At 44.8% G+C, this 68,487-nt stretch overlaps 1 protein-coding gene across 1 annotated transcript; it reads left to right on the top strand.

Annotated features, from left to right (window-relative positions):
- The first annotated feature begins 8,001 nt into the window (after positions 1-8,001).
- Positions 8,002-39,627, top strand: pxylp1 (2-phosphoxylose phosphatase 1). Its single transcript, XM_038961036.1, has 6 exons — positions 8,002-8,138; positions 9,172-9,315; positions 21,587-21,775; positions 28,502-28,628; positions 37,234-37,373; positions 37,477-39,627. Exons 2-6 carry the CDS (start codon positions 9,237-9,239, stop codon positions 38,532-38,534), a joined length of 1,593 nt encoding a protein of 530 aa, XP_038816964.1. The 5' UTR covers positions 8,002-8,138; positions 9,172-9,236; the 3' UTR covers positions 38,535-39,627.
- The last annotated feature ends 28,860 nt before the right edge of the window (positions 39,628-68,487 follow it).

The raw sequence follows: 68,487 nt of genomic DNA, 5'->3' as shown, positions 1-68,487 counted from the left end.
CTCATATATATTAATGTCTGTAACGGAGCGAATGGAATGACATCAAACAGATGGAAACCATGTGTTTGATGTACAGTATTTGATACTATTCCACTAATTCCAGTCATTACCACGAGCCCGTCCTCCCCAATTAACGTGCCACCAACCTCCTGTGTATTTAAGTATGACTCAGAAGTATTTCTGTATGTAATAAAGCCCTTTTTTGGGGAAAAACACATTCTGATTGGTTGGGCCTGGTTCCCCAGTGGGTGGACCTATGCCCTCCCAGGCCCACCCATGGCTGTGCCATTGCCCAGTCATGTGAAATCCATAGATTGGGACTTAATGAATTTATTTCAATTGGACTGATTTCCTTATAAACTGTAACTCAGTAAAATCTTTGAAATTGTTGCATGTAGCGTTTATATTTTTGTTCAGTATATTTCTATGCGCCATCCAGCCACATAGGACATGTCTTACTCCAGAGTGGGCGTTCTTCCGTTGTGACAGACACAGATACTTGGTTTTGAAAACCAGAACTCAGAAAATCGTTGTAATCTCCCTTGTTTGATTCGCATTGTAATAGTATAGAGTGATTAACTATGGAAAGTTGCTCTGCCAAGCAACATAATCAGTGCTGTCAAAGTTCAATGTGTCCACAAGGTTGCGCTCTAACAAAGCAGTTCTCATTCAAAGGACTTCAAAATGAATCGTATCTTAAATCCCTTTGTTTCATTGTTTCCCCATCCTTCACCTACCCTGACGTGAAAGAACAGAGCAAATTAAATAACATTTCTTCTTTTTTGTCAGATCGGTGCTGTCACGGATTAGCCTCGTACAGAATGTAAGGTTACGAGATCCGGATTGTTCGTAGGAGGCTAGTCACGGACAATATACCACTTAAAAATACTGATGCTCACTAAAAGGTAGCCTACATCGTCTATCCACCCCTTATCTTTTTGCCGAAAAGTTGATTTGACAATGATGTTCTTCTAACCAACCGTTTAATTCTAATGGTCAGCTCTACTGTTACAATAAAAGTATAGTAGAATGGAGTAGAAACAGTATAATTCTATATCCAACCTGCTGCTGTCTTGGTTGGACCAGGTCTCTCTTGAAAATGAGATTTTATATCAATGAGACTAACCTGTATAAATAAATAAAAATATCTGCAAACAGATAAAGTCTGTGAAAACACACCAAAAGACATAGAGGGGTCTGCAGGTCATTAGAAGAACAGAAATAGGACAGCACTCCGGTAAATAAACTTAAATTGACATTTAATTACCGCACAAATGTTTTGGGTATGAGCCCTTCTTCAGCATGCAAGGAAATGGCAATCAATATCACAACAACTTTACCTCACAGGTGGGCATAATTATAAATTCCCAGTAAATATTGGCCCATTCAAGAGATCCCAGCAGAGGGAGCTGTGGGGAGCCCTGAACATCAAATAAAGACACAGTGTGTAGACACACAACACAATACATGTACATTATGATGTCATTACCTAAAAAATGTTTCAGGTCATTATAAAGCAGAGGAGGCTGATGGGAGGAGCTCCTCTTAATGGAATGGAATTAATGGCACAGAGTCAAACGTTTTTGATACCGTTCCATTAATTCCATACCAGCCATTACAATGAACCCATCCTCCTATAGCTCCTCCCACCAGCTTCTATTATTAAGATACAACAAATTGCCTCCAAAAGAAACAATTGCCTCTAGAAAGTTCTGCCTGATGGTGATATGTTGTGTCTACTGGTAGGTGATTAATTATCTGTAAGGTCAAGGTTGCAGGGTATATATATATTATTTTTACCTTTATTTAACCAGGAAAAGCCCATTGAGACCCAGAGTCTCTTTTTCAAGGGAGACCTGGCCAAGAAGGCAGCAACAATCAATACATTACATAATTAAAACATACACCAATACAACAACATGATCCATCCTAAGAAAAGCATTTCACTCCTCTGTAACAGTCTCCCATCAATATTTTAAATTCATTCAGTGGCACTAACATATCTAAATGAAGCATGGATTGTAGACTATTCCATGCATCTGATGCACAAGAAGAAAAGGCAGTCTTGCCTAATACTGTGAATGTCCTGGGGACTTTAAGTAGCAACCACCTAGCTTACTGGGTATGGTAACTGCTGGTGGTGAAGGAGACCAGACTACAGAGGTAAAGTGGGAGTTGACCCAAAAGGGCTTTGTAGAAGAACACATGCGTTCCCCAAGGCAAGGTCAAATACAGGGTCAACTATGACCCCTATTGGGAGAAACATTGAAATAACAGTGTCACACCCATAGAAAACAATAGAGGACTTTCCTTTGTAGCTATCCCATTATGGCATCTGTGAGCACACAGGCAGCGCCATTGAGGCCATCTCCATTTTGAAGTAGTCCATTTTCTTATTTTACTACTACTAAGAGTTGGTGAACAATCTGAAAAGGTGCATACTGCCACCTGGAGTGTGTTTTTAAACAGGTATAAAGACAAGGTAGGCGATTTACTGCCACCTGCAGTAATGGAATGTTTGCTCACGAATGTAATTCATTGGCTAATCCCTCCTGATGACCTGGAAGGAATTATATGATCCTTCCTTAACGCATAGGAAGTCCCACCCAGTTGACCACTTCAAAATGGCTCTGCCCATGCTGGCTTTTGAGCACTAGAGGCATCTATCATTCTCTATGGTCATACTTTATCTCATTAACATGTTGTTTTAAACTTTGTCCACATAGTGTCTCAATAGCAAGGCTATGCTCACTGAGTCTGTACATAGTCAAAACTTTCCTTAAGTTTGGGTCAGTCACTCGGTTTAGGGCCAAATAGCATTCTAGTTTGCTCTGTTTTTTGTTAATTCTTTCCAATGTGTCAAGTAATTATCTTTTTGTTTTCTCATAATATGGTTGGGTCTAATTGTGTTGTTGTCCCGGAGCTCTGTGGGGTCTGTTTGAGTTTGTGAACAGAGCCCCAGGACCAGCTTGCTTAGGGGACTCTTCTCCAGGTTCATCTCTCTGTAGGTGATGGCTTTGTTATAGAAGGTTTGGGAATCGCTTCCTTTTAGGTGGTTGTAGAATTTAACGTCTCTTTTCTGGATTTTGATAATTACCGGGTATCGGCCTAATTGTGCTCTGCATGCATTATTTGGTGTTTTAAGTTGTACACTGAGGATATTTTTGCAGAATTCTGCATGCAGAGTCTCAATTTGGTGTTTATCCCATTTTGTGAATTCTTGGTTGGTGAGCGGACCCCAGACCTCACAACCATAAAGGGCAATGGGTTCTATAACTGATTCCAGTATTTTTAGCCTGATCCTCATTGGTATGTCGAATTTGATGTTCCTTTTGAAGGCATAGAAGGCCCTTCTTGCCTTGTCTCTCAGCTGGCTCACAGCTTTGTGGAAGTTACCTGTGGCTCTGATGTTTAGGCCAAGGTATGAATAGTTTTTTGTGTGCTGTAGGGCAACGGTGTCTAGATGGAATTTGTATTTGTGATCCTGGCGATTTGACCTTTTTTGGAACACCGTTATTTTTGTCTTACTGAGATTTACTGTCAGGGCCCAGGTCTGACAGAATATGTGCAGAAAATCTAGGTGCTGGTGTAGGACCTCCTTGGTTGGTGATAGAAGCACCAGATCATCAGCAAACAGCAGACATTTGACTTCAGATTCTAGTAGGGTGATGCCGGGTGCTGCAGACTGTTCTAGTGCCCTCACCATTTCATTGATATACAGTTGAAGTCGGAAGTTTACATACACTTAGGTTGGAGTCATTAAAACTCGTTTTTCAACCACTCCACAAATTTCTTGTTAACAAACTATAGTTTTGGCAAGTCGGTTAGGACATCTACTTTGTCCAGGACACAAGTAATTTCCCCAAAAATTGTTTACAGACAGATTATTTCACTTATAATGCACTGTATCACAATTCCAGTGGGCCAGAAGTTTAAATACACTAAGTTGACTGTGCCTTTAAACAGCTTGGGAAATTCCAGAACATGGTGTCATGGCTTTAGAAGCATCTGATAGGCTAGTTGACATCATTTGAGTCAATTGGAGGTGCACCTGTAGGCCTACCTTCAAAGGCCTACCTTCAAACTCAGTGCCTCTTTGCTTGACATCATGGGAAAATCAAAAGAAATCAGCCAAGACCTCAGAAAAAGAATTGTAGACCTCCACAAGTCTGGTTTATTCTTGGGAGCAATTTCCAAACACCTGAAGGTACCACGTTCATCTGTACAAACAATAGTACGCAAGTATAAACACCATGGGACCACGCAGCCGTCCTACCGCTCAGGAAGGAAACGCATTCTGTCTCCTAGAGATGAACCTACTTTGGTGCAAAAAGTGCAAATCAATCCCAGAACAACAGCAAAGGGCCGTGTGAAGATGCTGGAGGAAACAGGTACAAAAGTATCTATATCCACAGTAAAACAAGTCCTATATCGACATAACCTGAAAGGCCGCTCAGCAAGGAAGAAGCCACTGCTCCAAAACCGCCATAAAAAAGCCAGACTAAGGTTTGCAACTGCACATGGGGACAAAGATCATACTTTTTGGAGAAATGTCCTCTGGTCTGATGAAACAAAAATAGAACTGTTTGGCCATAATGACCATCGTTATGTTTGGAGGAAAAAGGGGGAGGCTTGAAAGCCAAAGAACACCATCCCAACCGTGAAGCACGGGGGTGGCAGCATCATGTTGTGGGGATGCTTTGCTGCAGGAGGGACTGGTGCACTTCACAAAATAGATGGCATCATGATGAGGGACAATTATGTGGATATATTGAAGCAACATCTCAAGACATCAGTCAGAAAGTTAAAGCTTGGTCGCAAATGGGTCTTCCAAATGGACAATGACCCCGAGCATACTTCCAAGGTTGTGGCAAAATGGCTTAAGGACAACAAAGTCAAGGTATTGGAGTGGCCATCCACAAATCCCTGACCTCAATCCTATAGAACATTTGTGGGCAGAACTGAAAAAGCATGTGCGAGCAAGGAGGCCTACAAACCTGACTCAGTTGTAGGAATGGGCCAAAATTCACCCAAATTATTGTGGGAAGCTTGTGGATGGCTACCGGAAATTTTGACCCAAGTTAAACAATTTAAAGGCAATGTTACCAAATACTAATTGAGAGTATGTAAACTTCTGACCCACTGGGAATGTGATTAAATAAATAAAAGCAGAAATAAACATTTCTCTCTACTATTATTCTGACATTTCACATTCTTAAAAGAAAGTGGTGATCCTACCTGACCTAAGACAGGGAATTTTTACTAGGATTAAATCTCAGGAATTGTGAAAAACTGAGTTTAAATATACTTGACTAAGGTGTATGTAAACTTCCGACTTCAACTGTATATGTTGAAGAGGGTGAGGCTTAAGCTGCATCCCTGTCTCACCCCACGGCCCTGTGGAAAGAAATGTGTGTGTTTTTTGTCAATTTTAACCGCACACTTGTTGTTTGTGTACATGGATTTTATAACGTCATATGTTTTTCCCCCAACACCACTTTCCATCAATTTGTATAGCAGACCCTCATGCCAAATTTAGTCAAATGCTTTTTTGACATCAACAACGCATGAGAAGACTTTGCCTTTGTTTTGTTTGTTTTGTTTGTCAATTAGGGTGTGCAGGGTGAATATGTGGTCTGTCATACGGTAATTTGGTAAAAAGCCAATTTGACATTTGCTCAGCACATTTTTTTAACTGAGGCAATGTACAAGTCTGCCGTTAATGATAATGCAGAGGATTTCCCCAAAGTTGCTGTTGACGCATGTCCCAGCGGTAGTTATTGGGGTCAAATTTGTCTCCACTTTTGTGGATTGGCATGATCAGTCCTTGGTTCCAAATATGGAGGAAGATGCCAGAGCTAAGGAGGATGTTAATGAGTTTAAGTATAGCCAATTGGAATTTGTTGTCTGTATATTTTATAATTTCATTGAGGATACCATCAACATCACAGGCCTTTTTGGGTTGGAGGGTTTGTATTTTGTCCTGTAGTTCATTCAATGTAATTGGAGAATCCAGTGGGTTCTAGTTGATTCTAAGATTTGTATTTGATCATGTATATGTTTTTGCTGTTTGTTCTTTGTTATAGGGCCAAAAAGATTGGAGAAATGGTTTACCCATACATCTCCATTTTGGATAGATATTTTTGTTTTCCAATTTTCCCAGAAGTGGTTAGTCTATGGATTCTTCAATTACATTGAGCTGGTTTCTGACGTGTTGTTCCTTCTTTTTCCTTAGTTTATTTCTGTTTTTTTTTTGTGATTCACCATAGTGAAGGCGTAGACTCAGGTCTTCTGGGTCTATATGTTTTTGGTTGGATAGGTTTCTCAATTTCTTTCTTAGGTTTTTGCATTCTTCATAAAATCCTTTGCCATTGTTGTTCATTTTCTTTGGATTTCTGTGTGAAATGTTTGTATTTGATAGGGAAGCTGAGAGGTCAAATATACTGTTTAGGTTTTCTACTGCCAAGTTTACACCTTCACTATTACAGTGAAATGTTTTGTCCAGGGAGTTGTCTAAAAGGGATTGAATTTGTTGTTGCCTAATTGTTTTTTGCTAGGTTTCCACACTACATTCCTTCAATCTATAGCATTTCTTAACATTATTCAGTTCCTTTGGCTCTCTCTCTCTCTCTCTCTCTCTCTCTCTCTCTCTCTGTTAGTCTGTGTGTGACTGTGTGCATTTCTAACAACTTCCCAATATTCTCATCTTCTACCCTTGATGTTCTTGCTGCTTTTCTTCTACCCCCTCTCACCTGTCCTCATTTCCCTCCTTTCTTCATCAGCCAGGGGATCACCTCTTCTACATCATCATCATCATCATCATCATCAAAAGCCAGTGGTGTAAAGTACTTCACTAAAAGTACTACTTAAGTAGTTTGAGGTATCTGTACTTTAGAAATTTTTGACAACTTTTACTTTAACTACACTACATTCCTAAAGAAAATAATGTACTTTTTAAATTTTCCCTCACACCAAAAAGTACTTGTTACATTTTGACAGGAAAATGGTCCAATTCATACACTTATCAAGAGAACATCCCTGGTCATCCCTACTGCCTCTTATAAATGTGTAAATACATGTCAGTGTTGTTGTAACGATCGTCGTAATATTCTTCCTCCTCCTCGGACGAGGAGAGGCGAGACGGGTCGGACCAATAAGCAGAGTGATTCGTGTCCATGATATTTTAATGAATCGAACTGAACACTTAACATACAAAAAAACAACAAAACGTGACAAAACCGAAAACAGTCCCGTGTGGCACGAACACTGACACGAGATACAACCACCCACAAAACACACGTGAAACCCCGGCTGCCTTAGTATGATTCTCAATCAGGGACAAACGATCTACAGCTGCCTCTGATTGAGAATCATACCAGGCCGAACACAAAAACCCCAACATAGAAAAACACACATAGACCAACCCACCCAACTCACGCCCTGACCAACTAAATAAATACAAGAAAAAAGGAAAACAGGTCAGGAACGTGACAGTTGTAGTGTACCCCTGGCTATCCGTAAAGTAAAAAAAAAAAAATACATTGTGCTGTCTGGTTTGCATAATATAAGGATTTTGAAATTATTAATACTTTTACTTGTGATACTTAAGTATATTTAAAACCAAACACTTTTAGACTTTTACTCAAGTAATATTTTACTGGGTGACTCTCACTTTTACTTGAGTCGTGTTCTATTAAGGTATCTTTTCTTTTACTACAGTATGACTTTTGGGTACTTTTTCCACCACTGTCAAAAGCATCGACTGATTATAGCCCTAGTATACGTAGAGCTATGGGCCGGGAAAAATAACCTTCAAGCTGTTTCTCTGCAAAATTATTCCTATTTTGATGCAATCGTTTAGAATAACTTATTTTATCACAACATCATATCGGTTGATGGCCATAGAATAATGGTGATGACAGGATGATCCTCCACGTTTCACACCAGAATAGTGGAGATGCGAGACAAAAGTAGAGTAGTTTCAGTTGCATATGAAAAGGAGAGTAGGAGGTTAGCACAGCAAAGTGGAGTCAGTAAGTAAGCAGGACCCAGGACAGCCACACGGATAGGTAGTTCAGAGGAGTAAAAGCCGGCACGGCGCTGGGTGGATTCAAGTTCTGATTGAGGCTCGCTACTTGGTAAGATGATCCGAAATAAACGACCAGCAAATATGTTAATTAGGCAGTTTAGCTACTTATCATTTTCCCACGAGTTTGTCCTGAGTAGGTACATTGTAAACAAAGGCTTGGCGTTTTGTAATAACGGTGTTATTAAGATAGCTACGAATTCACCGAAAACATTCGATTCTGCAAAAAAGTCGACAAGTTTACTACCACATATTTAGCTTTACAAGCTGTAAATTTAGCTGTTATACCGGAAGCATTGATGCTACTATAGTGCATGTGTTCGATATAACAATATGAAAGTTATCTAGATAGCCAGTTCGCTAGCTAACAAATAATCCCTTCCCTTGTAGCTAGCTGGTCAGCATAGCATTGTAGCCGAGACGAGCAGACAAGCTGTCACAATGCGTCAACATTGTTTTAATTAGTGCAATCATCATGAAATAGTATCTCCTCGCAGGTAGCCTACTACAATGTTTCAGTAACGTTAATCACTACAGGAGTTCCACAGAAGAGTTTCACCACATTATGATGCATACAGTTTAGCTACATATAATAACATTTATACATTGAGAAGCAAAAACATTTTTGAGACAGTTTAGTTTCTCCAACTATTAACCTTATAATTGTTTCATATTTGCATGAACATGTTTTGAGAGAACATCTCAAGTCATGTAGACCGTTTCTGAGGGGAGGTGATTGAGGATAATTATTGAGGCACCATTTTTACCTCATCTAGCCATGCTCTTATTTTTAGTCTGTCTAATAGCAGGGTTGCGTTGTGTATAACTGACGTAAATGGTGGGTTTTTTACATGTTCTTTCTGCTTTCCCCTCCCTGATTGTTCCAACATCCCTGCTCTCTCATAGATCTATTCATAGAAGGCAGGCTGTATAGTGGAACATGCTACAAACTGTCGCTGACAACTTTCTTTAGTTCATTTGTGTGGTTCATTGTGTGCAGCAAAGTTTTTCCTTCTATTGGTTTAGAGGCGTGTTATAGGCATGTTTGTTTCATAATGTTGCTTGTCTTTGTTGTGCCTATTTAGACAGCAGGAATGGGGCAAGGTGTGGGTGGTTGACTGACAGGGAGACGGACCAATCACTTGTTAGGATGCTGGCTCGGAACCGCTTCATCCTCCTGGTGGTGGTGGGGGCGGTGCTGGCCATCGTGAGTCTCAGCCTCCAATTCTGTAAGTAAACTGTGTGTGTGTTTGTGTAGTGTATTGTAGTGTCTCTACAGCTGCCATTATTTGTGGTTGGAATTTGTGTGTGATCGTTTGGTGTGTATATCCAGGTGTGTTTGTGTATGATCACACGGTGTGTGTGTATTATATCTGACCACTAGTGTTTTCCACTCCAAGCGACCCATTTACATGGAAACAAAGACAGGTCCTCTAGAGACATTCTATATATAGACCAGTCCTATCCACTATGATACCCTGAGATACTCTTAAGTGTTCCCCCAATGACGTGTCGGTAGAAAATGGCCATTGTGCCCAATCTCGCCTGTGCATAGAAAAAAATTCTGTGTCCTCGATGGTAATAAATACAAGGAAACAGGCCAAGTCGATTTGTTGCGTAAGACACTTACTGTGGGTGGATGGAAGAGTCCTTTCGCTGTTATATGGAAATAACATAATTAGAAAGAAGGCTAGACTGGAGAATATTATTGAGCTGCAAAAATAACATCCATATTTGAATGAAAAATCCTAGTCCCAGATTATGTTGGGTATGAAATATGCTGTATAGTGCGTACCTTTCTCTCTCTCTCTGTACCCTGCTCTCTTGCTTCAAGTCTTTACAGACGCCAGAAGAGATTGCAATTCTGTGAGTGTGTCTTAACTCTGCATTGAAAATGTGTGAACTGTGTGACCCTGTTGCCATCACTCATCTCCCTCAAAAGCAGAGGTGTGTGTCTGTCTGAGGAGGATTGTAGGCTGAAGTAACTTTAATGCACTACTTAAAACCATTCTCTGCTCCTGCCCTCTAATCTTCTCCTTTAGCAAAAACGAAAGGCAATAAAAGATTATGCTGAATGAAATCCCACTGTAAATTGTTACCATTGAGTGTGTGCGTGCATGCGTGTGTCTAGGCTCGTATGGGTCCCTTACTTTGTCATTGAGAATGTGTCTTGACTCTTGATTGATTTCTCGATCACTTGAGGCAACATGGGATTTATGTAACCAAAGTATGGTCTGTGTTAGCGTCCTCTCCTTCCCTGTCATGTGATCTGTAGGTTGTCTGTGTGTTGGAGAGAGGCTGTCATAATTTATTCATCAGACTGCAAGTCATTATCCTCTACTACAGGGGAAGGCCCAGTGGGACAGCAGCACTTCATGTTCCATTGATTGTCATCCTTCTTTCTCCTCCACTCTCTTATCGGTTTTCTGCTTAAGTTATCTTTCTCTTTTTCTATTTTAGCCTCTGACTGTTATCTTCCTGTTTTGGTCTGTTCTTTCTTACGCTACTTCTCTCACTTTTCCTCTCTTACTCCCTCCCTCCCTCCCTCCTTCCTTCCCTCCCTCACTCACTCCATCTTTCTTTTCTTTCTGATTATTTTGAACATTGGGAGAAGAAGTCAGTGTATTGAATTTGTTTGTGTGGATTTCAATTTGTTTGCTGAAACTTGATTGATTACGGTGTGTGATCCAGACAGGCAATAACAGATGGTTTGCCATGACTCTGACACTCTGCCTGCCTCTACGACCTCTCTGAAATCTGGACTGGGGTCGCCATGGCAGCAGAGGCGTGACACCTGTTTGACAAGCGACAGGGAGTCCCACAGTAAGAGAGGTGTGAAGCTTAGCGGAACAGAGGACGGAGAAGGAGGGAAACAAAAACAGGAGGAGGGATATGGCGAGAGAGATAGAATAGAGGAAAGGAGAGACAAAGAGAGAGATGACAGGAGAGGAAATGGAAGAGGAGAGAGGGGGAGGCAATAACATCAACAGAGCGATACAGGAAAATATAGACTACAGGAATTGAAGGGAAGATAAAAGAGAAGACGAAAGGAGAGCAGAGAGAGAGGAAAATGGAGGAAAATACATGTATATAATGAGAAGAATGGAGAGGGGGAGAGAATAATCCACAGAGATGAAGAGAGATATAACATCAGAGGAAATAGAGAGAGGGGGAGAGAATAATCCACAGAGATGAAGAGAGATATAACATCAGAGGAAATAGAGAGAGGGGGAGAGAATAATCCACAGAGATGAAGAGAGATATAACATCAGAGGAAATAGAGAGAGGGGGAGAGAATAATCCACAGAGATGAAGAGAGATATAACATCAGAGGAAATAGAGAGAGGGGGAGAGAATAATCCACAGAGATGAAGAGAGATATAACATCAGAGGAAATAGAGAGAGGGGAGAGAATAATCCACAGAGATGAAGAGAGATATAACATCAGAGGAAATAGAGAGAGGGGGAGAGAATAATCCACAGAGATGAAGAGAGATATAACATCAGAGGAAATAGAGAGAGGGGGAGAGAATAATCCACAGAGATGAAGAGAGATATAACATCAGAGGAAATAGAGAGAGGGGAGAGAATAATCCACAGAGATGAAGAGAGATATAACATTAGAGGAAATAGAGAGAGGGGAGAGAAAGGAATAGGCAGAGAGAGAGAATACAGGAACGAAAGCCAAACTAACAGCGACGTGTTTTGGAGGATAGCTATGAGTCAGTGACATGGAGACAGACAGACCACAGGGATTAGAGGCAGACAGACAGATAGACCACAGGGAGTAGAGGCAGACAGACAGATAGACCACAGGGAGTAGAGGCAGACAGACAGATAGACCACGGGGAGTAGAGGCAGACAGACAGATAGACCACGGGCAGTAGAGGCAGACAGACAGATAGACCACAGGGAGTAGAGGCAGACAGACAGATAGACCACGGGGAGTAGAGGCAGACAGACAGATAGACCACGGGCAGTAGAGGCAGACAGACAGACAGATAGACCACGGGCAGTAGAGGCAGACAGACAGACAGATAGACCACGGGGAGTAGAGGCAGACAGACAGATAGACCACGGGGAGTAGAGGCAGACAGACTGATAGACCACGGGGAGTAGAGGCAGACAGACAGATCATACATGTGTAACGGATGTGAAATGGCTAGCTAGTTAGCGGTGGTGCGCGCTAATAGCGTTTCAATCGGTGACGTCACTCGCTTTGAGACCTTGAAGTAGTGGTTCCCCTTGCTCTGCAAGGGCCGCGGCCTTTGTGGAGCGATGGGTAACGATGCTTCGTGGGCGACCGTTGTTGATGTGTGCAGAGGGTCCCTGGTTCGCGCCCGAGGTCGGGGCGAGGGGACGGTTTAAAGTTATACTGTTACATTGATGCTGTTGACCCGGATTACTGGTTGCTGCGGAAAAAGGAGGAGGTTGAAAGGGGGGTGAGTGTAACGGATGTGAAATGGCTAGCTAGTTAGCGGGTACGCGCTAATAGCGTTTCAATCAGTTACGTCACTTGCTCTGAAACCTAGAAGTAGTGTTTCCCCTTGCTCTGCAAGGGCCGCGGCTTTTGTGTGTGGTATTGGTCGTGACAGTAGTGTGTGGTATTGGCCGTGACAGTAGTGTGTGGTATTGGCCGTGACAGTAGTGTGTGGTATTGGCCGTGACAGTAGTGTGTGGTATTGGCCGTGACAGTAGTGTGTGGTATTGGCCGTGACAGTAGTGTGTGGTATTGGCCGTGACAGTAGTGTGTGGTATTGGCCGTGACAGTAGTGTGTGGTATTGGCCGTGACAGTAGTGTGTGGTATTGGTCGTGACAGTAGTGTGTGGTATTGGCCGTGACAGTAGTGTGTGGTATTGGCCGTGACAGTAGTGTGTGGTATTGGTCGTGACAGTAGTGTGTGGTATTGGCCGTGACAGTAGTGTGTGGTATTGGCCGTGACAGTAGTGTGTGGTATTGGCCGTGACAGTAGTGTGTGGTATTGGTTGTGACAGTAGTGTGTGGTATTGGTCGTGACAGTAGTGTGTGGTATTGGTCGTAACAGTAGTGTGTGGTATTGGTCGTGACAGTAGTGTGTGGTATTGGTCGTGACAGTAGTGTGTGGTATTGGCCGTGACAGTAGTGTGTGGTATTGGCCGTGACAGTAGTGTGTGGTATTGGTTGTGACAGTAGTGTGTGGTATTGGTTGTGACAGTAGTGTGTGGTATTGGTCGTGACAGTAGTGTGTGGTATTGGTTGTGACAGTAGTGTGTGGTATTGGCCGTGACAGTAGTGTGTGGTATTGGTCGTGACAGTAGTGTGTGGTATTGGCCGTGACAGTAGTGTGTGGTATTGGCCGTGACAGTAGTGTGTGGTATTGGCCGTGACAGTAGTGTGTGGTATTGGTTGTGACAGTAGTGTGTGGTATTGGCCGTGACAGTAGTGTGTGGTATTGGTTGTGACAGTAGTGTGTGGTATTGGCCGTGACAGTAGTGTGTGGTATTGGTCGTGACAGTAGTGTGTGGTATTGGCCGTGACAGTAGTGTGTGGTATTGGTCGTGACAGTAGTGTGTGGTATTGGCCGTGACAGTAGTGTGTGGTATTGGTCGTGACAGTAGTGTGTGGTATTGGTTGTGACAGTAGTGTGTGGTATTGGCCGTGACAGTAGTGTGTGGTATTGGTCGTGACAGTAGTGTGTGGTATTGGCCGTGACAGTAGTGTGTGGTATTGGTCGTGACAGTAGTGTGTGGTATTGGCCGTGACAGTAGTGTGTGGTATTGGTTGTGACAGTAGTGTGTGGTATTGTTGTAGACCTGTTTTAATTTTCTGGTGGGAGAGATGGAGGGAGGAAGAGCAGTCGTGGTCCATCCTGTGTTTAAGGTTTACTGTAGCAGCTGACTCTTTACCACAGTACAGGCGGTGTAAAACACTGAGGTGTAAGGCTGGAAGGAAGCCCTCATCAGTGTAATAGGCTCACCTTTTTCAACTCTCAGCCAATGCATACAGTCAGAACTACCTGCTCTTCCCCTAATTACTGGCCCTGCTGTACGTTTCTTAAGGCCAGCTAGTTGTTGCGTAGACCTGGCCCATTGATGTTGTGTGTGTACTGTAGGAAGATGCCTTAGGCTTGCATGTGTATTGCTTTGGTAGTATACCCTGTGTTTATGTGTGTGTGTGTGTGTGTGTGTGTGTGTGTGTGTGTGTGTGTGTGTGTGTGTGTGTGTGTGTGTGTGTGTGTGTGTGTGTGTGTGTGTGTGTGTGTGTGTGTGTGTGTGTGTGTGTGTGTGTGTGTGTTCATGCTCCAGGCATGTAAACAACTGTGTGTTTGCGGGTGTGTGAGTTGGCGATGATGCCCTGGGCTTGTGTGTGTGTTTCTTCTCTTCAGTGTGTGTGAGTGTGCGTGAGTGTGTGTGTGTTTCTTCAGTGTGTGTATGTGTGTGTTTCTTCAGTGTGTGTATGTGTGTGTTTCTTCAGTGTGTGTGTGTGTGTGTTTCTTCAGTGTGTGTGTGTGTGTGTTTCTTCAGTGTGTGTGCTCCTAGTCTGAGGTAGTCTGTTGCCTGTTACAAAAGGCCCTTTGTGTGGGCGACTGTGGCAGACCAGGGCAGTGAGCATGCCTCCAATTGGGCCGTGGGTCTGCCAAGTATGCAGGCGTGTGTGTGTTTGTCGGTGAGTGTGTGTGCAGGGAGAGGGGGACCAGTTCGGTGAATGGGTTCCAGTGTGTGTGTTTTTCGGTGAGTGTGTGTGTGGGGAGAGGGGGACCAGTTCAGTGAATGTGTTCCAGTGTGTGTCTGGCCCTCTATCCAGTGAGCAGATCTCAGAATGCTCTCCTTCGCTCACACACACCTCTTCCTCCTCTTCCTCTTTACCGGTGAGTCTATACTGATGCTAACTGACCGGTGAGTCTATACTGATGCTAACTGATCGTCTATACTGATGCTAACTCACCATCTATATGGATGTTAACTGACTGTCTATACTGATGCTAACTGACCGGTGAGTCTATACTGATGCTAACTGACCGGTGAGTCTATACTGATGCTAACTGACCGGTGAGTCTATACTGATGCTAACTGATCGTCTATACTGATGCTAACTCACCATCTATATGGATGTTAACTGACTGTCTATACTGATGCTAACTGACCGGTGAGTCTATACTGATGCTAACTGACCGGTGAGTCTATACTGATGCTAACTGACCGTCTATACTGATGCTAACTCACAGTCTGTACTGATGCTAACTCACCGTCTATACGGATGCTAACTCACCATCTATACGGATGCTAACTCACCATCTATACTGATGCTAACTCACCATCTATACTGATGCTAACTCACCATCTATACTGATGCTAACTGACCATCTATACTGATGCTAACTCACCATCTATACGGATGTTAACTCACCATCTATACGGATGTTAACTCACCATCTATACGGATGTTAACTGACCGTCTATACTGATGCTAACTCACCATCTATACTGATGCTAACTCACCATTTATACTGATGCTAACTCACCATCTATACGGATGCTAACTCACCATCTATACGGATGCTAACTCACCATCTATACTGATGCTAACTCACCATCTATACTGATGCTAACTCACCATCTATACTGATGCTAACTGACCATCTATACTGATGCTAACTCACCATCTATACTGATGCTAACTGACCATCTGTACTGATGCTAACTGACCGGTGAGTCTATACTGATGCTAACTGATCGTCTATACGGATGTTAACTGACTGTCTATACTGATGCTAACTGACTGTCTATACTGATGCTAACTGACCATCTATACTGATGCTAACTCACCATCTATACTGATGCTAACTGACCGTCTATACTGACGTTAACTGACCGTCTATACTGATGCTAACTCACCATCTATACTGATGCTAACTCACCATCTATACTGATGCTTACTCACCATCTATACTGATGCTTACTCACCAACTATACTGATGCTAACTGACCATCTATCCTGAAGCTAACTCACCATATATACTGATGCTAAGTCACCATATATACTTATGCTAACTGACCGTCTATACTGACGCTAACTCACCATCTATACTGATGCTAACTGACCGTCAATACTGATGTTAACAGACCGTCTATACTGATGCTAACTCACCATCTATACTGATGCTAACTCACCATCTATACTGATGCTAACTGACCATCTCTATTGATGTTAACCTCTTGGCAATAGGGGGTGCTATTTGCACTTTGTAATAATTTCGTTCCCAAATTAAACTGCCTCGTACTCAATTCTTGCTCGTACAATATGCATATTATTATTACTATTGGATAGAAAACACTCTCTAGTTTCTAAAACCGTTTGAATTATGTCTGTGAGTGAAACAGAACTCGAGTTAGAGCATTTTTCCTATGAGGATGTGAGAGTGCAGAAATCTTCTTGCTGTTCTGAGATCTGTTTATAAATCTGCCTGTCTTCTATTGGTTGAGATGCACTGCATACGTCTTCCCCTGGGTGTCAGCGAATAGTGAGAGTTGAAATGGGGTTGCTAGGCAGAACTGGGAGGTTATAAAACACCTCGGAACAAAGTGTCCGGCCATTTTTCACTTCGCTCTGACGCAGGGAGGACATTTGGCTGTTTCTCTAGAACGCTCCGGTTATAGGCCTTAGATATTTCCGGTCATGTTTTTATTCGTTATAGGTGTTAAAGACATCATAAGGAAGTTAATTTAAACCGACTTATAGCAGTTTATATCAGTTCATTGCGATTTTCTGGTATTACTGTGTCACGCGCTACCACGAGTTGGACACCTCTCCGGTACATAGCTAGCGTTTAGCTGCTAAATCTACAGGAGAAGAGGACATCTTTCAACCAAAAGACGATTGTTCTGGAGAAAGGACACCTTGCCCAAGATTCTGATGGAAGCTCGTCAAATAGTAAGAAGTCTTTATGCTGTTAATTCGTATTTATGTTGAGAAATGTTAAAGAATAATTCCGCCATGAATTTCAGTGCGGTCTCGCTTTAGCGCACGCTGTATTGCGCAGTAACATTAATTTTAAAAATCTAACACAGCGATTGCATTAAGAACTAATTTATCTTTCATTTGCTGTCCAATCTGTATTTTTTAGTCAAGTTTATGATTACTTATCGATTAGAATAGGTGCCTTTCCCAAGATTTCTCCTGACATTTTCTTTGCAGCTTGGCTACTTTTCTCATTGTATAACCACGATTTGTGCCGCTAAATATGCACATTTTCGAACAAACTCTATATGCATTGTGTAATATGATGTTATAGGACTGTCATCTGAAGAATTCTGAGCAGGTCAGTGAAAAAATGTATATCTTTTGCTGGGTTATACGTTATCGCTATTTTTGGCTTGAATCAATGCTGTTGTGTTTCTGGCTATTGTGGTAAGCTAATATAATGCTATATTGTGTTTTCGCTGTAAAACACTTAAAAAATCTGAAATATTGGCTGGATTCACAAGATCTGTGTCTTTCATTTGCTGTACGCTGTGTATTTTTAAGAAATGTTTTATGATGAGTAATTAGGTAATACACGTTGCTCTCTGTAGTTATTCTAGTCGCTTTGGTGAGAGTTGTGATGGTGGCTGCAATGGTAAACTATGATTTATACCTGAAATATGCACATTTTTCTAACAAAACATATGCTATACAATAAATATGTTATCAGACTGTCATCTGATGAAGTTGTTTCTTGGTTAGTGGCTATTTATATCTTTATTTGGTCGAATTTGTGATAGCTACTGATGGAGTAAAAAACTGGTGGAGTAAAAAAAGTGGTGTCTTTTGCTAACGTGGTTAGCTAATAGATTTACATATTGTGTCTTCCCTGTAAAACATTTTAAAAATCAGAAATGATGGCTAGATTCACAAGATGTGTATCTTTCATCTGGTGTCTTGGACTTGTGATTTAATGATATTTAGATGCTAGTATTTACTTGTGACGCTATGCTAGGCTATGCTAGTCAGCTTTTTTACTGATGGGGGTGCTCCCGGATCCGGGTTTGGGAGGAATTAGAGGTTAACTGACCGTCTATACTGATGCTAACTCACCATCTATACTGATGCTAACTCACCATCTATACTGATGTTAACTCACCATCTATACGGATGTTAACAGACCGTCTATACTGATGCTAACTCACCATCTATACTGATGCTAACTGATCATCTATACTGATGCTAACTCACCATCTATACTGATGCTAACTGACCATCTCTATTGATGTTAACTGACTGTCTATACTGATGCTAACTCACCATCTATACTGATGTTAACTCACCATCTATACTGATGCTAACTGACCATCTATACTGATGCTAACTGACCATCTATACTGATGCTAACTCACCGTCTATACTGATGCTAACTGACCGTCTATACTGATGTTAACTCACCATCTATACTGATGCCAACTCACCATCTATACTGATGCTAACTCACTGTCTATACTGATGCTAACTCACTGTCTATACTGATGCTAACTCACCATCTATACGGATGTAAACTGACTGTCTATACTGATGCTAACTCACCATCTATACTGATGCTAACTGACCGTCTATACTGATGCTAACTCACCATATATACTGATGCTAACTGACCATCTATACTGATGCTAACTCACCATCTATACTGATGCTAACTGATCGGTGTTAACTGACTGATGTGAACTTTTGCTAGTAACATTCTAACCTTAATCTATGACCAAGAGTTTTACCAGAGGATTGGATTTCTACGTATGCTATATAATTTTGTACCTTCAAATGTCTTTCCCGTTTCCACTCCACTCTGTGGCTTTGCTTTACCCCGTGGTGGAATTTTGTATTTGTATTTATTATGGATCCCCATTAGCTGCTCTAGCTACTCTTCCTGCGATCCAGCAAAATGAAGGCAGTTATACAATTTATTAAACATTACAATACATTCACAACACCTTAAGTGTGTGCCCTCAGGCCCCTACTCTACAACCACATATCTACATTACAAAATCCATGTGTACGTGTGTGTATAGTGTGTATGTTATCTTGTGTTTGTATGCATGTGTCTGTGCCTATGTTTGTGTTGCTTCAAAGGTGTACTTTTATCTATTTTTTAAAATCGGATTCTACTGCTTGCATCAGTTACCTGATGTGGAATAGAGTTCCATGTAGTCATGGCTCTATGTGTACTGTGTGTTTCCCGTAGTCTGTTCTGGACTTGGGGACATTGGAGAAACTTCTGGTGGCATGTCTTGTGGGGTATACATGGGTGTCTGAGCTGTGTGCCAGTAGTTCAAACAGACAGCTCGGTACATTCAACATATAAATACCTCTCAAATGGGGAGTGTGGGTTAATATGGATACCCTCACTTTAAGATAGTGTGGTTTGTATTTAGGCTAGTTCCTCTGTAGTCTGTTTCTAAAGAAATCTAATAACCAATGGAACTTTACCACAGTAACTTTATCATCTAAGGGTGGTGTGTGACCAATGCTGGATCTAGGCCTGTGGTGTTTCTACAGTCAGTTAGTTATTAGTTAGTAAGATAGTAAAAACATGATGTAACAATTTTATGACAGGAAGTGAAATACCAGTTTGGTCACTCCCTGCCTCCAACGTCTATCTCCAGCCCTAGTTTCCAACCCTCTGCTCTTTCTGTCTGCTGTGTTCAGGAAGTCTGAAAGAGGTCCAACCCAACTCCCTACGCTCTATCTCCCACCGTTACCTCCTACCCCTACCTCCTACCCACTACTCCCTACCTTCCTACCTCCTAATCTTACCTGCTAGCCATATCTTCCTACCCACTACTCCCTACCTTCCTATCTCCAACCGTTACCTCCTACCCATACCTTCCAACCTCCTACCCCTACCTTCCTACCCTTACTCCCTACCTCCCACCGTTACCTCCTACCCCTACCTCCTACCCACTACTCCCTACCTTCCTACCTCCTAATCTTACCTCCTACCCCCTACCTTCCCTTCTCCTACCCTTACATCATACCCACTACTCCCTACCTTCCTACCTCCTAATCTTACCCCCTCACCTTCCTACCTCCTACCCATATCTTCCTACCCACTACTCCCTACCTTCCTATCTCCTACCCTTACATCCTACCCATACCTTCCTACCCACTACCCCTTAACTTCCTACCTCCTACCCTTACATTCTACCCATATCTTCCTACCTTCCTATCTCCTTCCCTTACTTCCTACCCATATCTTCCTACTCACTACTCCCTACCTTCCTATCTCCTACCGTTACCTCCTACCCATACCTTCCAACCTCCTACCCCTACCTTCCTACCCTTACTCCCTACCTCCCACCCTTACCTCCTACCACTATCCCCTACCTCCCCAGCCATCCCCAACACCCAGCAGTTCTGTCCAGCAACACTGTTGACTTTATGATCTCAGCTGGAGCTTGGAGGGAGGAGCTGGTGAAACTCTGTGTGTGTGCTTTGGTATGAGGGGGCGAGAGTTATGTGAGCCTGTGTGTATGTGTGTGTGTGTGTTTCTATGTTCCTGTACAAGTGTATGTGTGTGTGTCTGTTGGGGAGAGATTATTTAAAGGTTGTCATAGGAATGAAAGGGCCTCTCTTTGCAAAGTGATGTAATATTTACCTACTCCACTGCCCGGCTTCAGGACAACCAGGGTTTCTGAGGTGTGTGTGTGTGTGTGTGTGTGTGTGTGTGTGTGTGTGTGTGTGTGTGTGTGTGTGTGTGTGTGTGTGTGTGTGTGTGTGTGTGTGTGTGTGTGTGTGTGTGTGTATTCCCAGGATCCTGTGTTTCTGAATGGAACTGCAGTTGTTCCCACACCGCTCTCCCCATTGGGTCACCTGGCCCAGGGGTCACAGGTTAATGGTTGTCAAGGCAACCCTGTGGTAGTGGTTAGGGGTTCTGTACAGGGTTCTGCTGCTGTTCACATGTAAATGAGCTGGGCTGAGGCTGGGCTAGGGCTGAGGGGAGGCTGGGCTGAGGGATGGCTTGGCTAGGGCTGAGGGGAGGCTGGGCTAAGGCTGGGCTGAGGGGAGGCTGGGCAGAGGATGGGCTGGGGAAAAGGCTGGGCTGAGGGGAGGCTGGGCCTAAGGCTGGGCTGAGGCTGGGCCTAAGACAGGGCAGAGGCTGGGCTGGGGCAAAGGCTGGGCTGAAGGGAGGCTGGGCCTAAGACTGGGCTGAGGCTGGGCCTAAGACTGGGCTGAGGTTGGGGCTAGGACTGGGCTGAGGGGAGGCTGGGTCTAAGACTGGTCTGAGGCTAATAGATGTTATAGATCTTTATACAGGAGAGTCCTTTGAGCAATGGATGTCAGTGGTGTTTGTCACTACGGTTAGGTCTGCTTTGATGTTGTTTCTTTGCTAACTTTCCTCCCTCTCTCTCTCTCTCTCTCGCTCTCTCTCTCTCTCTCTCTACTTCTCTCTCACTCAATCCCTCCTCTGCTCTTTCATTCAGTCTCTCTCTACCTGACAATCTCTTGAACATTGAGGAATTGACCCCCCCCCCCCCTTTCTCCTCTATCTCCAGTGCACCTAATCCCCACTACGCCCATGGGTGAGGAGCGCCCCCCCCAGGGTCAGGGTCAAGTTCAGGGCCAGGGGAAGAGCAGGAAGAGAGTGATCCCTGTCCCCCCCACAGAGGATCCTGATCCAGACCCCATCTCAGAGGCTTATGGTTACTGCAACACCCCCAACCGCTCTGAACAGGCCTGGGAGGGTGAGACACTCACACACTCACTCACACACACATACATACACACACACGCACACACGCACACAATCTAATCTGCTGTTCCATTGGTAAGTGGGAAGAAAGAGCAATGTTTCAGTCCTCTGCAGTCTGCTAGCGTGTTAGCCATTTGCTCAACCAGTCAGTGAACACAGGTCAAAGCTCAGGGTTTAGAACAGAACCATATGGAGTCAGTCAGTCATTAACAAGGAAGGCTTAGCCATGTGGAGAAATACAGAACATTTAGATGTGTTGTGTCATGTAAAGAGAATTGATAGACTGGTGTTGGGTCATGGTTAGCTAGAGTATAGAGAGGGTTAATAAAAAATAAAAACATGTTTTATTGTCCCATACACTGAATAGGTAACGTAAACTAACTCACTCTTGTACATCGCCTTGGTCTGTACAATTGACCTTATTTTAGCGCCCAAAAAACATAATACTTCCAGATCAACTGTAATGTCAATACCATTGTAAAGCACAATTTCTCCCCTTTCCAACAAAATCCATGACGAGACCATCACGCTGCCCGTTTCTGCATAATTCAAGCAGGCAATGAGCACCGTCGGGTCTTTTTAAAATGGCGGGTGGGGAAGCGAAACTAATGCGTGACAGTGAGAAGGAGAGATGTCATGTGGGGAAACAGCTTTTTTTCACTCGATCTGTCCAACTTATCACCTTATCGCCTTTAAAATGTAAATAAAACACTATAAAGAGTTTATATGTGTCATTACATACCTATTTGAAGGTTTGTGTCGAATTTGAATCGGGTTTTTAGGGCGGTGCTAAAGTGATCTTCAGAAGTAAACAGTGGCTTTTGAGAGTCATGATCGCTTGCAGAGACGATGCAAAAAATGACTAGGTATCCCCCCCCTTACTGTCCATTTCTTGTTTTTAAAGGATGAGAGAAGTGCTACACCTGGTGGAGAGAGATTGTAAGACAGAAATAGTTGCTTTATGCGTGCTGTACGTTACGGTATGACACGTCACGATGTAACGGAGGGTCAGTTTTCTCAACTTTTCTCCAATACTATAGAGCCATTACCATGTCGATCAACGCTTGAGTAGAAACGTAGTTCACACCCCCGATTTTGAAGTCAACACAGTCGCTAAAGTCCCATTAGTCTTCTTTGCAGCCTCGTTTGAATGTCGCAGTTGCGCACATTTGTACAGATTTCACATTACAGTGAAATGTGTTGTTTTACAGAGTCAGCCATAGTAGTACAGTACAGTGTCTTTAACCCAACCCCTCTGAATCAGAGAGGTGTGGGGGGCTGCCTTAATCCACATCCACATCTTCGGTGCCTGGGGAACAGTGGGTTAACTGCCTTGCTCAGAGGCAGAACAATAGATTTTTACCTTGTCAGCTCGGGGATTCTATCCAGCAATCTTTTGGTTACTGGCCCAACAATCTAACCACTAGGCTACCTGTCGCCCCATAAAGGGTCAGGGTTAGAGGATAAAGGGTCATGGTTAGAGGATAGAGAGGATAAATGGTCATGAATAGAGAGGATAAAGGGTCAGGGTTAGATGATAGAGAGGATAAAGTGTCAGGGTTAGAGGATAGAGGATAAAGGGTCAGGGTTAGAGGATAGAGAGGATAAAGTGTCAGGGTTAGAGGATAGAGGATAAAGTGTCAGGGTTAGAGGATAGAGAGGATAAAGATTCATGGTTAGTTGGAGGATAGAGGGTCATGGTTAGTTAGAGGATAGAGGGTCATGGTTAGTTAGAGGATAGAGGGTCATGTTTAGAGGATAGAGAGGATAAAGTGTCATGGTTAGAGGATAGAGAGGATAAAATGTCATGGTTAAGGGATAGAGAGGATAAAGGGTCATGGTTAGAGGATAAAGAGGATAAAGGGTCATGGTTAGGGGATAGAAAGGATAAAGGGTCATGGTTAGAGGATAGAGAGGATAAAGGGTCATGGTTAGAGGATAGAGAGGATAAAGGGTCATGGTTAGAGGATAGAGGATAGAGAGGATAAAGGGTCATGGTTAGAGGATAGAGAGGATAAATGGTCATGGTTAGAGGATAGAGGATAGAAAGGATAAAGGGTCATGGTTAGAGGATAAAGGGTCACGGTTAGAGGATAGAGAGGATAAAGGGTCAGGGTTAGAGGATAGAGAGGATAAAGGGTCAGGGTTAGAGGATAGAGAGGATAAAGGGTCAGGGTTAGAGGATAAAGGGTCAGGGTTAGAGGTTAAAGAGGATAAAGGGCCATGGTTAGAGGATAGAGTGGATAAAGAGTCAGGGTTAAAGGATAAAGGGTCAGGGTTAGAGGATAGAGAGGATAAAGGGTCAGGGTTAGAGGATAGAGAGGATAAAGGGCCAGGGTTAGAGGATAAAGGGTCAGGGTTAGAGGATAAAGGGTCATGGTTAGAGGATAGAGAGGATAAAGGGTCAGGGTTAGAGGATAAAGGGCCAGGGTTAGAGGATAAAGGGTCATGGTTAGAGGATAAAGGGTCATGGTTAGAGGATAGAGAGGATAAAGGGTCATGGTTAGGGGATAGAGAGGATAAAGGGTCATGGTTAGGGGATAGAGAGGATAAAGGGTCATGGTTAGAGGATAGAGAGGATAAAGGGTCCGGGTTAGAGGATAGCGAGGATAAAGGGTCATGGTTAGAGGATAGAGAGGATAAAGGGTCAGGGTTAGAGGATAGAGAGGATAAAGGGTCATGGTTAGGGGATAGAGAGGATAAAGGGTCATGGTTAGAGGATAGAGAGGATAAAGGGTCATGGTTAGAGGATAGAGAGGATAAAGGGTCATGGTTAGAGGATAGAGAGGATAAAGGGTCATGGTTAGAGGATAGAGAGGATAAAGGGTCATGGTTAGAAGATAGAGAGGATAAAGGGTCATGGTTAGGGGATAGAGAGGATAAAGGGTCATGGTTAGAGGATAGAGAGGATAAAGGGTCATGGTTAGAGGATAGAGAGGATAAAGGGTCCGGGTTAGAGGATAGCGAGGATAAAGGGTCATGGTTAGAGGATAGAGAGGATAAAGGGTCAGGGTTAGAGGATAGAGAGGATAAAGGGCCATGGTTAGAGAGGATAAAGGGTCAGGGTTAGAGGATAGAGAGGATAAAGGGTCAGGGTTAGAGGATTAAGGGCCAGGGTTAGAGAATAAAGGGTCAGGGTTAGAGGATAGAGTGGATAAAGGGTCAGGGTTAAATGATAGAGAGGATAAAGGGCCAGGGTTAGAGGATAAAGGGTCAGGGTTAGAGGATAGAGAGGATAAAGGGTCATGGTTAGAGGATAGAGAGGATAAAGGGCCAGGGTTAGAGGATAGAGAGGATAAAGGGTCAGGGTTAGAGGATAGAGAGGATAAAGGGTCAGGGTTAGAGGATAGAGAGGATAAAGGGTCATGGTTAGAGGATAGAGAGGATAAATGGTCAGGGTTAGAGGATAGAGAGGATAAAGGGCCAGGGTTAGAGGATAGAGAGGATAAAGGGCCAGGGTTAGAGGATAGAGAGGATAAAGGTTCAGGGTTAGAGGATAGAGAGGATAAAGGGCCAGGGTTAGAGGATAGAGAGGATAAAGGGTCAGGGTTAGAGGATAAAGGGTCAGGGTTAGAGGATAGAGAGGATAAAGGGTCATGGTTAGAGGATAGAGAGGATAAAGGGTCATGGTTAGAGGATAGAGAGGATAAAGGGTCCGGGTTAGAGGATAGCGAGGATAAAGGGTCATGGTTAGAGGATAGAGAGGATAAAGGGTCAGGGTTAGAGGATAGAGAGGATAAAGGGCCATGGTTAGAGAGGATAAAGGGTCAGGGTTAGAGGATAGAGAGGATAAAGGGTCAGGGTTAGAGGATAAAGGGCCAGGGTTAGAGGATAGAGAGGATAAAGGGGCATGGTTAGAGGATAGAGAGGATAAAGAGTCATGGTTAGGGGATAGAGAGGATAAAGGGTCATGGTTAGAGGATAGAGAGGATAAAGGGTCCGGGTTAGAGGATAGCGAGGATAAAGGGTCATGGTTAGAGGATAGAGAGGATAAAGGGTCAGGGTTAGAGGATAAAGGGTCATGGTTAGAGGATAGAGAGGATAAAGGGGCATGGTTAGAGGATAGAGAGGATAAAGGGTCATGGTTAGGGGATAGAGAGGATAAAGGGTCATGGTTAAAGGATAGAGAGGATAAAGGGTCCGGGTTAGAGGATAGCGAGGATAAAGGGTCATGGTTAGAGGATAGAGAGGATAAAGGGTCAGGGTTAGAGGATAGAGAGGATAAAGGGTCATGGTTAGGGGATAGAGAGGATAAAGGGTCATGGTTAGAGGATAGAGAGGATAAAGGGTCATGGTTAGAGGATAGAGAGGATAAAGGGTCATGGTTAGAGGATAGAGAGGATAAAGGGTCATGGTTAGAGGATAGAGAGGATAAAGGGTCATGGTTAGAAGATAGAGAGGATAAAGGGTCATGGTTAGGGGATAGAGAGGATAAAGGGTCATGGTTAGAGGATAGAGAGGATAAAGGGTCATGGTTAGAGGATAGAGAGGATAAAGGGTCCGGGTTAGAGGATAGCGAGGATAAAGGGTCATGGTTAGAGGATAGAGAGGATAAAGGGTCAGGGTTAGAGGATAGAGAGGATAAAGGGCCATGGTTAGAGAGGATAAAGGGTCAGGGTTAGAGGATAGAGAGGATAAAGGGTCAGGGTTAGAGGATTAAGGGCCAGGGTTAGAGAATAAAGGGTCAGGGTTAGAGGATAGAGTGGATAAAGGGTCAGGGTTAAATGATAGAGAGGATAAAGGGCCAGGGTTAGAGGATAAAGGGTCAGGGTTAGAGGATAGAGAGGATAAAGGGTCATGGTTAGAGGATAGAGAGGATAAAGGGCCAGGGTTAGAGGATAGAGAGGATGAAGGGCCAGGGTTAGAGGATAGAGAGGATAAAGGGCCAGGGTTAGAGGATAGAGAGGATAAAGGTTCAGGGTTAGAGGATAGAGAGGATAAAGGGCCAGGGTTAGAGGATAGAGAGGATAAAGGGTCAGGGTTAGAGGATAAAGGGTCAGGGTTAGAGGATAGAGAGGATAAAGGGTCATGGTTAGAGGATAGAGAGGATAAAGGGCCAGGGTTAGAGGATAGAGAAGATAAAGGGTCAGGGTTAGAGGATAGAGAGGATAAAGGGCCAGGGTTAGAGGATAGAGAGGATAAAGGGCCAGGGTTAGAGGATAGAGAGGATAAAGGGCCAGGGTTAGAGGATAGAGAGGATAAAGGGTCAGGGTTTGAGGATAGAGAGGATAAAGGGCCAGGGTAAAAATGTTTTATCAACATTGAAAACTATTATTTTTAAATAGTTGAACCGAAACCAAACCTTGAGTCTTCTGCACAGGCCAGACGACTCAAGGCCACTGTGGTCTCGAAGAACATCTGACTCCTTAAATGGTTGGTCTCTCAGTCAGTCAGTCAGCACGGTACTATAGTCTTTATTCAAACCATGCACTCTCACAAACTCATGACAGCAACACTTCATATCAATAAGGATTGGAGTTACTTGTATCACATACTACTACAAGGTTATCTGTAAACCACTTCCTCTGATGTTGTGTTGGTGTAATACACCAAGAACAAGCCAAGAATGTATTTTATTATAAATCATCACTATTACTACCGTAACTAGCCTTACTATGACAGCTACAACCACTACTACTTCTATGATGATGTTGATGGTGGTGGTGATGATGATGATGGTGGTGGTGATGATGTTGATGATGGTGATGATGTTGATGGTGATGATGGTGGTGATGATGATGATGTTGATGATGTTGGATGTTGATGGTGATGATGGTGGATGTTTTTGATGGTGATGTTGATGATGTTGGATGTTGATGGTGGATGTTTTTGATGGTGATGGTGATGCTGATGGTGGTGATGATGATAGTGATGGTGTTGATGGTTGTAATGATGGGGTTGATGGTGATGATGTCATGATGGTGATGGTGTTGATGGTGATGATGATGTTGATGGCAGTGATGATGATAGTGATGGTGTTGATGGTGATGATTGTGGTGATGATGGGGTTGATGGTGGTGATGATGATGATGGGGTTGATGGTGATGATGGTGAAGATGTTGATGGTACAAGTGGTGAGGATGTTGATGGTGATGATGTTGATGGTGATGATGGTGAAGGTGTTGATGGTGACAGTGGTGAGGATGTTGATGGTGATGATGGTGTTGATGGTGACAGTGGTGAGGATGTTGATGGTGATGATGGTGAAGGTGTTGATGGTGACAGTGGTGAGGATGTTGATGGTGATGATGGTGAAGGTGATGTTGATTGTGGTGATGATGATAGTGATGGTGTTGATGGTTGTAATGATGGGGTTGATGGTGATGATGATGTTGATGGTGGTGATGATGATGATGATGGCGGTGATGATGATAGTGATGGTGTTGATGGTGATGATTGTGGTGATGATGATGATGGGGTTGATGGTGATGATGATGATGGGGTTGATGGTGATGATGGTGAAGGTGTTGATGGTGACAGTGGTGAGGATGTTGATGGTGATGATGGTGAAGGTGTTGATGGTGACAGTGGTGAGGATGTTGATGGTGATGGTGTTGATGGTGACAGTGGTGAGGATGTTGATGGTGATGATGGTGAAGGTGTTGATGGTGACAGTGGTGAGGATGTTGATGGTGATGATGGTGAAGGTGTTGATGGTGTTGATGGTGACAGTGGTGAGGATGTTGATGGTGATGATGAATGTGTGGTCCTCTCTCAGGACACAGCCCTGTGGACTACAAGCTGCTGTCTGTCCAGGTGATGATTCGCCATGGCGACCGTTACCCCCTTTACGCCATCCCCAAAACCAAGCGGCCTGCCATCGACTGCACCCTGTCCCCAAAGAGGTGAGAGCAACGCCCACTGACTGAACATCCAATGATGATGCAACAAATAGTCTCTCGTCTCCTATTATTCATTCATTAAGGCCTTCTGTTAAATAAAGATGGCCTCCTGAATTAACTGGAGTCTACTGTAAATGTTAGCTATTCCCTCCAGCTCCAGTTTACATTACATCATTTGATCATTAGATAATTACATCATTAGATCATTAGACCATTAGATCATTAGATTAGATCAAATGCAGTTTTGACTGCAGCCAGAAAATGATACCACTTTGTCTTGTGAAATTACCCATCTCCCCTCTCTTACCCCCCCAGTCTTTTGAAGCGTTTCTGGTTAGCATGTCGGTGGAAAACTTAAGCAATAATTGCTATGAAGAAGAGGGGAATGTGAGAACGAGCTGCTGTTGTTAGTGAAAGTGATTAGCCGTGGTTCTGCAGTGTGTGATTTGGAGCTACAAGATGTTCAGTGTGACTGTTAGATGTAGTGCTCCCTCCGGGGTTAGAGCTGAGATGTGTCTGCTAGGTGCATGTCCTGCCTGGGGCCACAGGTTCACTTTCACTGGCACCTAGGAGCATCAGAGTGATCCGACTACACGTTGAGCTCTAACACAGAGACATTCCTTATTTCAAAGTGTGACAGTGTTGACTGTCCAACAGTCATTCTGTCTCCATTTTACTTTCATCACTCTCATTTTCTCCCACTTGTTTTCCCTCCAGACTGTCACTGTGGTGTTGTGATTGCTGTTCTGCTGCTACTCTCTGGTGCAGATGGATGTACACACACACACGCACGCACGCACGCACGCACGCACGCACGCACGCACGCACGCACGCACGCACGCACGCACGCACGCACGCACGCACGCACGCACGCACGCACGCACGCACGCACGCACGCACGCACGCACGCACGCACGCACGCACGCACGCACGCACGCACGCACGCACGCACGCACGCACGCACGCACGCACGCACACACACACACACACACACACACACACACACACACACACACACACACACACACACACACACACACACACACACACACACACACACACACACACAGCTGTCTTACTATACTTGTGAGGACTTTTGGAGACTAACAATTGATTCCCATTCAACTCACAAGTATAGTCAAATGTGTACATACACACGCACAAGGTTTTGCTGCCTCTGTTATCTCGCTTGATTTGAAAAACACGATTTCCCATGCTGCTGTGAAGAAGCAATACTGTCACTGTCAGAAATACTCCCCACTGAGAAATGACTTCACACACACACACACATTTTGATATTTGATATCCTCTCTCTTTTTCATGTTCTCATCTTCCCATATCCTTTTCTGTCTGTGTATAACTGTCTCTTATTCTGTGTTCACCTCCCCCTCTCATTCATCTGTCATCCTGTCTCATCCCACTGCTCTGCTCTGCCTCTCATCATGCAGATGGCACTTTCTGATAAGATATTATTTATAGAAAGGGAAGTCATTGCTGTGGCTATTGCTGCACATTCTCAAAAGCAAAGATCAGGGCAGGAAGGGCTCTCTCAGACCTGGCTTCCCTCAGTCAAAAGTGTGTGTGAGAGATTGTTTGTGTGTGAGGGCACTTGGGTTATATCTACTTTGATTGGCACAACAGAGTGATCCCCGGTGACTTGCATAACCTTGAATCTTGACATGTCATTCTAAATAGATGGCTGATAAATTCCTCCCCAATCCTCTTTTTGGGATATCTTGGTGTATGGCCATTTGCAAATTCAACATGGGCATTTCATTCTGAGCTGATGGGTCTTGCAGAGGAAGAGTCAGTAATCTGAGTCATCTGTGGCCACTGGGCCTGGCCTTCACAGAGCTGAGAGGACTGGTGAATGTCTGCTATGAAGCCAAACTTTGGCTAGAAGATAATTACACATCTTCATTAATGTTTGGCATGTCACAAGAAGGCATAACCCAAATCACAGGAGGTTGGTGGCACCTTAATTGGGGAGGACTGGCTCGTGGTAATGACTGGAGTGGAATCAGTGGAATGGTATCAAATACATCAAACACAAGGTTTCCATGGTTTCCATGTGTTTGATGCCATTCCATTTACTCTGTTCCAGCCATTATTATGAGCCATCCTCCCCTCAGCAGCCTCCTGTGACTCAAACCCACATGAGCGCTCATGCATTGAGTTTGTGTCTGTACTCGCGCTCTCTCTCTCTGCCTTTCTGTCTCTCTCCCTCTTTCCCCCAGTGCACCCCTCTCTCTCTCTGACCAGTATTCAATGCCATCTGGCTCTCAGCACCGACATTCCACTCCAAGTTAGAGCTGAAAGGAGCGAGGGAGAGAGGGAGGAGAGAGAGAAATGGATAGATGCAAGGCGACACAGCCAAGTGGAGAGAGTGGGAAGGATCCACGGTGAGAAAACAAGAGTGTGAGACATAGAGAGATAGAAACAGAGAGAGTGAGGGATGAAGGTAGACTTGGGGAGGTTGAAATGTGGACCTCCTGAGAGAAGATCTTTGTTTTGCTGGAGCTGCAATAAATCAAATCAAATGTTATTGGTCACATACACATGGTTAGCAGATGTTAATGTGAGTATAGCGAAATGCTTGTGCTTGTAGTTCAGACAGTGCAGTAATATCTAACAACAACTACCTAATACACACAAATCTAAAGGGAGGAATAAGAATTTGTACATACACACAACCGTTCAAAAGTTTGGGGTCACTTAGAAATATCCTTGTTTTTGAAAGAAAAGCAATTTTTTTGTCCATTAAAATAAAATAAAATAGATCAGAAATACAGTGTAGACATTGTTAATGTTGTAAATGACTACTGTAGCTGGAAACGGCTGATTCTTAATAGAATATCTACATAGGCGTATAGAGGTCCATTATCAGCATGTCACGTTCCTGACCTTATTTCCTTTGTTTAATCTTTGTTTAGTTGGTCAGGACGTGAGCTGGGTGGGTATATTCTATGTGTTGTGTCTCATTGGTTTAGGTGTGTCTGTTTGGCCTGATTTGGTTCTCAATCAGAGGCAGGTGTTTTACGTTGTCTCTGATTGTGAACCATATTTAGGTAGGCTGTGTTCACTGTTTGTTTGTGGGTGATTGTTCCTGTTCATTGCGTTCTTTGTTTTACTAGGTTCACATGTTCAGGTCTGTAGCGTCGTTGGTTTCATTCTGTTTATTGTTTTGTTCGTGTTGATAAGTGTTCCAAAACATATGGAAACGTACCACGCTGCGATTTGGTCCTCCTCTCTTCCACATAACGACGAGCGTTACAGAATCACCCACCACAAAAGGACCAAGCAGCGTGGTAACGGGCAGCAACAGCAGCAGCGGCCGAAATCTCAGGACTCCTGGACATGGGAGGAGATTTTAAACGGAGAAGGACCCTGGGCACAGGCTGGGGAATATCGCCGCCCCAAAGCTGAGCTGGAGGGAGCGAAAGCTGAGCGGCGACGATATGAGGAGGCAGCACGGCAGCGCGACAGGTACGAGAGGCAGCCCCAGATTTTTTTTTGGGGGGGGGGCTAAAGGGGAGTGTGGCTAAGCCAGGTAGCAGACCTGAGCTCACTCCTCGTGCTTATTATAAGCAGCGCGTTACTGGTCAGGCACCGTGTTATGCGGTTAAGTGCACGGTGTCGCCAGTGCGTGCCCATAGCCCGGTGCGCTATAGGGCAGCCCCCCGAAAGTGTCATGTGAGTGTGGGCATCCAGCCAGGGCGTATTGTGCCTGCTCAGCGCGTCTGGTCTCCGGTACGCCGTTTCGGTCCAGGGTATCCTGCGCCGGCTCTGCGTGCTGTGTCTCCGGGGCGCTGGGAGGGTGCAGTGCGTCCTATGCCTGCGCTCCGCTCGTACCGGGCAAATGTGGGAGTGGAGCCTAAGGGAGAGGTGCGCGTAGTAGGCACTAGATCTCCAGTGCTCACCCACAGCCCGGTTCAACCTGTGCCTGCACTCTGGAGGGTCCGGGCTAGAGTAGTCATCCAGCCTGGGGGAGTGGTGCCAAGGCTGTGCACCAGAGCTCCAGTACTCCCCCACAGCCCGGTCCTTCAGGTGCCTCCTCCTAACACCAAGCCTCCTGTAGGTCTCCCCAGCCTGGTGGGTCCTGTGGCAGCCCCACGCACCAGGCTGTCTCTCCGTCTCCTCCCTACAGGTGTGCCCGTCTGCCCAGCGCCGTCTGAGCTGTCCGTCTGCCCAGCGTCGCCTGCGCTGTCCGTCTGCCCAGCGTCGCCTGCGCTGTCCGTCTGCCCAGCGTCGCCTGCGCTGTCCGTCTGCCCAGCGCCGCCTGCGCTGTCCGTCTGCCCAGCGCCGTCTGAGCTGCCCGTCTGCCCAGCGCCGTCTGAGCTGCCCGTCTGTCCTGAGCCTTCAAAGCCGCCCGTCTGTCCTGAGCCTTCAGAGCCGTCCGTCAGGAGCCGCTAGAGCCGTCCGTCAGGAGCCGCCAGCCAGCCAGGAGCCGCCAGAGCCGCCAGCCAGCCAGGACCGACCAGAGCCGTCAGTCAGCCATGACCTGCCAGAGCCGTCAGTCAGCCATGACCTGCCAGAGCCGTCAGTCAGCCATGACCTGCCAGAGCCGTCAGTCAGCCATGACCTGCCAGAGCCGTCAGTCAGCCATGACCTGCCAGAGCCGTCAGTCAGCCATGACCCTGCCAGAGCCGTCAGTCAGCCATGACCCTGCCAGAGCCGTCAGTCAGCCATGACCCTGCCAGAGCCGTCAGTCAGCCATGACCCTGCCAGAGCCGTCAGTCAGCCATGACCTTGCCAGAGCCGTCAGTCAGCCATGAGCTGCCCCTCAGTCCGGAGCTGCCCCTCAGTCCGGAGCTGCCCCTCAGTCCGGAGCTGCCCCTCAGTCCGGAGCTGCCCCTCAGTCCGGAGCTGCCCCTCAGTCCGGAGCTGCCCCTCTGTCCAGAGGCGCCCATCAGTACAGTGGGGTTATTTTGGTGGGTCGTCAATAGGAGGAGGCCACGGAAGCGGGGATTAACTATGGTGGGGTGGGGGCCACGTCCAGCGCCAGAGCCGCCACCGTGGACAGATGCCCACCCAGTCCGCACCTGGGGGGGGGGGGGGGGGGGGGGGGTACTGTCACGTTCCTGACCTTATTTCCTTTGTTTAATCTTTGTTTAGTTGGTCAGGACGTGAGCTGGGTGGGTATATTCTATGTGTTGTGTCTCATTGGTTTAGGTGTGTCTGTTTGGCCTGATATGGTTCTCAATCAGAGGCAGGTGTTTTACGTTGTCTCTGATTGGGAACCATATTTAGGTAGGCTGTGTTCACTGTTTGTTTGTGGGTGATTGTTCCTGTTCATTGCTTTCTTTGTTTTATTAGGGTCACATGTTCAGGTCTGTAGCGTCGTTGGTTTCATTCTGTTTATTGTTTTGTTCGTGTTGATAAGTGTTCCAATAACTATGGAAACGTACCACGCTGCGATTTGGTCCTCCTCTCTTCCACATAACGACGAGCGTTACACAGCAACCATCACTCCTTTGTTCCAATGGCACGTTGTGTTAGCTAATTCAAGTTTATAACTTTAAAAGGCTAATTGATCATTAAAAAAAACGTTTGCAATTATGTTATCACAGCTGAAAACTGTTGTTCTGATTAAAGAAGCAATAAAACTGGCCTTTAGACTAGTTGAGTATCTGGAGCATCAGCATTTGTGGGTTCGATTACAGGCTCAAAATGGCCGGAAACAAGTAACTTTCTTCTGAAACTCGTCAGTCTATTCTTGTTAACAATGTCTACACTGTATTTCTGATCAATTTAATGTTCTTTTAATGGACAAAAAATGTGCTTTTCTTTCAAAAACAAGGACATTTCTAAGTGACCCCAAACTTTTGAACTGTAGTGTAAATATATGGATGAGCGGCATAGGCATGGTGCAATAGATGGTATAAGGTACAGTATATACATATGAGATGAGTAATGTGAGATATGTTAACATTATTAAAGTTGCATTGTTTAAAGTGACTAGTGATCCATTTATAAAAGTGGCCAGAGATATGGGTCTCTATGTAGGCAGCAGCCTCTCTGAGTTAGTGATTGCTGTTTAGCAGTCTGATGGCCTTTTCAACAGTATGTTATATTTCAGGAACTGTTTTTCAGTCTCTCGGTCCCAGCTTTGATGCACCTGTACTGACCTCGCCTTCTAGATGGTAGCGGGGTGAACAGTCAGTGGCTCGGGTGGTTGTTGTCCTTGATGATCTTTTTGGCCTTCCTATGACATTGGGTGCTGTAGGTGTCCTGGAGGGCAGGTAGTTTGCCCCCGGTATTGCGTTGTGCAGATAGCACCACTGTCTGGAGAGCCTTGCGGTTGAGGGAGGTGCAGTTGCTGTACCAGCCGGCGATACAGCCCAACAGGCTGTAAAAGTTTGTCAGGGTTTTAGGTGACAAGCCAAATTTCTTCAGCCTCCTGAGATTGAAGAGGCACTGTTGCCCCTTCTTTATCACACTGTCTGTGTGGGTGGACCATTTCAGTTTGTCTGTGATGTGTACTCCGAGTAACTTAAAACTTTCCACCTTCTCCACTACTGTCCCTTCGATGTGGATAGGAGGGTGCTTCCTCTGCTGTTTCCTGAAGTCCACGATCATCTCCTTTGTTTTGTTGACGTTGAGTGAGAGGTTGTTTTCCTGACACCACACTCCGAGTGCCCTCAATAGATACAGCAGACGTGTGTTTGAGCAGGCTGTTTTGTCTCCGGGGTGTGTGTGGATTATGTGTGTGTGCTTGGGAGAGAGAGATTTACATTTATAAAGGTCTTATTTATAAAGGTCTACAATCTGGGTCTGTTTTTATTTTGACCAGTGTGTAATTATGGGGATCTAGTCTGCACTAGCATATGGGTTATAGGCAGGATCCTAGGGGACTGTTGGAGTGTGTGTCTGTGTGTGTCTGCATGTAATTCCCCACAGCTTGCACTAGCATGCCAAGTCGACCCACTGTCTCTGTCTGTCTGCGGTCTCTCCAGCTGGAAACTATTCCCCCTCTTTAGCCTGCCTCTCTCTCTCTCCCTCTCTCTTTCTTTCCCTTTCCTGCTCTGTCTTGCTTGACAATTCAAAGGGATTTGACCACCAGTGAGATAGATATTGAGTGGGCAAGTCAATAGAATAGAAGAATGTTAAATCTAACACCAGCATAATGCATGATCCTTTAGTTAGATACTGGAGCTGCTTGGCCAACGTTAGTTAGAGACTGGAGCTGCCTGGCAAATGTTAGTTAGAGACTGGAGCTGCCTGGCAAATGTTAGTTAGAGACTGGAGCTGCCTGGCAAACGTTAGTTAGAGATTGGAGCTGCCTGGGCAACGTTAGTTAGAGACTGGAGCTGCCTGGGCAACGTTAGTTAGAGACTGGAGCTGCCTGGGCAACGTTAGTTAGAGACTGGAGCTGCCTGCTGAATGTTAGTTAGAGACTGGAGCTGCCTGGCAAACGTTAGTTAGAGACTGGAGCTGCCTGGCAAATGTTAGTTAGAGATTGGAGCTGCCTGGCAAATGTTATAGACTGTAGCTGCCTGGCAAACGTTAGTTAGAGACTGTAGCTGCCTGGCAAACGTTAGTTATAGACTGGAGCTGCCTGGCAAACGTTAGTTAGAGACTGGAGCTGCCTGGCAAACGTTAGTTAGAGACTGGAGCTGCCTGGCAAACGTTAGTTATAGACTGGAGCTGCCTGCTGAATGTTAGTTAGAGACTGGAGCTGCCTGGCAAACGTTAGTTAGAGACTGGAGCTGCCTGGCAAATGTTAGTTAGAGATTGGAGCTGCGTGGCAAATGTTATAGACTGTAGCTGCCTGGCAAACGTTAGTTAGAGACTGTAGCTGCCTGGCAAACGTTAGTTATAGACTGGAGCTGCCTGGCAAACGTTAGTTAGAGACTGGAGCTGCCTGGCAAACGTTAGTTAGAGACTGGAGCTGCCTGGCAAACGTTAGTTATAGACTGGAGCTGCCTGCTGAATGTTAGAGACGGGCTGCTTGGCGAACGGGATTTCATGATGTAATACTATTCTGTGGTGGAAGGCATAGATTTAAGGTTAATGTTTCAACCAATCATGACAAACCTTGTCGAATCTGAGACTAATGATAGGATGTGATGTGGTTTTGGATGATGTCTCAGAACTGCTATGGAAACCAGAGTGTCCCTGTGTGTATGTGTGCATGCTCATGTATGTGTGTGTGTGCGTGCTTGTGTGTACCGCTGAACCCCTGCCACCCCATAAATAATCTTTAATCTGTAAAACTATGGTGCGGTTGAGCTGCAGCTCCCAGATTTGATGTATTAAACTGTAATCCTCTATCATCTCTAACCGTTTAGATCTTTGACTGATCATCCCCTGCCCTGACTGTACACTGACCTCACTGTGAGGGAAACATGATGCTCTTGTCTCTGTAGCCATGTCTCTGCTGATTGTGTTTATATAGCCCTCATACTCTATCTACCGCACATTGAACTAGGCTCAGTCAGTGTTGTGTTAGACAGCTCCCTGGTGGTAGAGACATAACAGTGCAAGACTGCATACTACTTTAACTCTAGTTTTCACCCCATATGAAGGGTTCTTTCCTTCCACATGACACATATTAATCATGTCACTTAACCCCCCCTCTCTCTTTCATCTCTCGCCCCCCTTCCAGGAAGCCCTCCCACCCCCAGCTAAAATCTTTCATTGGTCACATGGCCCAGGGGGGGCATGGCCGCTGGGAGGGGACTCTCAGCTCGTTGCCCTGCCTCCCTAACCACAGCGCTTGTGAGATGGGCGAGCTCACTCAGACAGGTAACCAACCAATCAATCACATTAAAGATGTGTAAAGAACCACCCAAACCAGGCTGGTTTTATATCTGAAATGTGCAACCAATCTCTGTCTTTCCCTCTTTAGGTGTAGTGCAGCATTTACGCAATGGCCAGCTCCTTCGCCAAGCCTACAAGCGCCACAAACTCCTCCCGCCCGATTGGTCGACCAAGCAAGTTTGGGTGGAGACTACGGGCAGGAGCCGCACCCTCCAGAGCGGGATGGCTCTTCTGTATGGGTTCCTGCCCGACTTTGACTGGAGCCGTCTGACAGTCCACCACCAGTGGAGCACGTTGTTCTGTGGCTCAGCCTGCGACTGTCCTGCTAGGAACCGTTATCTGGAGGAGGAGCAGAGGAGACAGTACCGCTTCAGAGCGGCAGACACTGAACTGGAGAGGACCTACGCAGACATGGCCCGTACGCTAGGTCTGCCCCCGCGCCAGCTCAGAGCTGCCAACCCTATAGACTCTCTGCTGTGCCACCTGTGCCATGGCCTGTCCTTCCCCTGTGTGGCAGCAGGGAGTGCTCTCGGCAGTGGGGGCTGTCTGACTCTGGCCCAGTTCGCTGTGATCCGGAGGCAGCAGTTAGAGGACGAGGTGGACAGGAGGAGGGTGGGACTGTATCACCGCTACGCCGTGCTCGCCACGCACCCCTACCTCAACCGCACCGCCAACAGGTTGGAGCGTGTTGCCAAGGCCTACGCTCCGGGCAGAAAACCCCGCGCTGGAGGAGAGGAGGTGTTCACCCTGTCCTCGGCTCACGACGTCACCGTGGCGCCGTTACTAAGCGCCCTGGGCTTGGAGGAGGCATTGTTCCCGAGGTTTGCAGCAAGGGTTGTGTTTGAGTTGTGGAAGAGTCCGCACGCAACGCAGGGACAACGTAAGGGGCAACGGCAGAGCCAGAATAAGGCTTCTGGGGTGAAAGGGGAGAGGTCAAAAGGTGGTAACGAGGGGGACATGTTTGTGAGGGTTCTGTACAACGGAGAGGACGTAACATTCCATACCACCTTCTGTCGCTCACATGACCGCCATGCCACACAACCGCTATGCCCCCTGGGTAACTTCCTGTCTTTCGTCAGGAAAGACATGTTCGGTGTCCTCAACGCCACGTCCTACCACGACGCCTGCTACCGACGGACAGGCTGACTGACAAAGGGGTGGAGAGAGAAAAGGAGGAAAGGAAGGGAATCATTTAGCTGATTTTGGAATTTGTTAATAGCTCTTTTCCCACGTTGATGGTAGTGCCCTATTGAACTATTTTAATGTCTTAAAATTTTGACATTTTTCTAAAGTCAAAAAACATTCCTAGAAAGCATAGATACTGATCATACATGTCATGCACACAAACACACTGCAAAAATACATATTTTCACCAACATATTCCTATACACAAACACACTGCAAAAATACATATTTTCACCAACAAATTCCTATACACAAACACACACATACTATATACACACTCTTCATGCCTTCTTGATCAGATGTCTTTGTCAATGAAGTTGGACTTCTAAACTGACAGCCTTGTGGTGTTGACAATCACACCCGGATACTTAACCTGCAAATATACACATTTGAACGTTGACCTTTCTACCATTTTTACATTTTTTAAATGTTTGTAAGGGAAAGACATTCTGGGGTGAAAGTTAAGGACTCAGACACTTTATTCACACATTCCTGCATTCCAACTGGGAATGTTGAGATTCTGCTTTTCCCAAATTCCTGCATAGAAAAGGGGAACATTGAAACTGGAAACACGAATGCTGGATTAGTTCATATAAAATGTTGAATCTGCCATTTATAATTTGTCTTGATATTGTTCTGACATTTTGATTAAAATGGTGCTGGAGACCAATAGAATTAGGGTCGGTTTTTCTGTATAATTAATTCATTTGAGTTTACTGCTAAAAAAAGAGCTCAGTACTGTACTTTCAGGTTGATTTCAATGTTAAGAATTAAGTCATCCCAACAATTTACACTCAATGTTTACTCAATAATGAAAATATTCCACACCTTAGTAAAGGCTAGTTTTTAATGGTACTTAGATTTCACTGTTGCTGTAAGATGGTAATAACAGTTCATAAATATGTCATCAGTAATTGTACATTTTTCCACTACATGAAGGAAACCATTTTCCAGTTGGGACTATTTTTATTAATGATGTTCATAATTTTGAATAATTATAATTTTTACTGTAAAGCACATTACAGTCTGCAAAGAAGTAATAAAACTTGTTTCCTCACAACTGTCTCTGTATTGTGTGAAAACGTATGAGCTAACATATTACTGTTCTGAATTCCCCAAGTCTCATGGACTAGACGTAATATAGTAAACATAAATCCAGGACAATCAAATTAGTATGCTATGTTATGTTTGAAATGGTTACATAAGATAGGTTACTTAGGCTTGACAAAATCCTGCAGAAAAAGTCCATGATGACTAGTCCTGCACAAACATGACAATTCCTGCAGGACCAAAACCTGCAGGATGTTGATATTCCTGCAAGACCAACTAAATCTCAGCACGAATCCGGCAGAACAATTCCTGTAGGACCATGACAATTCCTGCAGGACCGAAACCTGAATAATTTTAATATTCCTGCAGGATATGGCAATTCCTGAAGGACCAAGTAAATCCCAGGATGAATCCCGCAGAACCGAATCCTGCAGGATTTTGATATTTCTGCAGGATATATCAATTTCTGCAGGACCAATTCCAGCACAAAATCATGCAGGATTTAGATATTCCTAGGACCGTATCGGTCTAGTCTCAGTCCTGACTTAAATTTTCTTGAAAATCAAACAAGGTTTGAATTTTGCTGTCCATCAATGATTCCCAACCAAATTGAATGAGCTTGAGAAATTTTGACAAAAACAATATGTTGCCCTAAGAGTTGTCCAAAGTTGGTAGAATCTTAATGAAAATTATTCACAGCTGTAATGGCTGCCAAATGTGCTTCTACCAAGTAATAACACAGATGTAATGACTGTAACGATAATCGTCTGGAGAAGGAGAGGAGGTCCAAAGTGCAGCGTGGTATGTATCCATAATACTTTTAATCAAAATGAATACACGAACAAAAACAACAAAACGACCAACGAACAGTTCTGACAGGTGCAACAAACACTAACCACCCACAAACAAAAGTGGGAAAACAGGCTACCTAAGTATGTCTCTCAATCAGAGACAACGATAGACAGCTGCCTCTGATTGAGAACCACACCCAGCCAAACACATAGAAATAGAAAACCTAGACCTACAACATATAATACCCACCCACATCACACCCTGACCAAACTAAAAATAGAAACATACAAAGCAATCTATGGTCAGGGCGTGACAGTAACCCCCCCCCCCCCCAAAGGTGCGGACTCCGGCCGCAAAACCTAAACCAATAGGGGAGGGTCTGGGTGGGCATTTCACCGCGGTGGCGGCTCTGGTGCGGGACGTGGACCCCGCTCCACCTTAGTTTTGGCTCACTTAGGTGGCGCCTTTGGAGCGGGGACCCTTACCGCCGACCCCGGACCGGGGACCCTCGCAGCGGGCCCCGGAAAGGAGGGAAACACTGGCTGCTCCGGACAGGAGGGAGACCCTGGCTGCTCCGGACAGGAGGGAGACCCTGGCTGCTCCTGACTGAAGCCCATCGCTGGAGGCTCCGGACTAGAGGGCGACGCTGGAGGCTCCGGACTAGAGGGCGACGCTTGAGGCCTCGTGCCATAACTCCTCACTGGAGGCTTCGTGCCATGGATCCTCACAGGAGGCTTCATGCCATGGATCATCACAGGAGGCTTCGTGCCATGGATCCTCACTGGAGGCTTCGTGCCATGGATCCTCACAGGAGGCTTCGTGCCATGGATCATCACAGGAGGCTTCGTGCCATGGATCATCACTGGAAGCTTCTTGCCATGGATCATCACTGGAGGCTTCGTGCCATGGATCATCACTGGAGGCTTCGTGTCATGGATCATCACTGGAGGCTTCGTGCCATGGATCATCACTGGAGGCTTCTTGCCATGGATCATCACTGGAGGCTTTGTGCCATGGATCATCACTGGAGGCTTCATGCCATGGATCATCCCTGGAGGCTTCGTGCCATGGATCATCCCTGGAGGCTTCGTGCCATGGATCATCACTGGAGGCTTCTTGCCATGGATCATCACTGGAGGCTTCGTGCCATGGATCATCACTGGAGGCTTCGTGCCATGGATCATCACTGGAGGCTTCGTGCCATGAATCATCACTGGAGGCAGCTGTCTATCGTTGTCTCTGATTGAGAACCATACTTAGTTAGCCTTTTCCCACCTGTGTTTGTGGGTGGTTGTTTTATGTTTTGTGTGTTCACCTTACAGGACTGTTCGTTTATCGTTTTTGTTGTTTTGTCAAGTGTTTCATATTTTAATTGAAATAATGAACACTTACCACGCTGCACCTTGGTCCTCCTCTCCTTCTCCAGACGACGATCGTGACAACGACGTTCGTTTGAGGAAAAATGAGAGGACCAAGGTGCAGCGTGGTACGTGTTCATGACTTTTAATAACACTGAACATTAGAACAAAAAATAACAAAACAGAACAAACGAACGAGTCCTGTCTGGTGCAGACACAAAACAGAAAACAACTACCCACAAAACACAGGTGGGAAAAGGATAACTAAGTATGGTTCTCAATCAGAGACAACGATAGACAGCTGCCTCTGATTGAGAACCACACCCAGCCAAACACATAGAAATAGACTACATAGAACGAAAACATAGAATGCCCACCCCAACTCACGCCCTGACCAACCAAAATAGAGACATAAAAAGGATCTCTAAGGTCAGGGCGTGACAACAGAGGGGTGGAGACTTATACAATTATGATTTTTCTACAACTTTATTTTACTTTGAAAATGTGTAGGTTGTGTAGATCTGTATATATAAAATAATGTAATCACTTATAGATTTCATTTTAAGGCAGAAAAATGTGAAAAAAGTTCAAGGGGCTGTAGACTTTATATAGGCACTTGTCATGAGAATTTTCAATCCCAATGACTATCAATCAATAGCTTTGACCAATCCCCGAGGTTTGTAAGACCATGGGTATTGTAACGCTCTGGGTGTCGGGGGTGTGAAGTCAGGCGCAGGAACAACAGAGAGTTCAATATAGTGCTTTTAATGCACACACGGTAAACAATGTCCCCACGAAAACACTGGGTGTAACAAACAAATGTCCCATACACGGGGGACAAAAACCCAGTCCAAATACACTCTATGAACGAAACAAACAATACGTTCGTCTACTCCCGATACCAATGTACAACTGAATCAATCCCGCACAAAGAAACGTACGGGCTGGCTGACTAATAAAGCCCAACTAATTATAATCAACTCAACACAGGTGTAACAAATAAACACATAAGGAGGGGGAGGAAAAAGAGTCAGTGGCAGCTAGTAGGCCGGCGACGACGACCGCCGAGCGCCACCCGAACGGGAAGGGGAGTCACCTTCGGTCGGAGTCGTGACAGGTATACTAATAATTAGCAAAGACTCAGCTTTATGCAAAAGGTTAGTACAGTTTATTCAGAGAACGTTCTAGTCCATTGTACAAAAACATCAATTTTATACTGGCTCCTTACGCACATACCTTCACACAAACAGTAGATATCCTACGCACATACATACAAGTTCAAATCTTAAGCTACGCCTTGCTCAGACAGTCTGTGTTTTTCCAATATACAGATACATTGTTTCTTTAATCTGCAACATGTTTCATAATTTTCTGCGAGCCTAACAGTTTCTCCCCTCCACGGGTGGAGACAGAATGTCCTGTAAGGAACACAGTAGTCCAGCTTGTCTGTCGATAGCTCCTCTTATCATTTGTTTCCCACTTGCACCCTGCTTACATACTAAAAAGGAACAAAAGGTCCTTGTTCTAATTCTGACTAAAACTACACACATCATCAGATTATAGTTTTATGATTCTAATACATTTCATACAATTATATGGTTTCAGAGTGGAATTATTTAATCATTATCTTTAGACATATAAAATAACTTATCAGCACTGTACATAGAAATCAACATTGATTTTGAATATTGATATTTCTGGGTTCTCAACTTTCAGGAAAGTATGCCCCCTGGTGGTGAGAAGTTATGTCTGGTATAGGCTGCTACAGCCACGGACTCAAGATCCTGAGGTCCAGTGTCTATCAACACAGTGTCTACTTGTATTCACCTCAATTTTAGTCATTGATGTCCAGTCTCCCCTACTCTTGGTCATCTAGCAGGTTACAATGCCATGATGAATACATTAGTTATCATAGTGCTCGACAACTTTAGTTGAGAAGCTCTTCTGTAGTGCAACGGAGTTGCCCGTGCCTACTCAAATATAGCTCCTGTACCATCAAACAACTATTTCCACACAGAGAACACAATACTTGGCTATCATTGCCTTTTAACTTTATTAGGTGGAGATGGAGTATCATTCCTCTACACAGGAGTGTCTAGACCACTCAAACTCAACTCTGGACCTCGAAGCCATCTTCCATTGATTTTTGTAATTGTCCCCCTCTAATCAGGGATTCATTCAGACCAGGGACACCAGCTTTGTGCAATTAATTATCAGGTAACACAGAAAACCAGCAGGCTCCGGACCTCGTATGGTCAGAATCATATACCCCTGGTCTAGACTATAAGCTTAGATAGACAACTTTAGTGCCCAAAAGCCCGTTTTAGCATTGGTAGCGCCACTTTGATGAAGTCAACTGGGTGGGCCTTCCTGTGGGTTAAGGAAGGATCACATAATTCCATCTAGGTCAGGCCTGGGCAATTATTTTCCATGGAGGGCCACATTAGAATATATTTTTGCCATCGTGGGCCAGAATGATATTACAGGATTATACATAATGTGTATGACTGTGTTGACAGATATATCTACTGTAAATCATGTCCAGATATGCTACTTATTTTACTATGCACAGAAATAAACCACATCCATGTTCTCTTTTTGCTAAGTATTTTCATTATTAAACATGCAATGAACTACACGGAGGGAAAAGTACACTGTACATTCAGCACCACGGACAGAACTCTTGTTAACGGGTACGCACAAAAACACAAGAAAGAGGGAGAGCTCAACATTACATTTAAAACTACTCAGTGTGAGGAGTGAAGTCTCTGATGGGCATTGACTACAGCAGTGAAGTCAGGTATAATTTCTGACCTCGCTATGTGCAGGATTGGTGAGAGTCAGTAAGAGATGATCTGTGTCTTGACTTGTTATTTGTGACCCAATTCAGGAAACTAGGCATATGTCGCAAGTCATGACTTCACAGGAGACCATTTTAAACATAAAACATTTTTTTTAATCAAAATGCGTTTTTGGCAGAAATGCCTTCTCGACCATGTGAACTTTCACATGCCTTAATATCAAACTTGTATGTAATTTGTAAATACGAGTAAAATTGTTAACTTCTTATGGCTGCAGGGGCAGTATTGAGTAGCTTGGATGAAAGGTGCCCAGAGTAAACTGCCTGCTCCTCAGTCCCAGTTGCTAATATATGCATATTATTATTAGTATTGGATAGAAACCACTCAGAAGTTTCTAAAACTGTTGGAATGATGTCTGTGAGTATAACAGAACTCATATGGCAGGCAAAAACCTGAGAAGAAATCCAAACAGGAAGTGGGAAATCTGAGGTTGGTCGATTTTCAGCTCATCGCCTATCGAATACACAGTGGGATATGGGTCAGTTTGCACTTTCTACGGCTTCCACTAGATGTCAACAGTCTGTAGAACCTTGTCTGATGCTTCTACTGTGAAGTGGGGCCGAAGGAGACGGGAATGAGTCAGGTCTATCATGACCTGACCATGCTCTGACCATGCGCGTTCACGTGAGAGGGAGCTCTGTTCCATCGCACTTCTGAAGACAATGGAATTCTCCGGTTGGAACTTTATTGAAGATTTATGTTAAAAACATCCTAAAGATTGATTCATGTGACATGTTTCATGTTTCTACTGTCTGTTACGGAACTTTTTGACATTTCGTCTGCTTTTAGTGAACGAAGTGGGAGTCCTGGGAGTGCATTCCGACGAAGATCAGCAAAGGTAAGTGAAGATTTATAATGCTATTTATAACTTTTGTTGACTCCACAATTTGGCGGGTAACTGTATGGCTTCCTTTTGTGGCTGAACGCTGTTCTCAGATTATTGAATATTGTGCTTTTGCCGTAAAGCTTTTTGAAATCTGACACAGCGGTTGCATTAAGAACAAGTGTATCTTTAATTCTATGTAAAACATGTATCTTTCATCAAAGTTTATGATGAGTATTTCTGTTATTTGATGTGGCTCCCTGCAAATTCTCCGGATATTTTGGAGGCATTTCTGAACATGGCACCAATGTAAACTGAGGTTTTTGGATATACATATGAACTTTATCAAACAAAACATATATGTATTGTGTAACATGAAGTTCAATGAGTGTCATCTGATGAAGATCATCAAAGGTTAGTGATTAATTTGATCTCTTTCTGCTTTTTGTGACTCCTGTCTTTGGCTGGAAAAATGGCTGTGTTTTTCTGTGATTTTGCGGTGACCTAACATAATCGTTTTTGGTGCTTTCGCTGTAAAGCCTTTTTGAAATCGGACACTGTGGTGGGATTAACAAGAAGTGTATCTTTAAAATGGTGTGAAATACTTGTATGCTTGAGGAATTTTAATTATGAGATTTCTGTTGTTTGAATTTGGCACCCTGCACTTTCACTGGCTGTTGTCATATCGATCCGGTTAACGGGATTGCAGCCATAAGAAGTTTTTAAATTACGAGCCTAGTTGGTTTAGCCACAAAGAAAGATGGCGACCTTCCCACTAGCCATGATTGGCTGAGATAATGAGTGGGCTGGACATGCCAAGAGATGAGTTTGGATTGGTCTGCGGTGTTGCATATTGTGTCTATAAAATGAGCTGCTCGTAATGCAGTTTTTTTTTAAAAGATATAACTTTAGCCATGGAGAGCTGCAAATATGTTGCTACTGCTCTCAATAACATTTCTGCCCTGCATTTATCAGGCGCTATCTGTCACGGATCCCTCCCGGAACATTCATTACGCACACCTGTCCCCTATTCCCACTGATTAGTATTTGTATAAGTGTGCCCTTCGGTTTCCATTGGGCTGTTGATTATTGTTACAATGTCTGTTGGTGAGTGTGAGTACCTGTGCTGTGTGTTTTGGCTTTTGTGCCATTATGGATTGTGCAGATGATTACGGGTCTCGTCCCATGTGTTAATCATTGTGCACGTGTGTTATTTATTCGAGGTACTCCTTGCTCTTTTGTTTTGGGTTTCTACCCTGTGTTTTTTGTTGTTTGTTAGTTTGGTCTTCGTCCCCTTGCCTTTACACCGCACATTGTAATTTGGGTGCAATAAAAAAAACTATTACACATTCCTGCGTCTGTCTCCTGACTCATTCATACTGAGATGACACTTTCGACAAAGGTCAGTGGGAAAAGTTGTGATGGACTACTTTCTGGACGATCGTGCCATGCAATGCTGACTCTCTCACTCTGACAATAACACATTTTGAAATCAGTGGAACACAACGGGTCAAACAAGCTGTGTAAACTAAACAGAAACAACACAGGATGTCTGATTAAAGGGGTTGCAGTCGGCCGTGAAGCTTTCATCCATGTATAGAGGTAAGAATCTAGCTACAGATTCAGATATACGTTCCTAAAGCTTGCTGTTAGCTAGTCAGCTGGAGTTTGATCGCTTTAGCTTTCTATGATAGCTTGCTATCGGTTTGTATTGATAGTAACGTTACTCTATGGATTGGGATTATATTTCATATTTTAGCTAGCTAACGTTAGCGTGACATGTTTTAATAACAAAAGACCCCAAGTTAGCTAGCGTCAGCCGAGGTTAGGTGGCTGGCTTGCTAGCTAACATTAACTTGTGTAAGAAGTGTGTGTAACATTAGTGTAGTTTTCTTAGAATGCCATTTTGCATTGCTAGTTATAGCCTAATGTTAGCTAGCTAACATATTGGTTAACTTTAGCTATGACAATCTGTTTGTATTGCTAGTTAAAGCTTGCTGTTAGTTAGCCAGCTGAAATTAAACAGTAGCTACAGTAGCTAACATTCCCTGTATGAACTGTGTAGTGATATCTCAGAATGCCATTTCGCATCTATTGTATAATAATGCTAAAATATTTGATGCTGAATGACAAATTCCAGACAATCAGTAGAACACGCCTCACTCTAATCAACTAGGCATAGTCATCAAAAAGAGAGCTGGCCTAAGCAAGCAAAGGCAGCAGGAAAACACGTGTGGACCTGAATTGTGATAACTGCAATGGCCAAAACAAGAACAAGTTTGTGCTTTGGTATTGTCCCTGGTGGACTATGCACAAGCTCCACCACAATCTGAACCTTCACTTCCTGATCACAGGCCATACCAAGTTTGCCCATGACTGGTGCTTTCGGCCTCATCAAGCAGCGCTTCAGAAAAACCAGAGTGAACACTTTGTCTGAGATTGCTGGTGTTGTGAAGGTCAGCACTATGACAGGGGTCAACATCCCACAGCTGGTTGGACTGGAGGATGGTACGGTGCTGGTGGAAAGCTATGGCTGGCAACAACACCTGACTCTGTACTTCAGGCCGCTGTCACAGATCAAGCAGTACAAGCACTTCAGGTAAAACATAATTTTCATTGTATGAGGTTATTCTTATCTAAACCTGGGAGGTGAATTGATGTTGTGCAGTGTTGTAATGTCTTCAGATTTATTTGTTATTCCCTGTTTTACAGCTTCAATGCTCTGGAGCCTGGTGTTGTCGCCAAGGAGCGTTTCAAAGTCTGGCGTTATACCTCGTAAGAATATCAACTACTGCGCCGTATCACTGCTCTCATCCAGGGCCAAGGAGAAATAGGTGAAATCTTTTACCTTGTCTTTCAACTGTTGTTCCATATTCTCTGCGATGTCCTCAACACGCCGTGCCACTGCTCATCTTGACAGGGAAACATTTTCAAACAGCTCTTTCTTGTCGGGGCAAAGTATTGCTGCAGAGTCAATTAAACATTCTCTAATGAATTCACCCTTAGAAAATGGCTTGATATGTTTAGCAATTTTGTGGACATGTACATAGCTAGCTCTCGCAATTGCGTAATTTGCTGAATGCAGTTTTGTAAAAAATGCTTGCTGCTTTTGCAACTGAGAAACTCTTTCGATGCACTTGTCCTCTGCTCAGAAGACATATTCCTATATTTCTCTGCATGCTTTGTCTGGAAGTGACCGGACAAATTGTAGTCTTTTAAGACAGCGATGCGCTCTAAGCACATGTAACAGTATAGCTTCCGTCCCTCTTCTCGCCCCAGCGCCCCTCTGCACACATCAACAACAATAGGTAACGAAGAATCGTTACCTATTGCTCCACAAAAGCAGAGCAAGGGGAACAATAACTTCTAGGTCTCAGAGCGAGTGTTATTACCGATTGAAACGCTATTAGTGCACACCACGCTAACCAGCTAGCCATTACACACCGGCAACACTCACCCCCATTTTGACCTCATCCTTTTCCGCAGCAGCCAGTGGTCCGGGTCAACAGCATCAATGCAACAGTATTGCTTCTGTCCCCCTCTTCGCCCCTACCTGGGCTCGAACCAGGGACTCTGACACACATCAACAACAGTCACCTTCGAAGAATCGTTACTTATCGCTCCCCGCTAACTAGCTAGCGATTTCACACCGGTTACGCACACAGCTTTCCCTGATACCTCAATAAATGAATATTTCGATGCCCACTCTTGCTGGAACACCCTACATTCATTGTCTACTTTCATCTTCTTTGAAAAACTAATTTTTGCGCAATTTCTAGCTAGCTACAATTTGTAACTGTGACGTGTGTGTCAGCCTGTCAGTCACGGTCTTACCTCGTGCAGTTGTTATTTACGCTGTTACGTTCCCCAGTTTCTGTGTTTTAGTTTGTATTTGAGTGTGTGTTTCAGGAGATGACTTCCTGAAGTACTCCCCAACCAGATGATTGGTCGACCCCAGGCTAATTGATGATTGGAGCTGACCCCGCCCCCTCGTCAAGAAGCAGCTGACCCTAATCACCATTGCCACCTGAAGATATAAAAGCCAGTGTTCTGTTCAGAAGAAGAGAGATGAGATCAGGAGAGAGATTAGAGGGAGATTGAATATTTAGGAGAGAGATTAGAGATTTGGAGATCAGAGATAGAATTGAATATTTTGGAGAAAGATTAGAGGGAGATTGAATGTTTTGGAGAGATCATTAGAGAGAGAAGGAGAAGAGATCAGAGATAGAATTGAATATTTTGTATAGTGTTGGTTGTGTATCAGAAAGTGTTGGTATGTACTATATTAGTTGTTGTTGGTAGCAGCTTTGCTATGTCCTGTGTTTGTGAGTGTTTGTGAAATTGTTAATAATTATTCTGTTTCATTTGTTCCCAGGGGGGAAGGGGAAGGCACTTTGGGAGTGCTTAGGCAAGAGGCCCGCGGGCATACATATACCTGTAGTATATTTACTGTCTAGGCACACTAGGTAAGACCTGGGCGGACCACCCCCTGTATTTTGGTTAGGGCACCAGGTGGTGCTAAGTTAGGTAAGTAAGTGGGTAGGCAGGTTATATAGGAGAGGGGGAACTTTGATATTTACTTTCTTTGCTTTGGTTCCGTCCAGCCCCTTTTCCCCATATTACCGTGTAGGAAATAAATCCTAGTAAACGGTAAATTCTGCTTTTGTGTCATCCTTACTCGCACCTACAGTCCATACCTCTTGCACTTCAGAGAGTTGAGTTGTAGCAGGGAGTTGCGTTCCCTCTTCTCAGAGGCGTGCGTAACATAATGGGGGCTCATCCGGGATTCCATTAAACCCACCGGACCCTGCTGCACTGAGCTCTCTGTGGTTAGTGATTGAGGTGTGATGGTAGGTTGTGAGTTTGGATGACTTGTTTAGTTTGTGTGTTCAGTAAATTGCTGTGTACAAGATGGCTGCCTCAGCCATCTCCAAGTTCATTGATGCGCCCTCTATTGATTGTTTGGTGAGGTTTCGAAAAGTAGACCTTTTAGCTATAGCTGACCATTATGGATTTGTTATCCCTGAGAAAGCCCTAAAGGCTGAGCTTTTGGTGCTAGTCAGGGAGGGTTTAGTGAGAGAAAGAATTCTCTCATTGCAAGGAGAGGAGACGGGTAGACCTTCCGATGCCAAGTCGGAGGACAGGGCGGAGGAAGGGGTTGCTCGTACCCCCTTTGCATTGCCTCGATATGATCCTTTATCTTCTACTTCAGGTCGTTCAGACGGGACCGCTAGGCTGAAGGTGAGGCTGGCCCGGTTAGAAATGGAGCAAAAAGATAAGGAGAGACAGATGCATTTTGATCTTGAAATTAGGAAAATAGAAGCCGACAAGGAGGTGAGGATCCGACAACTGGAGCTAGAAGCTGGCTCCGGTACGACTCCAAAAGCTGCTTATCATCAAGCCCACTTTGATGTAAGTAAAAATATAGCTTTAGTCCCACCATTCCGAGAGTCGGAAGTTGATTCCTATTTCTCTGCGTTTGAGCGTGTGGCCGCTGCGCTGCATTGGCCACTTGAGGTTTGGCCGCTCCTGTTGCAATGTAAATTGTCTGGGAAAGCCCAGGAAGTAGTAGCTGCTCTCTCCCTGGAAGACAGTTTACACTACGAAACAGTTAAAACTACCGTGTTGCGGGCTTATGAGTTGGTGCCTGAAGCTTATAGACAGCGCTTCAGGAACCACAAGAAACCCTCTCACTGTACTTTTGTTGAGTTTGCAAGGGACAAAGAGTCTCTGTTTAATCGATGGTGTTCAGCCAGCAAAGCTAACACCTTTTCTGATATTCGGGAGTTGATGCTGTTGGAGGATTTTAAAAGCAACCTCCCAGATAGAATTGTAGTTCATTTAAATGAACAGAAAGTGGTGACATTGGCCCAGGCAGCAGTGTTGGCAGATGAGTACGCTTTGACACACAAGACTGTCTTTGGTGCACCTCGTTTTGAAGGTAGACTGATTACGTCATCAGTGCCTCGTTCAGGTCGCTTTTCCTCTGACAAACCTTTTCATGAGATCCGTGAATGTTTTTACTGTCACCAAAAGGGTCACGTGATTGCGGACTGCCCAGTTTTGAAAAATAAACCGAAACAGTCCCAGTCACCGTCCCCAAAAAGAAAATGTTTGGGTTTAGTCAAGTCTTTGGCTCGTCCGTTGGTCCGAGGTATTGATTCAGCATTTGAGAAACCGGATCCTGTTTATGCTCCGTTTATCTCTACCGGTTGTGTTTCCTTAACTGGAGAACAAGCTGATCAAAAGCCAATTAAAATCTTACGAGACACTGGGGCGGCACAGTCAGTAATCATTACTGATGCTTTACCCTGGTCTCCTGAAACATATTGTGGCTCACATGTTATATTACAGGGCATAGAGACAAAAACAGTACCTGTACCATTACACTGGGTCCACTTAGTGTCAGACTTGGTATCAGGACGTTTCCGTGTTGGTGTAGTGTCTACACTGCCAGTAAAAGGAGTCACATTGCTACTAGGGAATGATATTGCTGGTGGTAACGTTACTCCTGTGTTAGAGGTAGTAGACAACCCAGAAATCAGAATTGCAGATGAGAAATTGGTTCAAGCATTTCCCCATGTTTTTCCTGCTTGTGTGTTAACGAGGGCACAATCTCGCAAGCTTGGCGACGTGGTGGATTTGGCTGGTTCCATTTTTGAGAATGTTGAAGTAGAAGACAATGCATCGAGTATTCCTTCTGCAAGTCCGACAGTTTTTACAGGAGTAAAAACTAAGGCAGGGGAATGCGAACTCGCGCCCCAATTACATGACATTCTTTTGTCTGTCACCCCTGAGAAGGTGATTGAATGTCAAAAAGGAGACACCAGTCTTCGTAAGTGTTTTGCTTCGGTAATTTCCATTGAGGAAGCTAAAACTAGAGAGACTGCCTACTTTATGGAAGCAGGAGTTTTGATGCGTAAATGGGCAGCTCATGACACCGTTAATGACTGGAGTGAAGTGTGTCAAGTGGTTGTTCCTACACCGTTCCGACAGCAGGTGCTGTCACTCGCCCATGACCAGGCGTGGTCTGGACATTTGGGGATCACAAAGACTTATAACCGGGTCCTTCGTCATTTTTTCTGGCCAGGTTTGAAGTCTGATGTGGTCCAATTTGGTAAAACATGTCACGTATGTCAACTCACTGGGAAAGCGAATCAAACAGTTCCTCGAGCACCGCTCTGCCCGATTCCTGTGGTGGGGGAACCGTTTGAAAGAGTGTTAGTTGATTGTGTAGGTCCATTGCCGAAAACCAGGTCAGGTAACCAGTTCTTACTAACAATAATGGGCAGTGCTACTCGATACCCAGAGGCTATTCCTCTCCGTACTATAACGGCTAAGACTGTGGTGAAGGCACTGGTGAAGTTCTTCTCTACGTTTGGACTCCCTAAAGTAATCCAAACTGATCAGGGATCCAACTTCATGTCAAAGCTGTTTTCAAATGTGTTAAAGACATTGTGTATTTCCCATCAGGTCTCAAGTCCGTATCATCCAGAGAGTCAAGGGGCTCTCGAACGCTGGCATCAGACGCTGAAGGCAATGCTACGCAAGTATTGTATGGATACCAGTACCGATTGGGATGAGGGGGTGCCCTTTGTCCTATTTGCTATAAGGGAAACCATACAAGAGTCCTTAGGGTTCAGCCCTGCTGACCTTGTGTTTGGACACACCCCACGGGGTCCGCTGAAAGTTTTGAAGGAGCATATCTTATCTCCTACACCCAGCAGCGCCCCTAAAAATGTTTTGGATTATGTCAGTAAGATGCGGGAGAGACTGCACGCCGCATGTGCGTTAGCCCAAAAGTCTCTTTCCTCTTCGCAAAAACGCATGAAGGTGCATTATGACAAAAAGGCTGTTGGCCGTTCTTTTGCACCAGGGGATCAAGTTTTAGTTTTGTTGCCAATTCCTGGCTCATCTCTGTCAGCACGTTTTTCTGGACCATATCTGGTGGAAAAGAAACTCAGTGACACCAATTATGTGATAAAGACTCCAGATCGAAGGCGTTCTTCCCGTGTGTGTCATGTTAACATGCTAAAAGAATATTATGTACGTGACTCTCCAGACAGCTCCTCAAGTAAGCCGGTCCAGCCCGCCGTCTCCAGTGTGGCTGCGGTGGTGCTGAAGCCTGGCTGGGACCTAGAGGATGATGAGGAGGATGGGTTGGAGTTACGCCATACGTTACAGCAGTGTGAACGCCTATGTAATTCAGAGATGCTGAAGAAGTTACCCTCTCAAATGGAACATTTGGATAACGTTCAAACTAAGGACCTTATCCTATTGATAAACAGTTTTCTCAGTGTGTTTCAGGACGTTCCAAGTCGCACGTCCATCTTGGAACATGACGTGGATGTGGGGAACGCTGCTCCTATACGTCAGCATCCGTACCGGGTTAATGCAAAGAAAAGGGAGGTAATGAAAAGTGAGGTAGCTTATTTATTACAGAATGACATGGCAAAACCCAGTAACAGCTCCTGGAGTTCCCCATGTATTCTTGTTCCTAAGCCTGACGGTACGTCCCGCTTATGCACGGACTATCGTAGAGTAAATGCAGTTACAAAGTCTGATTCTTTTCCTCTACCTCGATTAGATGACTGCATTGATAGAATTGGCTCTGCTGCTTACGTTAGTAAGTTAGATTTGTTAAAAGGTTATTGGCAGGTGCCTCTGACCTCTAGAGCTTCTGACATATCGGCTTTTGTTACGCCTGATAACTTTGTACAATACACTGTGATGCCCTTTGGCATGTGTAATGCACCTGCTACTTTTCAGCGTCTAGTTAACATTGTGTTTGCAGATGTGCCAAATTGTACTGCATACCTTGATGATGTGGTGATACATTCGTCTACTTGGTCTGATCATCTCTCCACTTTGAAAAGTGTGTTTCAGCAGTTGGAGAATGCTTCTTTAACCCTCAATTTGGCCAAGTGTGAGTTTGGGAAGGCTACGGTGACTTACTTAGGGAAACAAGTGGGACAAGGTCAAGTGCGCCCAGTATCTGGCAAAGTGGAAGCAATTGTTGCTTTTCCTGTTCCCACGACTCGACGCCAGTTGCGCAGATTCCTAGGGATGGTAGGGTACTATCGTACATTCTGTAAGAATTTCTCGACGGTAGTAGCTCCCCTTTCATCTCTGCTTAGTCCCAAGGTACCATTTAGGTGGTCCAAGGACTGTAACCATGCTTTTGAGTCCGCTAAAGCGCTACTTTGTAGTGCCCCAGTGCTTGCCGCCCCCAACTTTGACAAACCTTTGAGGTTGACGCTAGTATAGTGGGGGTGGGTGCGGTTCTCTTACAGGAAGATGAAGACGGAGTGGATCGGCCCGTCAGTTTCTTCTCCCGTAAATTCAACTCGTGTCAGTCAAGTTACTCCACAATTGAACAAGAGACGCTAGCTTTATTGCTAGCCTTACAGTTCTTTGAAGTATATGTGGGATCCAGTGCCTTGCCTGTTATGGTCTTCACAGACCATAATCCTTTAGTGTTCTTGAAACAAATGTACAATCAGAACCGCCGCCTTATGCGGTGGGCTCTGATTGTACAAGGATATAATGTACAGATAGCCTATGTGAAGGGCTCAGCGAATGTGGTTGCTGACGCTCTATCACGGGTTTACTAACTGGGGAAGCGTTGGGTTTTGTTATTACAAACTGTATGTTTGCAATTTTTGTGGTGGGCGTGTTACGTTCCCCAGTTTCTGTGTTTTAGTTTGTATTTGAGTGTGTGTTTCAGGAGATGACTTCCTGAAGTACTCCCCAACCAGATGATTGGTCGACCCCAGGCTAATTGATGATTGGAGCTGACCCCGCCCCCTCGTCAAGAAGCAGCTGACCCTAATCACCATTGCCACCTGAAGATATAAAAGCCAGTGTTCTGTTCAGAAGAAGAGAGATGAGATCAGGAGAGAGATTAGAGGGAGATTGAATATTTAGGAGAGAGATTAGAGAGTAGAGATTTGGAGATCAGAGATAGAATTTAATATTTTGGAGAAAGATTAGAGGGAGATTGAATGTTTTGGAGAGATCATTAGAGAGAGAAGGAGAAGAGATCAGAGATAGAATTGAATATTTTGTATAGTGTTGGTTGTGTATCAGAAAGTGTTGGTATGTACTATATTAGTTGTTGTTGGTAGCAGCTTTGCTATGTCCTGTGTTTGTGAGTGTTTGTGAAATTGTTAATAATTATTCTGTTTCATTTGTTCCCAGGGGGGAAGGGGAAGGCACTTTGGGAGTGCTTAGGCAAGAGGCCCGCGGGCATACATATACCTGTAGTATATTTACTGTCTAGGCACACTAGGTAAGACCTGGGCGGACCACCCCCTGTATTTTGGTTAGGGCACCAGGTGGTGCTAAGTTAGGTAAGTAAGTGGGTAGGCAGGTTATATAGGAGAGGGGGAACTTTGATATTTACTTTCTTTGCTTTGGTTCCGTCCAGCCCCTTTTCCCCATATTACCGTGTAGGAAATAAATCCTAGTAAACGGTAAATCCTGCTTTTGTGTCATCCTTACTCGCACCTACAGTCCATACCTCTTGCACTTCAGAGAGTTGAGTTGTAGCAGGGAGTTGCGTTCCCTCTTCTCAGAGGCGTGCGTAACATACGCTTGCCTTCAAAATAAATGTCCCACAAGCGGTGGCCGATAAATCATTACACAAAGGTGAGTATTTATTGGGCTTTTAATTTGAATAACAAATAAGTTTTTCAAAACTTTACTATCGCAAATGTTTTATGTGATCTGAGCATGATTCCGCGGGCCGTATTGAATCAGGTCGCAGGCCGCATAGGACCCCGGGGCCGGCCTTTGACCAGGCCTGATCTAGGTCATCAGGAGGGATCACCCAATGAATTATACACTTGAGCAAACATTCCATAACTGCAGAGCAGTAAATCACCAACCTTGACTTCATACCTTTTCAGACAACACACTTGTGGCAGTATGCACCCTTTCAGTTTGATTACCAACTCTTAGAAGTAGTAGAAGAAGAAAATGTACTTCTTAATCGAGATGGCCTCAATGGCACTTCCTGTGCTCCCAGAGACACCATAATTTGAATGATACAAAGATTTGTTGTTTATCTAAGTGTAACGGATGTGAAATGGCTAGCTAGTTAGCGGGTACGCGCTAATAGCGTTTCAATCAGTTACGTCACTTGCTCTGAAACCTAGAAGTAGTGTTTCCCCTTCCGCGGCTTTTGTGGAGCGATGGGTAACGCCGCTTCGTGGGTGACCGTTGTTGATGTGTGCAGAGGGTCCCTGGTTCGCGCCCGAGGTCGGGGCGAGGGGACGGTCTAAAGTTATACTGTTACATAAGCCTTTGGCCTTCCCTAGACTCATTTTCATGTTCATTTACATCTCTATCACTAGATGGCAGTATACCTTCACTGATAGAAGCCACCATCACTCTGCCTGCCCCGGTGCCCCATCCACCAGTATCACAGAAATAGTTTATCATGAGTGCCACAGGGCTTAACGCACAATCAATATATTTTATATATGTATAAAAACTAAAGCGCTTACTCCCTCTTAGGCCCTAGCCCAGACCAGTGATGTGTCATCTCGATAAATAACATAATCCGACGATGACAAAACATCAATTCCGCAGGCTTATTTTCTAAAGTGCCCTTGTAAGCCTGTCCAACTTTCCACTTCCAGAACTCTCAGAAAAATATCAATATTGATTGCAAAATGCAATAACATGGCAAGGTTGCCATCAACATTAACATTGGGGTTTTCTTGACAAATTGGGGAATAGGGAATCTAATGAATGAATTTTGCCCCTACCCTTCTAAAACAGACAGATATTGTCTGAAGTAGTATGAATCATGCATGTGATCTATTTATGGAATGCATTGACACGGATACTAACACCATTTCAGTTTTCACATCAATATAAAAGTGCAGGATTTGGCTATTAAAGTTAATTGTCATCCTTATTGCCGGGGCAGTAACACTATGCACTAACTGCCTGTGTTTTTTCTAGTCCTTCCATTACATTGGATTAAGACGTCTTCTCTATAGGGAGTTTTTTAAGAGCCCCAACGCTTGGTCTGAACATTCATATATGCATCACTTGTGGTACAGCTTTGGAAGCATAAGGACCTTATCTTTCATATCAGAGAGAAATATATATTTTTTAAACAAAAGTTTTTGATACACACCTTTATAGGGTTAGGGTTCCCACAAGGCCATATTTCCATGTTACAGACAGAATACTGAGTGGACTACCTGATAATTATCTATTGTCGTCTCCAAACACCTGCTTGTAAAGGAAGATGGACGTCACAAACGTGTTGTCACTGAAAAATACTGTTGGCTGCAACTGTGATAAAACCGGTTAAAACAGTGAACAGTTATTTTGATGTGATATGAAAGTAGAGGAATTTATGTTTCTAGAACCTTACCGCAACTAAGAATCAATTCACATTTACACTGAGTACTTGACTGTTTTGGGCTTCCAGAGCAAATTCGCCTTTAAACAGAACATGTCAGGTCCTTGGACCAAGGAGTGATGTTAGGCTCCTTTAGTCCATTATTGGGGTATATGTTTTTCAAAGCAGATTTTCTAGTATATGATTTCTATACTGTCTTGTTGACCTCTACTCTTGGTCCTGCACTGACATCACTGTTATTGATAGAACCCCTCCTCTCCTGACCAGGCTGTTCCCATCTCACCCTGCCAGTTTCTCCATGCCCTCCAGCCTCTGTCTGACACCCATACACTACCATACCTCTGATGTCATACTGTATAGCAGGGCGGAGCAGGAATTTCCTCCCACAACCCGAGAGCTGGAGCGGGTCTAGCTCAAACTTTAATGTGTTGTGCTGCCTGCGGCCCCAACTAGCTGTGTGTATGCTCGTGTGTGTGTACGCGTGTGTGCGTTTGAGTCTGAATGTATGTTAGCTACTTGGCTTGTTTGTCAGAGCCCAAACCATGACTTATTTTCCCTTTAAACATTGCCAAAAAATCCTGAATGTAGATGCCCAAACATTGCTAGTGACCTGAGTCAATCAGACGCATAGAGAGGATACTCTGTTGACATGGGAACCAGATAGAGGGAGAGTGATAAAGGGAGGGAGTGTTTGACATTGCAGACAGAGGGAGGGAGGGGGAGAGAGAGGAGTGTTGAATGTAAGAAAGAAAGACAGAAAGGAGGGAGGGAGGAGGAAGGGGGAGGAAGTTGGAGGGAGAGGCTGTGGTTATGGCAAACGTGAGGGTGCCTCCTCCCACCCTCCCAACCACAGTTATAGTCACAGATGTGGGAACAGCAGAGAGAAGGAGGGAGAGAGATTGATTTCATAATGTGGAGAAGTACAGGGTTTGAAAGAGGAAGAAGTCTATTGACAGGATGGAGCTGAGAGACAGCCGCAGAGGAAAAGGTGGAAAGTGGAGGTAGTCACTGCTAGAACAGACTAAAGAGTGGAGGTAGTCATTGCTAGAACAGACTAAAGAGGTGGGGGTAGTCACTGCTAGAACAGACTAAAGAGGTGGGGGTAGTCACTGCTAGAACAGACTAAAGAGTGGAGGTAGTCATTGCTAGAACAGACTAAAGAGTGGAGGTAGTCACTGCTAGAACACAATAAAGAGTGGAGGTAGTCACTGCTAGAACAGACTGTAGTGGAGGAAGTCACTGCTAGAACAGACTAAAGAGTGGAGGCAGTCACCGCTAGAAAAGGCGCTATGGAGGTAGTCACTGCTAGAACAGACTAAAGAGTGGAGGTAGTCACTGCCAGAACATGCTAAAGAGTGGAGGTAGTCAGTACTTGAATAGACACTATGGAGGTAGTCCCTACTAGAACAGACAGTGTGAAGGTACTAGAACAGACTAAAGAGTGGAAGTAGTCACTACTAGAACAGACAGTGTGGAGGTAGTCACTGCTAGAACAGACAGTGTGGAGGTAGTAGCAACTACAACAGACAAAAGAGTGGAGGTAGTCACTACTAGAACAGACAGTGTGGAGGTAGTCACTACTAGAACAGACAGTGTGGAGGTAGTCACTACTAGAACAGACAGTGTGGAGGTAGTAGCAACTACAACAGACAAAAGAGTGGAGGTAGTCACTACTAGAACAGACAGTGTGGAGGTAGTCACTACTAGAACAGACAGTGTGGAGGTAGTCACTACTAGAACAGACAGTGTGGAGGTAGTCACTACTAGAACAGACAGTGTGGAGGTAGTAGCAACTACAACAGACAAAAGAGTGGAGGTAGTCACTACTAGAACAGACAGTGTGGAGGTAGTCACTACTAGAACAGACAGTGTGGAGGTAGTCACTACTAGAACAGACAGTGTGGAGGTAGTCACTGCTAGAACAGACAGTGTGGAGGTAGTCACTGCTAGAACAGACAGTGTGGAGGTAGTCACTGCTAGAACAGACAGTGTGGAGGTAGTCACTACTAGAACAGACTAAAGAGTGGATGTAGTCACTACTAGAACAGACAGTGTGGAGGTAGTCACTACTAGAACAGACAGTGTGGAGGTGGTCACTACTAGAACAGACAGTGTGGAGGTAGTCACTACTAGAACAGACAGTGTGGAGGTAGTCACTACTAGAACAGACAGTGTGGAGGTAGTAGCAACTACAACAGACAAAAGAGTGGAGGTAGTCACTACTAGAACAGACAGTGTGGAGGTAGTCACTACTAGAACAGACAGTGTGGAGGTAGTCACTACTAGAACATACAGTGTGGAGGTAGTCACTGCTAGAACAGACAGTGTGGAGGTAGTCACTACTAGAACAGACAGTGTGGATGTAGTCACTACTAGAACAGACAGTGTGGAGGTAGTCACTACTAGAACAGACAGTGTGGATGTAGTCACTACTAGAACAGACAGTGTGGAGGTAGTCACTACTAGAACAGACAGTGTGGAGGTAGTCACTACTAGAACAGACAGTGTGGAGGTAGTCACTACTAGAACAGACAGTGTGGAGGTAGTCACTACTAGAACAGACAGTGTGGAGGTAGTCACTACTAGAACAGACAGTGTGGAGGTAGTCACTACTAGAACAGACAGTGTGGAGGTAGTCACTACTAGAACAGACAGTGTGGAGGTAGTCACTACTAGAACAGACAGTGTGGAGGTAGTCACTACTAGAACAGACAGTGTGGAGGTAGTCACTACTAGAACAGACAGTGTGGAGGTAGTCACTGCTAGAACAGACTAAAGAGTGGATGTAGTCACTACTAGAACAGACAGTGTGGAGGTAGTCACTGCTAGAACAGACTAAAGAGTGGATGTAGTCACTACTAGAACAGACAGTGTGGATGTAGTCACTGCTAGAACAGACAGTGTGGAGGTAGTCACTGCTAGAACAGACAGTGTGGATGTAGTCACTACTCGAACAGACAGTGTGGATGTAGTCACTACTAGAACAGACTAAAGAGTGGAGGTAGTCACTACTAGAACAGACAGTGTGGAGGTGGTCACTGCTAGAACAGACTAAAGAGTGGAGGTAGTCACTGCTAGAACAGACAGTGTGGAGGTGGTCACTGCTAGAACAGACGAAAGAGTGGAGGTAGTCACTACTCGAACAGACTAAAGAGTGGAGGTAGTCACTACTCGAACAGACTAAAGAGTGGAGGTAGTCACTACTCAAACAGACTAAAGAGTGGAGGTTGTCACTACTCAAACAGACTAAAGAGTGAAGGTAGTCACTACTAGAACAGACAGTGTGGAGGTAGTCACTACTAGGACAGACAATGTGGAGGTAGTCACTGCTAGGACAGACAATGTGGAGGTAGTCACTACTAGAACAGACGAAAGAGTGGAGGTAGTCACTACTAGAACAGACGAAAGAGTGGAGGTAGTCACTACTAGAACAGACGAAAGAGTGGATGTAGTCACTACTAGAACAGACTAAAGAGTGGATGTAGTCACTACTAGAACAGACAAAAGAGTGGAGGTAGTTACTACTAGAACAGACGAAAGAGTGGAGGTAGTCACTACTAGAACAGACGAAAGAGTGGAGGTAGTCACTACTAGAACAGACTAAAGAGTGGAGGTAGTCACTACTAGAACAGACTAAAGAGTGGAGGTAGTCACTACTAGAACAGATGAAAAAGTGGAGGTAGTCACTACTAGAAAAGACGAAAGAGTGGAGGTAGTCACTACTAGAACAGACGAAAGAGTGGAGGTAGTCACTACTAGAACAGACGAAAGAGTGGAGGTAGTCACTACTAGAACAGACGAAAGAGTGGAGGTAGTCACTACTAGAACAGACTAAAGAGTGGATGTAGTCACTACTAGAACAGACTAAAGAGTGGATGTAGTCACTACTAGAACAGACGAAAGAGTGGAGGTAGTCACTACTAGAACAGACTAAAGAGTGGAGGTTGTCACTACTAGAACAGACAGTGTGGAGGTAGTCACTACTAGAACAGACGAAAGAGTGGAGGTAGTCACTACTAGAACAGACTAAAGAGTGGAGGTAGTCACTACTCGAACAGACTAAAGAGTGGAGGTAGTCACTACTCGAACAGACTAAAGAGTGGAGGTAGTCACTGCTAGAACAGACAATGTGGAGGTAGTCACTGCTAGAACAGACAATGTGGAGGTAGTCACTGCTTGAACAGACTAAAGAGTGGAGGTAGACAGTGTGGAGGTAGTCACTACTAGAACAGACAGTGTGGAGGTAGTCACTGCTAGAACAGACAGTGTGGAGGTAGTCACTACTAGAACAGACAATGTGGAGGTAGTCACTACTAGAACAGACAGTGTGGAGGTAGTCACTACTAGAACAGACTAAAGAGTGAAGGTAGTCACTGCTAGGACAGACAATGTGGAGGTAGTCACTGCTAGGACAGACTAAAGAGTGGAGGTAGTCACTACTCGAACAGACTAAAGAGTGGAGGTAGTCACTACTCGAACAGACTAAAGAGTGGAGGTAGTCACTGCTAGAACAGACAATGTGGAGGTAGTCACTGCTAGAACAGACAATGTGGAGGTAGTCACTGCTTGAACAGACTAAAGAGTGGAGGTAGTCACTACTAGAACAGACAGTGTGGAGGTAGTCACTACTAGAACAGACAGTGTGGAGGTAGTCACTGCTAGAACAGACAATGTGGAGGTAGTCACTGCTTGAACAGACTAAAGAGTGGAGGTAGACAGTGTGGAGGTAGTCACTACTAGAACAGACAATGTGGAGGTAGTCACTGCTAGAACAGACAATGTGGAGGTAGTCACTACTCGAACAGACAGTGTGGAGGTAGTCACTACTAGAACAGACAGTGTGGAGGTGGTCACTACTAGAACAGACTAAAGAGTGGAGGTAGACAGTGTGGAGGTAGTCACTACTAGAACAGACAGTGTGGAGGTAGTAGCAACTACAACAGACAAAAGAGTGGAGTTAGTCACTACTAGAACAGACAGTGTGGAGGTAGTCACTACTAGAACAGACAGTGTGGAGGTATTCACTACTAGAACAGACAGTGTGGAGGTAGTAGCAACTACAACAGACAAAAGAGTGGAGGTAGTCACTACTAGAACAGACAGTGTGGAGGTAGTCACTACTAGAACAGACAGTGTGGAGGTAGTAGCAACTACAACAGACAAAAGAGTGGAGGTAGTCACTACTAGAACAGACAGTGTGGAGGTAGTCACTACTAGAACAGACAGTGTGGAGGTAGTCACTGCTAGAACAGACAGTGTGGATGTAGTCACTACTAGAACAGACAGTGTGGAGGTAGTCACTACTAGAACAGACAGTGTGGAGGTGGTCACTACTAGAACAGACAGTGTGGAGGTAGTCACTACTAGAACAGACAGTGTGGAGGTAGTCACTACTAGAACAGACAGTGTGGAGGTAGTAGCAACTACAACAGACAAAAGAGTGGAGGTAGTCACTACTAGAACAGACAGTGTGGAGGTAGTCACTACTAGAACAGACAGTGTGGAGGTAGTCACTACTAGAACAGACTAAAGAGTGGAGGTAGTCACTACTAGAACAGACAGTGTGGATGTAGTCACTACTAGAACAGACAGTGTGGAGGTAGTCACTACTAGAACAGACAGTGTGGAGGTGGTCACTACTAGAACAGACAGTGTGGAGGTAGTCACTACTAGAACAGACAGTGTGGAGGTAGTCACTACTAGAACAGACAGTGTGGAGGTAGTAGCAACTACAACAGACAAAAGAGTGGAGGTAGTCACTACTAGAACAGACAGTGTGGAGGTAGTCACTACTAGAACAGACAGTGTGGAGGTAGTCACTACTAGAACAGACAGTGTGGAGGTAGTCACTACTAGAACAGACAGTGTGGATGTAGTCACTACTAGAACAGACAGTGTGGAGTGTGGAGGTAGTCACTACTAGAACAGACAGTGTGGAGGTAGTCACTACTAGAACAGACAGTGTGGAGGTAGTCACTACTAGAACAGACAGTGTGGAGGTAGTCACTACTAGAACAGACAGTGTGGAGGTAGTCACTACTAGAACAGACAGTGTGGAGGTAGTCACTACTAGAACAGACAGTGTGGAGGTAGTCACTACTAGAACAGACAGTGTGGAGGTAGTCACTACTAGAACAGACAGTGTGGGGGTAGTCACTACTAGAACAGACAGTGTGGAGGTAGTCACTACTAGAACAGACAGTGTGGAGGTAGTCACTACTAGAACAGACAGTGTGGAGGTAGTCACTGCTAGAACAGACAGTGTGGAGGTAGTCACTGCTAGAACAGACAGTGTGGATGTAGTCACTACTAGAACAGACAGTGTGGAGGTAGTTACTACTAGAACAGACAGTGTGGAGGTAGTCACTACTAGAACAGACAGTGTGGAGGTAGTCACTACTAGAACAGACAGTGTGGAGGTAGTCACTACTAGAACAGACAGTGTGGAGGTAGTCACTGCTAGAACAGACAGTGTGGATGTAGTCACTACTCGAACAGACAGTGTGGATGTAGTCACTACTCGAACAGACAGTGTGGATGTAGTCACTGCTAGAACAGACTAAAGAGTGGAGGTAGTCACTACTAGAACAGACAGTGTGGATGTAGTCACTACTAGAACAGACAGTGTGGAGGTAGTCACTACTAGAACAGACAGTGTGGATGTAGTCACTACTAGAACAGACAGTGTGGAGGTAGTCACTACTAGAACAGACAGTGTGGAGGTAGTCACTGCTAGAACAGACTAAAGAGTGGATGTAGTCACTACTAGAACAGACAGTGTGGAGGTAGTCACTGCTAGAACAGACTAAAGAGTGGATGTAGTCACTACTAGAACAGACAGTGTGGATGTAGTCACTACTAGAACAGACAGTGTGGAGGTAGTCACTGCTAGAACAGACAGTGTGGATGTAGTCACTACTCGAACAGACAGTGTGGATGTAGTCACTACTAGAACAGACTAAAGAGTGGAGGTAGTCACTACTAGAACAGACAGTGTGGAGGTGGTCACTGCTAGAACAGACTAAAGAGTGGAGGTAGTCACTGCTAGAACAGACAGTGTGGAGGTTGTCACTACTAGAACAGACTAAAGAGTGAAGGTAGTCACTACTCAAACAGACTAAAGAGTGGAGGTTGTCACTACTCAAACAGACTAAAGAGTGGAGGTTGTCACTACTAGAACAGACTAAAGAGTGAAGGTAGTCACTCCTAGAACAGACAGTGTGGAGGTAGTCACTACTAGGACAGACAATGTGGAGGTAGTCACTACTAGAACAGACTAAAGAGTGGAGGTAGTCACTCCTAGAACAGACTAAAGAGTGGAGGTAGTCACTCCTAGAACAGACTAAAGAGTGAAGGTAGTCACTGCTAGCACAGACAATGTGGAGGTAGTCACTGCTAGGACAGACAATGTGGAGGTAGTCACTACTAGAACAGACGAAAGAGTGGAGGTAGTCACTACTAGAACAGACTAAAGAGTGGATGTAGTCACTACTAGAACAGACTAAAGAGTGGATGTAGTCACTACTAGAACAGACAAAAGAGTGGAGGTAGTCACTAATAGAACAGACGAAAGAGTGGAGGTAGTCACTACTAGAACAGACGAAAGAGTGGAGGTAGTCACTACTAGAACAGACTAAAGAGTGGAGGTAGTCACTACTAGAACAGACTAAAGAGTGGAGGTAGTCACTACTAGAACAGACGAAAAAGTGGATGTAGTCACTACTAGAACAGACGAAAGAGTGGAGGTAGTCACTACTAGAACAGACGAAAGAGTGGAGGTAGTCACTACTAGAACAGACTAAAGAGTGGATGTAGTCACTACTAGAACAGACTAAAGAGTGGATGTAGTCACTACTAGAACAGACTAAAGAGTGGATGTAGTCACTACTAGAACAGACGAAAGAGTGGATGTAGTCACTACTAGAACAGACTAAAGAGTGGAGGTAGTCACTACTTAGAACAGACTAAAGAGTGGAGGTTGTCACTACTAGAACAGACAGTGTGGAGGTAGTCACTACTAGAACAGACGAAAGAGTGGAGGTAGTCACTGACTAGAACAGACTAAAGAGTGGAGGTAAGTCACTGCTTAGAACAGACAGTGTGGAGGTAGTCACTACTAGAACAGAACAGTGTGGGAGGTGTGTCACTACTGAGACACAGACAGTGTGGAGTAGTCACTACTAGCACGACAGTGTGGAGGTAGTCACTACTAGAACAGACAGTGTGGAGTAGTAGCAACACAAACAGACAAAAGATGGAGTGTAGTCACCACTACTAGAACAGACGGTGTGGAGGTAGTCCTACTAGAACAGACATGTGGAAGGTAGTCACTACTAGAACAGACTAAAGAGTGGAGGTAGTCACTACTAGAAAGACAGTGTGGATGAGTCAGCTTAGAACAGCACCAGTGTGGAGGTAGTCACTTACCTATAACAGCGTGTGGAGGTGGTCACTACTAGAACAAGACAGTGTGGAGGTAGTCACTACTAGAAACAGACAGTGTGGAGGTAGTCACTCTAGAAAAGACAGTGTGGAGGTATAGCAACTCAACAGCCAAAAAGAGTGGAGGGAGTCACTACTAGAACAGACAGTGTGGAGGTAAGTCACTACTAGACAGACAGTGTGGAGGTAGTCACTACTAGAACATACAGTGTGGGAGTATTCATACTAGAACCGACAGTGTGGATTATCACTACTAGAACAGACATGTGGATGTATTCACTTGGAGGTGGTCACTACTAGAACAGACAGTGTGGAGGTAGTCACTACTAGAACAGACAGTGTGGAGGTAGTCACTACTAGAACAGACAGTGTGGAGGTAGTACAACTACAACAGACAAAAGAGTGGTAAAAGAGTAAGAGAGGACAGGGTAAAGAGTAAGAGGGACAGGGTAAAGATGGGAGAGAGGAACAGGATAAGAGGGAGAGAGGACAGGATAAAGAGGGAGAGAGGACAAGATAAAGAGGGAGAGAGGACAGGATAAAGAGGGAGAGAGGACAGGGTAAGAGTAAGAGAGGACAGGGTAAAGAGTAAGAGAGGACAGAGTAAGAGGAGAGAGGACAGAGTAAAGGGAGAGAGGAAAGAGTAAAGAGGGAGAGAGGACAGAGTAAGGAGGAGAGAGAGGAGGACAGGGTAAAGAGGGAGAGAGGACAGAGTAAAGGGAGAAGGAAGATAGAGGAAGAGGACAGGGTAAAGAGGGAGAGAGGACAGGGTAAAGAGGAGAGAGGACAGAGTAAGAGGGAGAGAGGACAGGTAAAGAGGAGAGAGGACAGACAGTAAGGAGGAGGAGGGGACAGACGCAGGGTATAAAGAGGGAGAGAGGACAGAGTAAAAGGGGAGAGAGGACGAGACAGTAAGGAGGGAGAGAGGGTAGGAGGCAGGGTAAAGAGGGAGAGAGGACAGAGTAAAGAGGGAGGAGGACATGAGTAAAGAGGAGAGAGGACAGGGTAAAGAGGGAGAGAGGACAGAGTGGAGAGAGACGGGTAAGAGGGAGAGACAGGGTAAAGAGGGAGAGAGGACAGGTAAAGAGGGAGAGAGGACAGAGGTAAAGAGGAGAGAGGACGGGTAGAGGGAGAGAGGACAGAGTAAGGAAGAGAGGACAGAGTAAAGAAGGGAGAGAGGACAGGGTAAAGAGGAGAGAGGACAGGATAAAAGGGAGAGAGGACAGGGTAAAGAGGGAGAGAGGACAGGGTAAGAGGGAGAGAGGACAGGGTAAGAGGAGGGGACAGAAGGAGGACGAGTAAGAGGGAGTGAGGAAGGGTAAAGAGGGAGAGAGGCCAGGGTAAAGAGGGAGAGGGACAGGGTAAGGAGGGGAGAGAATGACAGAGTAAAGAGGAGAGAGGACAGGGTAAAGAGGGAGAGAGGACAGGGTAAGGAGGGAGAGAGGACAGTAAAGCGGAGAGGGACAGGGTAAAGAGTAAGGAGGACAGGTAAAGAGTAAGAGAGGACAGGTAAGAGGGAGAGAGGACAGGGTAAGGAGGAGAGAGGACAGGGTAAAGGGGGAGAGAGGACAGAGTAAAGAGGGAGAGAGGAACAGGGTAAAGAGGGAGAGAGACAGGGTAAAGAGTAAGAGAGGACAGGTAAGAGTAAGATAGGACAGAGTAAAGAGGGAGAGAGGACAGGGTAAAGAGGAGAAGAGACAGAGTAAGAGGGAGAGAGGACAGAGTAGGAGGAGAGAGGACAGGTAAAGAGGGAGAGAGGACAGAGTAAAGGGGAGAGAGGACAGAGTAAAGAGGGAGAGAGGACAAGGGTAAAGAGGGAGAGAGGACAGGGTAAAGAGGGAGAGAGGACAGAGTAAAGAGGGAGAGAGGAAGAGAAGAGGAGAGGACAGAGTAAGGAGGAGAAGGACAGGGAAAGAGGTAGAGAGGACAGAGTAAAGAGGGAGAGAGGACAGAGTAAGGAGGGAGAGAGGACAGGGTAAAGAGGGAGAAGGACAGAGTAAAGAGGGAGAGAGACAGGGTAAAGAGGGAGAGAGGACAGGGTAAAGAGTGGAGAGAGGACAGAGTAAGGGAGGGGAGAGAGGAAGGGTAAAGAGGGAGAGAGGACAGGGTAAGAGGGAGAGAGGACAGAGTAAAGAGGGAGAGAGGACAGATAAAGAGGGAAGAGAAGAGACGAGTAAAGACAGAGTAAGAGGGAGAGAGGACAGGT

This window comes from Salvelinus namaycush, chromosome 23 (genome assembly GCF_016432855.1).
Source record: "Salvelinus namaycush isolate Seneca chromosome 23, SaNama_1.0, whole genome shotgun sequence".
NCBI classification, from domain to species: domain Eukaryota; kingdom Metazoa; phylum Chordata; class Actinopteri; order Salmoniformes; family Salmonidae; genus Salvelinus; species Salvelinus namaycush.
This window is presented reverse-complemented; position numbering and strand designations above follow the sequence as displayed.

Coding starts and splice junctions, on each gene's coding strand:
- pxylp1 (XM_038961036.1), top strand. CDS start 9,237: ATGCTGGCTCGGAACCGCTTCATCCTCCTGGTGGTGGTGGGGGCGGTG. Junction 21,776..28,501: donor CTCTGAACAGGCCTGGGAGG/GTGAGACACTCA, acceptor GTCCTCTCTCAG/GACACAGCCCTGTGGACTAC. Junction 28,629..37,233: donor TGCACCCTGTCCCCAAAGAG/GTGAGAGCAACG, acceptor CCCCCCTTCCAG/GAAGCCCTCCCACCCCCAGC.